This window comes from Talpa europaea, assembly GCF_964194135.1.
Source record: "Talpa europaea genome assembly, chromosome: 12".
Taxonomy (NCBI): Eukaryota; Metazoa; Chordata; class Mammalia; order Eulipotyphla; family Talpidae; genus Talpa; species Talpa europaea.
The window spans coordinates 66,401,931-66,474,019 of record NC_140079.1 but is presented as its reverse complement, the minus strand read 5'-3'; the positions used below and the strand labels follow the sequence as shown (position 1 = coordinate 66,474,019).

General features: G+C 41.1%; 2 protein-coding genes across 2 annotated transcripts in view; both read right to left on the bottom strand.

The window, feature by feature from the left end:
- Positions 1-1,338, bottom strand: part of HSD17B7 (hydroxysteroid 17-beta dehydrogenase 7) — a gene marked incomplete at both ends in the record, with an annotated part of 17,269 nt that extends 15,931 nt beyond the window's left edge. Inside the window, one exon of the mRNA XM_084250080.1 lies at positions 1,298-1,338. Within this exon, the coding sequence (XP_084106206.1) occupies positions 1,298-1,338 (41 nt within the window). The remainder of the gene's footprint in view (positions 1-1,297) is intronic.
- Positions 1,339-12,563: 11,225 nt separating this feature from the next.
- Positions 12,564-63,817, bottom strand: DDR2 (discoidin domain receptor tyrosine kinase 2; the record flags this gene model as incomplete). The annotated part of the gene is made up of 16 exons (XM_084250862.1): positions 63,712-63,817; positions 45,428-45,530; positions 43,865-44,096; positions 43,440-43,587; positions 42,957-43,062; positions 38,666-38,849; positions 33,893-34,136; positions 31,189-31,251; positions 30,249-30,379; positions 25,832-26,042; positions 24,286-24,509; positions 22,307-22,434; positions 20,109-20,300; positions 19,152-19,386; positions 17,124-17,273; positions 12,564-12,698 (listed from the first exon to the last, which is right to left on the bottom strand). Exons 1-16 carry the CDS (start codon positions 63,791-63,793, stop codon positions 12,564-12,566), a joined length of 2,568 nt encoding a protein of 855 aa, XP_084106988.1. The 5' UTR covers positions 63,794-63,817.
- Positions 63,818-72,089: the final 8,272 nt, after the last annotated feature.

Sequence of the window (72,089 nt, the reverse complement as noted above, 5' to 3'; positions counted from 1 at the left end):
AGTGAAGGCTGACTTATTTTTATTGATTTATTTATTTATACAAGCACTAGGGTATAGGCCAGAGGGGCAGGAGGGTGAGAGGATTCATCAGAGACAGAGCAGGGAGCAGAACAGACAGAAGGACCGAAATACACTGCTGAGAGGAGCAGCGGGCCAATCAGGAGAGGTCTGCTGCGCCATGTGGGCTCTCCCTGGCCGCCGGTAATCGAACAGGTGCTGCAGAGGCAGAGGCCAGCTTCCCAGCGCTGTGCTCAACCCGCTGAGCCACCAGGGAGGCCCTGACTTATTTTTGATAGACGTTTAACATAACTTCTCATTTAAGCTCTCAAAAACTTCAAATGCAACAGGTAGAAAATGCTTTTTGGTTAGTTTCTTCTGCACACATTCTTCATGGAAGAGAAAGTGAGAAGTAAAAGGGCCAAAAGAGGGAAAAGTCCAGAGAAGCAACCCTGCAATACTGACAGTTGGCAGTGATAGTTATTTATGCTCCTCCCAATAACCAAGAAGAGAAAGCTGCTTTTCCCGGTGTTTCTCAAGAATGTATTTAGTGGGGCCTCCCCGGTGGCGCAGCGGTTGAGCGCTGCGAAGCTGCCCTCAGCCTCTGCAGCGCTGGTTCGATCCCCGGCCGCTGGGCGAGGGTCCCACATGGCACGCAGACCTCTCCTGCCTCCCGCTGCTCCCCTCAGCAGTGTACTTCGGTCCTTCTGCCTGCTCTGCTCCCCGCTCTGGCTCTGGTGAATTCTCTCACGCTCCCGCGCTTCTGACTGTACCCAGTGCTTGTATAAATAAATAAATAAATCTTTTTAAAAAATCATTAAAAAAATGTATTTAGCACTGTACTAGAGCGCCGTCCTAAAGCTCATGGAGATTGAAATTGTCTCAGGATAAAAGACCCGCAGAGATAAAATACCTGGAACACAGTGGCCACAGGGGCAGGACAGAACTGTCAGGTGCCCTGAGTTAAAAGTGAAGAGGTCAAAGGCGAGGGGGTCAAAGGTGAGGAGGAGCGCTATCCGCAAGGAAAGCGCTCGTTTTCTGCCCTCAAAGAGACACCTGTATCTTACTGGCGCTCATGCGTTTCTGAATTAAACTCTCGTGTTTATTTCCAACACCAGCTACTGAGACCCAGGGGCCCGGCACCCCGTCCTCGCGCAGCAGGGGCGTGGAGGACAGCGGCGGGGTCCCGGCCGGAGTCCCCCCGGGTCCCTGTGGGCACGCGAGACAGGACGGCCCAGCCCCGGTCTTCCTGAGGCCTCGGACCCCGGTTCCGCCGTCACGACCGCGGAGGAGGCCCTACCTGGTAGCCCCAGTGACCAGAACCACCTTCCGCACAGTCATGACGCCGGCGAGGAGCACCGTGGCAGGTCCAGCCGCAGCTCGGGAGGCTCAGAGCTAAGTAGCCTCTTATCCAGAACCCGCCCGGCCCAGCCCGCCCGCCAAGGGGCCCTCGAGGCCCCGCCCCCTTGCGTCATCGACCCGCGCTCGGCCCTCCAATCGCTTGCGCCTTCCGCCCGCCGTGTTGGAGTCTAGCGTGTGAGGTGAGATAGGCCGAGGGGTGGGGCTGCGTGACGCAGAGAGCCGAGCCAATCCGGACTAGCCCCGCCCCTCCGCGGCGCAGGTGTCCCGCCCACCCCGGAACCGGCCGTCGCCGCGGTGCTGGTGGCGCCCTCCCGACCAGCGCGGGTGTCCGGGTCTAGGTGCGCACCCGGTCTGTGTCCTGCCGCCTCAGAGCCTGGCTTCTTTGCAGGCAGGTCTCAGGACTCGGGCACCAGATCTCCTTACTTTGCGGGGCAGGTTTGAGTCTAGGAGTTAAAGTTTGACCCGTTATCATTCGTTTTCCACTCCTTTTTGGATGTGCAGATCCAGATACTGTGCCACTTTGCAACCCAACTTCTGGTCCCTGACCCCGACTACGCTAAAAAATAATCTGAGGAAAAGAACTAAGTCGGAGAGTATGGTTTTGTTATGGGGCAACCCCGATATAAAACGGGTTGCCTGGCTGTGGGTCCTCACCAGCGCGCTTAAAAGGGACTTATTAATACTCCACTACAGGCACACACAAAAGGTTAATAAAAGGTTTATTTACAAGGGAAAGGGAATTAAGGAAATGTACAACTCAGGGAGAAAATAGGGAAATAAAGTCTTTAATGCACTACCTGATCCGCCGACCTGGAAACCCAAAGGCACTCTCAGAGCTGGCCTAAGGCTGCGAGCTGGCGGAGAGCCAAAATGGGGGATCCCCTCCAAAGCCCACGTGTCTGGCTTTATACCAAGCCTGACTGCTAAACCCCACCCTCAAGTCCCAGCAACCTTCCCTTTGGTGGTGATGGGATTTGGAGTTCCCAGTGTCTTTTGGTTTTGGTCTGGAGTGGGGGTGGAGTCCACAAAGTCTGTATGGAATTTGCTTTAGGACATCCTTTCCCCCCTAACAGTTTGAGTGCTACAACCTTCTACTTTGGTGATTCTCAAACTCTTAAGACTGATTTTGTTTTTCTAAGCCATGCCAGATGTGTGCTTTTGGAAAGGACAATAAAGATGAGTTGCTAGAAAAAAATGAAATAAAAAGCAAATGGCATACAAGAAACAAACACCATTTTCTTTTTTTTATCATATTCAACACTCATAAGAGTTTTCTGCCAAACTACTATGGAAGTCTCTAATGCTTCTGCCGGATTTCTTTACTCACCTGTCCAGGTCCAAGGCTGCACACGGTGAATCAAGTTGTACTGAACATACTTTAACATAGCTGTGGCCCCTTTCAAGGTTGTAATCATTTATGAACATCAACGAACCTTGAATGATAAGAGACTGCCTTCATTTATATTGGGTTTTGAATATCCTAGAGGTTTTGTTTACTTTTATATCAGCTAGTTTAGTGATCATTTATCTTATACCAATACGATTAGATTTAAAGAATAATCTGAACATCAGTTTCATAAATAATCAAAAAGTGTTTATTATTATTTGACTGGAACTCAGTCCCCTATTATTCCACTTTTAACCATTTTAAAGTGACCACAATTTAGCAATATTTTCTGAAATTCCTAAAGTTAATCCCTTTCTTTAGAGGCTAGATCCAGAGAATCCTTTTAAAATGTCTGAAAGTTCAGGGCCTCCCTGGTGGCCCAAGGGGTTAAGCGCCACACTATGAAGCAATCCGCAGCCTCTGCAGCACAAGTTCGATCCCCAACCAGTCAGGTAGCACCCCACATGGCGCAGCAGACCTCTCCTGACTTGCCCACTGCTCACCTTAGCAGTGTTTTTCAGTGGATCTGCCTGTTCTGCTCTCCACTCTGTCTCTGGTGAATCTTCTCACCCCCCCCAACCACACCTCTGTATGCATAAATAAATACATCTTTAAAAAAGTCTAAAAGTTCAGAAGTGATGTGTAAAAGGAATAAGTAAGAGAGGGGACACGGAGTTGTGTGGTTTGATCTTATGAAAACTTATTACGAAGAAAGAAGAAGACTGAAGTATTTGGTGTCACCTCACTCTTTGGTGAAAGTCAGCATAGGATTGGCTGGGAGTTAAGTGAAAGAGGAAACCTTCAGAATAAAGAGCAGCCGTCTATCTGGCCTTCCACCATGATGTCTCAGCCAAGTGAGGAAATCTTCATTTCAGCTTCTTTCTTTCAATTAAAGTTGCTGCTTTCAAGCTTCTGTGACTTTCAAAGATGGGTTGAACTATTAGAGGAGCCAGAGAGATCAGGAGATTAGAGCTCTGTTGATGACAACAGTGGTCAATTTTGTATTTTAAAAAATATTTTGTATTTTAAATACAATTTTGTATTTAAAAAAAACATGTAGGATACAGCTCTGTAACAGTCATACATACATTGATTAATAGGCAAGTAAGACTTTTATCATCCCAAGTTAGTCCTATCAAGTTTGTGTTGTTCATGAGCTATTTTCCTGGATACTAGAAGAACGTTTCTCTCTGATAAACCTTGGCTCCTTAATCAAGATACTAAAATCATCAGCTCTACAATTGACTGTTTGCTACCTCATATATTTACCTCTACTTTAAACCCTGAAACCAATCTCTGCTTTCTTTTATGGTGCCTGGAACAGCCCTAAGGTGGACATAGCTGAATAAAAGTATCTGTAGCTACCCACCCTCCACCCCCGCCATAACAGAGCTGCATTCTGGGTCCATGTAAACCAATCCAGAACTAACTTATTTCTGCTTTGCAAACCAGGACACAAAAGCAGTTGCTAATGGGCCTGTGTAGCTTTTCTTGTAGGTACCCTTCTTTCATCTTCTCTCAACTCATTAAACAGGCAATCTGACCCAAAACAAGTTGAGAATGGGAAATTACTCTCACTAGATAGTAAGAGGTCATATGTCACTTCTGCTGAAGAAGTTATTGTTCTAGGGCCTCCCTGGTGGTGCAAGGGGTTAAGCACCATACTATGAAGCAATCCGCAGCCTCTGCAGCATGAGTTCAATGCCTAGCTGGCCAGGGAGCAACCTACATAGCAAAGCAGACTGCTCCCCTCAGCAGTGTATTTCAGTCACTCTGCCTGTTCTGTTCCCCACTCTGTCTCTGGTGAATCCTCTCACCCCCCCACCCCCGCCCAGCATCTTTGGCCTATAACCCAGCTCTTGTATGCATAAATAAATAAATCTTTTAAAAAAAAGTTATTGTTCTATAAGAAATAAGACCTGAGGATAAGTATGCACACTTCTTTTTCAAATTTAAAGTTATAAATGGAGATAAATTGTATGCAAGTCCTCATCATACAACAAAATACAATCATCCAAATTGTCAGTTAAAATATAAGAACAGTCTTTCTTCAGTCAAAAATTATGTATTCATATACATGCATAACATATCTATGTCATATCACATATGGACACATGTAGTCACCTGTACCTACCTTTAAATCTTGGCAATAGGTGTTGACAATAGAATTATAGCTGTTTAAACATCTCTGCTGTTCTTTTATTCCTGCTTTGTCCCCAGACCCACTTCTAACACAAATACTCGAATCTCTGGCCTTTTGTCCCAGAATCAAACTAAGCAAGTGGAGTTTGGGGGATTCATCCATGAATCCTCTGGTTATTCATTGAGAGTGTATGTCAATTCCCTTATCTCTCATGGCCATCGTTTAAAAAAAAAAAAAAAAACTATGGGGCCTCCCCTGGTGGCGCAGCGGTTGAGCACTGGGCTTCGAAGCTGCCCACAGCCTCTGCAGCGCCAGTTCGATCCCTGGCCGCCGGCAAGGGTCCTACATGGCGCGACAGACCTCTCCTGTCTCACCCACTGCTCCCCTCAACAGGGTATTTCGTCAGTCTTTCTGTTCTGTTCCCGCTCTGTTTCTGGATTCACCAGAATCTGGATTCACCCTCCCGCGCATCTGTCCGGTACCCCAGTTCTTGTATCATGAGTAAAATCTTTAAAAAATAAATAAAAAAATAAAGTGTTTTAAAAAAAAGGTTATGGTTTAAAAATTAAATAAAAAAAAACTATGTTCATGTTATTCAGAATATTAAAAGTATGAATTTATTCTCCAGAGGCCAGGTAAGAAATATATTGTCATCGTGGTTTTATCCTAAACTTTATTATGAAGTTTGAATGTTCTTATTCATAGTCTGCTTGCTTATAGTTTTTTTGTTTTTGCTTTTGATTTTTGTATGGATGTGCAGTGTTAAGCAAACCATATTTGGATTTAGAAGGGATTTCTGTATATCAAGACAACTTTGCAATAACAGCAATAAAGGGTCCCAATGAATTTGGGGCTACATCATGCAGAATTGGACTAACGTGAATACAAAATCCCAAGCTTCAGTATGTTTGGATATACCAGAGTCCACGATGCTTTTCTTCCAATAAACACTCAATGAAGATGTAAAAGATGTGTGCAAATAATCCTCTGTTGGATGTCCTGAGTACATAAGGTCCACACCACATACCTTCTGCCCTGTCCCCAAGCCCCATCTCTTTCTCCAAAAAGGATGTAAAGGTGTAAGGAGTAAGAGCAACAATGCTCAGAACTGGTGCTACTTCCACAGAAAGAAAGAGCCATCAGTAGCATATTTCTTTAATCATTGTTATTTACAATTATCATCTGACAGACTTACAGAGAATAAATAAAGAAAAGAAAATATACAATTGGTACTCGTTTCTTTTTCTAATACAGAGAACTGTTATGTATTCTATTTTGGAATGCTATGATAGGTTTAAGCAGAAATTAAATCAGTTTGCTATTTACCCCTTGACAAGACACATCACCCTCCAAGGCCTACAGAGCAAGGCCCCACTGTTTCCCCTTCATAGGAAGAGTGTGCACATTGCTTCTGAAACTCAATCCTCACAAAAAGCTACCAAACAATAGGGTAGAACAATAGGATATTGTGACTAGTAAAGGACATAAATTCATAGGCTAGAATACAAACTCTTGATGTGTTTAGAGGAATCCTCCAAACTCAATAATCTCCAAGCCTCTTTCAAAGAATACAATTTTTCACTCAAAGGGAGTGAATGTGCTTTTCCTCAAGTCTCTTTGCATATTTTTCCTTTATATGCAATTGTGAGTGTGTGGCTAGGCAGGCTATCCTTCTTCTTCAAAGGCCTGTAAAGTTGTTGACAGTTGTCTGCAGGAGAAACGTAAATGTCCAAATGGTCCAGGTTCAAATGGACTGGATTTGTGGTCAGAATCTGATTCCATTCTTCCTGGTATTGCTGTCTATATACCTCAAAGAATCAGGTATTTCCATAGTTGATGTCACAATCAGAAAACACATAAACAGAGGAAGTACTTCACTGCATAAACATTTTGGTACTTTTTTTCTCTTTTCTCATTTGAAAATACAGCCTCTACATTATAAGCAAAGCTATTCTCCCTAAATCCACCCCAGGAATTGCCTTGCCACCCCTGAATGACAAGCTTCCTCTTTCTAGCTCTTATTCACTCAAACAACATACAGCAAATGTTTATTGCATTTTTACTCTGTGAGAGGAGCTGCAAGAGACCTGGGGTTTATAGGGAGAACACAGTTCTGACATGTGACCTGTAAAAAGGCCAGCTTAAAAATGCCACCCCAAATCTCAAAGCTGTAATTCACAAAAATGGAGTTTCATCTCCCCCCACCCCATTTGCTGCTGTGTTTGCATTAAATTTGGTCCAATCTGGTTGTTACTCTATTTAAGGATAGGCACTTACAAATTAAACTTCTCTACTACTCTACAACCTTTACTCACCAAAACTGCAAGAAGCATCTAGAACGTCTTTCTCTGCCCAACCTTCTAGCCAACAAGCTATGACAGTTCTTATTGTCTGTCTTTTGTGTTGCTTACTCCTTTTTGGTTATTCTTGGATTCTTCTAGATTCTACAAAACCAAATTAGTCAGAAAATGCAAATACAACCTGCCCAGGATATTGCTTATTAATAAAGGAACATATTAATGTGTTGTTTTCTTTAGAATCTGGCAAAGTAGTATTCAGAGAGTGTCTTTTTGTTTGTATCCAAGCAAGACCAGATTACAAATCAGGCTCAGAGAATTCAGAAACAAAATGAGTAACCATTAAAACTTGTGAAATCTAAGTAAGATCTTTGGTTTCGTTAATCTTATTGCAGTGATGTTCATTTTCTGGTTTTGAAAATGGGCTATGATTACTCTAGCAGTGAGGGAAGTCTGGGGATGCTGTAAAGTTATTCTGTATTAATGTTGCAACTTCTTGAGAATCTAAAATTATTTCAAAATAACAAGTTAGAAAAAGGATACAGCAACTGAAGAATGACCCCCTTGTGTCTATCACCAAGCAATGAAGATAATTGTAGCAGACAACTCCAAATGCCAGAAATCCAATCACCAGTTACCCATTCTCTTTCTATCAATTCAGCATTCCAAGATATTTGCCAAGTGGAAAACACATTTATCTGTTTCTATAAAAATGTTCTGTTTCCATACAAAAGGATTTCCCAATAAAGATCTGGATGTGCAATTTCCAGCAACACTTAGAGACTAGCACAGTCATATGTCAGAGGTCTCACTGAAAACATGGCAAGTTCCAGGTCTACAATTTAGGGACAAAGATTTACTAGCCATGTATTGGGAGTATTTTAAACCTTAACTAATTTTCTTCTCCTTTTTGTAGTTTTGGGAAAAACAGATGCTGTTCTGTTTTAGGATGTTTCCTTGGAGTATCTTCATCTCTTTCCCTTTTTCAGACACGACCTCCCCGCCCCCTTCTCAGTTTGGCTTTACTCAAAACACATGGCTTCCCTCCACATCATGGCTTTCTTGTGGGAAGCGTGGATGAGACCAGAAGGACACATGGCTTCAACATGGCTTGTACTTCTTTGTGCAGACACCAAATGAGATTTAGTCTTGTCTAGCTTAAGCCTGTTGTTTCACTGTTCCCCTGTAACCTTTCTGGGCTTAGCAATGAAGGGCGTTATTTGAAATGAATTTTGTTAACAGAACCAAGAAAAGGGAACATAGAGATGTGTGAACTACCATAAATTCTTCATCTTTTGGTTTTCATTTCCAAAGCAGCACTCAGAAAACCAAGTCTAGTTCAGGCAAATGTGCTTTCTTCCCACCACAAATGCCTCTTACTTTAGTGTTCAGAAGTCACGATATTCAAATTGCCTCCTTCTCCTACTGCCTCAGAAACAAAAAGTTCATTCCCTGCTGGCTGCTGATGTGTTTTTATACTCATGACACTTTCCCTTTCTAAAAACTTTGAAAAGTCCCCTTCCCTTTCATACCCTGCACCTGAACTTTCATTTTTAATTAGTATTTTCATCCTCTCTATTATCCAGAATGTCTTTTCTCTTTATCTATGTATCTTTTATCTTCAACACACTTTCCCCACCGTTTCTCAGATCTTTCTTCAGAAATTTTGTGATCACCTTTTGGAAAGGACCCTCAGCAGCTCTTCCTGTGGACCTCACCAGCCTTGACCCTGTCGGTGTCCTTCCTGTGCACACTGTCCATTCACAATCATCCTCTTTTTATGTAGCCTCCTTTCCAGACCCCCCACCTCTCGTTCAATCACCTGCACATTCATTTCTTCTTCTCTCACTCTATTCCATACAATGCTCTTTGTTACAAAGTCTTATGCACTTGCAAGTGACCTTTCACAGCAGTAAAACCACATGCCCCCTCAGGGCCTCTTTTCACCCCAGGTCTTTCCTGGGGAGCAGGAAGTATCTGGGGAGCAGCCCATCCATACTCAGACCTGGCTATCAGTGCCAAGCAGACTGAAATAAATTTAGATCTAACCACCTAGAAACACAATCTGGACATAAAATTTTTCACATATATAGTGAAAAAATAACTTACTACAAAAGTAACAAGAGCCCATGGTTTCTAATTCTTTTCCTATCTCCATTTCTAAATAAGTGCTACGTTCGTTCTTCCAATTTAGTCTTTAGCAACTTTTAAATTCTGCATACTAAACCTTTGCCAGGTACACTGCTGGGTCTATTCAATTTTTGATGTTAAACTACGCATCTGACTAGGCTAGCAGCTAAGCTGTGTCTGTAATGCATACATCTCAGTGCCAGAAGACCCAGAAAAGGGTCACTGTATGAGATAATACATACTTGACAGCCGCCTAAAACAGATTACTTCCATGATGCAAGGCCTGGAAAAATCCAGACCACTCACATCATTTTAAATATGATTTTATATATATATGGGATCATGAAATGCAGTGCATTGAGGCAGAATTGTAAAAAGAAATAAGGCAAAGGGAGGGGAAATGGATTTTATTTTCTCTTGTCCTATTAATCATGGATGTAGCCCAACAAGAGGTATATAGAGGAAGGAGAATAGGCCGCGGGGACCAGTTTCATTGTAGTGAAGCGTGATGATTAAGGTTATGTGTTCACTCGACTGGGACATTCAATTCCCAGAATAAACATGATTTCTGGGTGTGTCTGTGAAGGTATTTCCAGATGAGATTAAGATTTGAAAGTGGTGGACTGAGTCAAGCAGATTGCCCCCACATTGTGGATGATATCACCAAATATGTTGAGGGTCTCAATGGAAGAAAAAGAGGAGAAGGGAATTAGGTCTCTCTGTATAACTGCTTGAACAGGAGTCCAGTCTTCTTAGACCTGACTTGGAACTTATATCACGCACCCTCCTGTTTTCAGAACTAGACCCCCACAGCTTTCCTGGGTCTCCAGCTTGCAGACAGCAGATTATGGGACTTCTAGGCCTCCACAATCATGTGAGTCATTCCTTATATACTTATATTAAATCATATATGTCTATGGATTATGGCTATATCTAGGAATACACTTACACACACATACACACACACACACTATTGGTTCTGTTTCTCTGGAAAACTCTGAATAATACATGAAGCTGGCACTGATGTAGAAAGCAGAGTGTAGTGGGTAAGCTGTTGCTAGTAGTTCTCTTGTTAGTAAAATTGTCTTGGTTTAGGGTCCCAAGGTATAAGAGAACACGTCTGGTCCAGCACATATCGAATAAGATAACGTATGTGTAAACACTTGGTAAATGTTAAAGCACTGTACAAGTAGCAGGCCTTCCTATTACACTAGTATAGCTATCTGCCTGCATGATCTCATTTTGCTGACTACAATTTTTAGAGCAGATGATCAGGTAACTGAATCCCCATTAATCACAGATCCATTTATTCAAAGAACAGGGAACATGTAAGAACTGGAAGAGGCTTCAAGGCTAGCTAATCAGTTTCCACAATTAACAGATAAGGAAACAAAAGTCCAGAGAGGCTAAGTCATTTCTACAAGATGGCACATTTGGCTTGAGGCAGAAACAGGATTGAAGATCCCAGATCAATGCTTTCTTGACTCCCAAACCAAAGATTTCTCCAAAGTCAGTCCTGGGAGAGGGAGAGTAACAGGACGGCTATGGGAGAGGGCCTTGGCTAGGGAAGAAGATGACCTACAAAATGAAACCTGGGGCTTGGGATCTGTGCTTCAGCCATGTGGAGATGCTGAAGGATGATGGGGGTAATGCTCAAGCTCCTGAGAGACTGTGTGGAGGTGGACTAGGTGAAGGCAACAGAAGCTCAACACAACGCTCTTTTTTATCAGTTTAGGAAACTTAATCTGTAATTTTTTTTTTCTTTCTGTTTCTCCTTAGAAAGAGAATCTGAGGATTTGCAGAGTGTAAAGCTCAGAATCCACTCTGTGGGAACTCTTCCCCACAGTTTCCATGAATTCTGAAAGCAGAGCTTCATCTTTCTCTTCTCTTGGTCACATATCTCTGGGACAAGGGTGTGTCCTTCTCTATTATGCTTGCCTGCACCTCTCTGGAACCACAGACCAGGGTTAGAAGAACATTCAATATCCTGTGTAGCCATACAGCTTGTGTTTGACAGCCCATGTCCTTTTTGCTTAGTTCTTCAGTCTATATCTGACTCTCTGAAGAGGCCACTGAAAGGGACTTTCTGCCTCTGGAGGTAGCCCATTTTCTTTGTATGTTCTGCCTGTAGCTATGCTTTCCTTAATAAGGTGTGGAAATCAGTCTCCCCTTCACTTCCCTTCACTGGTCAACCCTTGAGGAACACCAGAACAGCTCTATTCCTTATTGTATATGGCCTTCAGATAGTCATGCCTGAGAAATTCAACCCCCAGCCCACAGGTCCCATAGGCAATTCAGATCAAGATATCGAAACCCTACACTTTACTGTTTCAACCATCAGGTTCTTATAAAACACACATCCAAAAATGTTACTATTGCTAGGTTTTCACTAAAATACACACCCAAACAGGGTAACAAGGAGCTCCCTCTGCAGAAATCACAAATAACACGTTTGCCTGTCCTCCCTGATCACTTTCCCTATGCCCATTCTCTATTCAAGAATCCTTCTGTGCCTGAGCTACTTTTATTTGTGAATGGCAATTCCCCTTCATATGGCCTTAAAGTAGACATTCTTTCCTATCCCCATTTTTCGTGTTCGCCATGCAGATGAACCCTACCCCTGACCCCAGCCCATGAATGAACTAACACCCATTAGAGGAAACTGGGATTTTTCAAACACAAATCATCTCCATTGACAAGAGAAGGAAATATAGAGTGTACCACGTGCCCAAAGGTCAAATTAGAAAGCTAAGCCACATGTGATTCATACTACTGTTTATCACTTTCTCTGCACTTACCAAGTGTTTTACCTAAACATAATCTTGTTTCCTAGGATATTAGTATTCTTCAAGTTTTTCCCTTCTGAAATATTTTTTAAAAGGTGACATGGAAAAATATGGTAGAATGTGCACATTCTAAACACAAGCACAACCTTTATAAATTATCTCAATTTGCTAGCCTTCGTTATCCAACACTTCGGTATATCACATAAAATTTCTTTACTAGATTTCATCTGCCCTAGGTTTTTTTTTTTTCTTTTTTAGTTATTTAATGTAAAAAACAAGAGTATATATTGGCTGGGGGTAGAGAGTGGAGGGGTGGAGGGAGAGGAGGGACAGAGAGAGAGAAAGCGACAAGCCTCTGCCTCTCAGGTCCATGAATGTCCGGCTGGAGTGGCTTCGGTGTGGGTGAGTGGTAGGTGCTGTGAGAGGCCTGGGCCACCAGAATGTCGCAGGCATCAACGGCATCACTCGTCCCCTTGTTGAAGGAGCAGAAGGTGGATTTCCTGGAACGAGGGACGATGCTTGGTGTCTCTTCTCCAGCAACTGAGCATCAGCTTATACACAGAGTCAGGGCAAATGGCAGGCTGGGGGAGGTAAGTCTTTGGAAACAAAAATGAACAAAAAAAGGGAAATATTAAGAAGAGTGGAGGAAAAGGAAGAGTATCTTCTTTGTACTTTGATTTCCCCTTCCCTACTTGCTTGAACTTGGTAAGTGTAATAGGTGTGCAGTCTATTCTTCCTACTCACAAGAATTCTAAATCATATCTATCCCTTTTCCAGTGTCTAGTCTAGTTCTCTGGAGCAGGATTTTCTGATTCCCACCATCATGCAAAAGATGAAATTGAAGCGAAAAGAAATCTCACACTGGAGAGCAGGTGGTTAGAATACCAGATTCACCATTTATGGCACCGCATGTGGAGGTTCATCTTGAATGAATCACTGTGGCAGGGTCAGAAAATTTATCAGTAGCCTCAGCTCTTTGACTGGAAGGGCATTAGCCAGCTGCAGAAACTTGAATGCAGGGTGCACCCGTTAGCCCCTAGCCATCATGTGCTCTGTGTCCCCTTCCCCATGTTGGAGTCAAGTGAATTTTTGCTTCATTCACCAACATCTGTACATTTACCTTCCCTGCAGCCCTGCCCTGAATTCAAACCTGAGCTGCATTCCACTCTAGCGCCCAATCACCCAATAACTGATCTCTTCCAGGAACAAGGTGCCACTCGAGTGACTCCCAGATCATCTGCTTGTCTGTTCTGTCATCACCTTAGCTATGTATTTAAACATCTGGATGTATTTACACTTCAATGTCCCAAGTTCCCTGAACCTGAGTCCAGCGTCTGCGACTGATCAATCCTTCACCACTTTCTCCTGCCCTGCCTTCTCCCAACACCAGCCTCTATCATGTATCTTAGGATATGTGCTTTCCCTAAGCAGCCTGCTTCTTCCCTCCACCAAACAACCCTTAGTTACCAAGTAAAAGTGCAAATGACTTTGACTTCTATTAGACTATCAGGAAGAGATCTAACAGGTCTTAACTCAGTATGTTAAAATGACTACAGCTGAAAGTACTAAGCATTTAAAAGGAAATTTTTTTTTATAAATAAAGACACAGGATAACAGGCATTCTCATGCTATGGTAAAACTTCAAGCTGTTAAGACTTTTCTGGGGTGTTTGCTAGATAAATTTAGAAAAAACATTATCTGTTTTGAGTCAACAGAATTCAATAAATTTGAAATAATAAATAACTTTAGTTATTAGGGTTTCCCTTTTTAGAATCATATAAACTTGGCAAGTAATTAAAGTTGTAATTCATAAAAATCCTTATTATATTTGTAGAATTTTATTACCTATGATAATTTTAAACAAAATAAAATTTAAATTTCATTTAATTTTTAGTTATTTTATTCTATTTAAACCATCGACTCTCAAAAAATTGCTGAGAACTCCTCATGTTTTGTAAAGATAAATTGAATGAAAAATGCTAAACACATGTTCTGATTATTGGAATTACTACTAGAGACTTTCAAAGCATTTTCATTTGAATACGATTTAAGATTTGTTAAGCTATGAAGCCCTAAGTATAAAATTCTTTCTTGAATTCACTGCTGAAAAGTCTTCTTTACATTTTGTTGCTATACTCAGTAATTTGGTACGACTAACTGCATCATTCAAAAATCAGCCATGGTGCGGCAGACCTCTCCTGCCACGCCCGCTGCTCCCCTCAGCAGTGTATTTCAGTCAGCCTGCCTGTTCTGTTCCCTGCTCTGTCTCTGGTGAATCCTTTCACCTTCCAGCACATCTGGCCTGTACCCTGGTTCTTGTATACATGAATAAGTTTTTAAAAAAAATAAAAAAAAAAACACCAAAAATCAGCCAAATGACACAAGTGTAATCTGGTGGGTCTAGAATCTACCTAGCAGCTGAGAGCACTGAGCATTTATATTCAAACTTGAAAATCTGAATACTAAATTTTAACTAATTAAATTTTGTAAAGTTTGAAGTTAAATGAATATGTAATGAGTTCCCTTAAATTCATGTGTGTAAATTTAATTTTAATTTTTTTAAATCTTCAACTTATGCTAGTAAGTGGTAAGTTCACACCACATATAAAGGTAATATTTGGTTTTGACCTTGGTTTCAGTCAAATATTTGACTTGGTAGTTAGTTACAATATATTTGGCTCACCACTAGTATTTAGTGAAGGTAAGAATGGTGGCATCATTTCACCTGAGTATTTAAAAACAAGTAAGAAAAATAAAATTCTGGAGAGTATTAGTTAGAACTTACATTAAATGATAAAAAACTGGGCCTCTCTGGTGGCCTAAGGATTAAGTCTCAGTGCGATCATCTCTATGGCCTGGTTCCCCAGTCAGGGAGTTGACCCACATGGCTCAACAGACCTCTCCTATCTTACCTGCTGCTTCTCTCAGCTGTGTATTTCAGTAAATCCACCTGTTCTGCTCCCCACTTTGTCTCTGGTGAATCCTTTTGCCCCCTCATCTTTGGCCTACATCCCAGTTCCTCTACATAAAAAAAATATTATTCATATTTTAAAAAATGATAAAAAAATTTTCTTGTGAAATCAAATGAAATATTATTTGAATAATCAATGTGGAACATTTTAGTCCTAAGTTTAATTTGTATAATATCAAGAATATTTTTAATGTGAAGCAGATAGGGAGTTGATAGGACGTATCTTTCTTTTGCTGAATGTTTGGTCCAATTTTGCCATATGTAAACTAAGGAGAATAAATAGTTTACAACTGTTGCCCCATTACCTATAATTCCAGGCACAGTCCATTTAGAACCATTGTTGTCATGAATAATATTACATTTTCTAACTGAAAACATCACTTTCAGCTGCCCACAGACTTCCAATAGGTCAGCAGTGTGGCCATCCAGAAGAAAAAAACTTTTTTCTTGGTCCACTCACTTACCTCAGACATAGAGAAGCAAATTTTCTTTTACTCATAGTAAGAAAGTAATTTCCTCATATCACAGATAGACAATGCAGTTCTCCTTGTGACCAAAATAACTTCAGAATATCAAGATAAAATTAAATTCCAGGGCGCTCCCCCCCACCCCTAATTTCCAACCTACACAGTGCATTATTTTTTGCCATTTCCTTATTTTCTGCTTTTATGGATCTATTTAAGCCACAGAGGAGCCATCTTTTATTTTCTACAAGAGTCTCCTCCCTCTCCCCAATTGTTACCTTTTGCTGCTTGTGATGCTGCTCTCCCAGGGTGTGCTGTTGTCAGGACACTCTTGGGCCATGTGGTGGTGCCATCACCACCTAGTTGTAAATCCTACATCTCATAGAAACTTAAAAACTGAGCCACCCAAAGAAATCCAGGAATATCTTGTCTGGGAATTGGAATGCTTGTCAGGCTGGAAACCCAAATTTTCCTGAGTCCGGGGAGGCCACAGCAGTTGGCACTGAGGGGCCTTCCAAGGCGGCCAGTCCAGGATATGCCCAGTCCTCTCCAGACATTTAGCAACACTGCTAACTCATGTTTTAACAAAAACCAATAAACACTTATTCACCTTTAATCTTATAGCCTTGTTCTTATCATTTTCAACCAGGAAGACAAACCACAGAGTCTAGATCAAGGAACAGATTGAACATGAGAGCGAGTTTTTTTTCCTGGCTTCTTTGAACTGGGGAGGGGCCTGATATGATCCCTTTTCCTTCCAGTGATCATTGGTTGACATGTTTGTACATTGACTTCTGGAAAGGACCTTGGTCTTTCACATCACCAGGAGACTCTCACCCTGGTAGCCCATCTTCCAGCTCTGACCTATTCTGCTATGTTATGTTGGGCAACACCACACTGACAAACACACGGGAGTCATGGAGCAGGCTGCACAAGGAAGGATGCTGCTGAGAGCAAGATCCTGGCTGTTTTTATTGATAGAATAATCATACAGCATCAGCTACATGCGTTAGGAGGACAAGGAGAAAAGGATGGTGAAACTCAGGAATGTCATCTAGGGCTTGGGGGACACGAGTCTGCTGACCATGTTATCAGCTTGATGACCAAGTGTTGTAATCGAAACTAGACCCCAGCCCCCCGGCCATGGTCCTAATCTTATCCACAAGGCATTCCACTGATCAGCTTCTGGGGTCCCTTGTCATACATTGGTCCTCGGCCCCCTGGGTGTTCCCAGTCATACCTCATGATGTATGAGTCGGGGGTAAGTTTATGCATCCATCCTCAACCCCCCGGGCATTCCCAGTCATACCTCTTGATGCATACCCTTCCAAGAGTGATCAAGCTTTCTGCTCTTGATTGTTATGAAAGGCACCTTATAATGTTTGGCTCATATAAATGTCACCAGACAGTTCTGACCTTTGTATAGGAATGCAGAACTGCAGGTAACAATAATGGTGGCTGAACAGGCCGCTCAAGTCTAGCAGACCCACACAAGCTACTTAAGTCTAGCAGAACCACACTGCTACATCAGAACTTTCCTTCTCTGTCCTTCACGAGCATCCAAGTCCATGTCTAACAGCTCTTACCTGCCTCCCTTGGTCTCGGAAGAACTCTCCGGTATTCTCTATGACCTGTTCATCTGACAACTGGGAGTAGGGCTGCTCCTGGCAAAAGGTGAACGTCTCCCACAGAGTTACCCCAAAGGCCCACACATCACTTGCTGTAGTGAATTTGCCCTGTTTAAGTAAGGAAATGAAGAGTGATCAGAATAGCCTATGCACAACAAGAACAATTTATCATTTCATCCTGGAGTCATTTTATATCTTTCCTAGTGCTAGAAATGCCAAAGCTGTGAGGTATGCCTGGAGGATCTAGAAGCTACCATCTTAGTTGTTTGACACCAGGCTACAGGCCATCCCCTCATCCTCACGATCAGCTTCAGTCCATTTCTCTTAGAGATGAGGTGCAGGGCTAATGAGAGAGTCCTATCCAACTCTTCCACTGAGTATCGAAAGATCAGGCTTTAGGATCTAAGGTACCCTTGGGATTATGCCCATGAAAAGGCTAAATTAGCATGGAAGGTCGGTTGCTTTCACACCAGAAAGAGGGATCTTGTTTAAGTGCCTGGAGTGAAGCCAGAATTCTTACTTTCCAGTGTTGTGATAGTCATGGTCTTGAAAAATAAACTTTAACAAGAGACAATAATGAAATTCACATGCAGTCAGCAAGCATTAGATATTCACACATTTTTCAATATTCAACAAATTCAATATTCAACAAAAACAACAAAGCCATGAAGTAAAGGATATTATTTTTCCTTATTTTTGAGATCACAAAAGTGGGACGAGAGGTTCATTCGAGTCCCCTAGTTAAGGTATCAGTGATGAAAAAACTAAGATTCAGACTATGAACCTCTGAGTCTCAGTCTATTAATCTTCTAAGTACCATATAATACCTTAAAGGGTGCAATGTTTAAGGGTCACATTAGAAGTGAGGCAAATATATGATTCACCTATGAAGATGATTTAAAAATCTGTATAAGGATTTACATGAACTGGTGTATATTCACAGCATCATTCATAATAGCAGTAAAATTCTAAGTGCTTAACTACTGAATTATAGGGACTTTAAATTATAGAGTATATTCACACAATGTAATGCAGTCATTAAAATTATGCTTTTAAAAATATTTAATGACATAGGAAATGTGAATAATAGAGAATTGTATATACATACTATCATCCCAATTATGTAATATATAAAATACACACATACAGTCTATAAATAGTTATATACACAGAAAGAAATAGATACAGAGAAAAAATCCTCAAAAGAAATATATCGAAAATTAATAGTGGCTGACTTGGTGAGGGGAAACGGATAATTTTATGTTTGTTTGGAAAAACTTTACGTTTTTCCAAAATTAATTTGTGAATCCTGTACAAATGTGAGCAAGAAATAGATTAACTATAAGTGAACAAAACTCGGTGGATTTTGGACTCTCCTCTGCAATATTAAATGACAAAAGACAAAAATACTTGTGCACAGCATTGTAGGAATTAATATTTCTATAAATCTAGGAGGCATTTGGGGGGAAAAAAGCAAAAATACCAAGAGTTGAATAAAAATTACAAGATGGGGAATGATGAACTGAAATAAAAAGCAAGTGGTAACAATTATTAAGACAAAAATACAGAGAAAAATCTGTAAGAAATTAAGTCTGTACAAAATAATAAATTATTAACAAGATTATTAATATACAAGAAAATGTTTTGTCTGGTAATATCTTTTTAATAATCTTTAAATGTTCTAATTAAGACCAATCAGTAAGTAGAAAAGATGGAGAGGAAAAAAAAGACACTAAATCCATTATCATTATGGTGTACTTTTAAACTTTTCCCTCAAATTTTCTATAGTGGGCATGTTATATTTTATCATCAGAGATAGGCAAGCGTTTAAAAATAATAATTTGTATGCGAAGAAAGCCATCTGGAGTCAGATACAATAGCAAAATTCAGTTTGCTTCCAGCTGTCTCAGGTTTGTCCCTAGTTACCAGGCATGGCTGCCCACATGCCATTTGCTAGGATGGGACTTAAAAATGCTGGGAACTCACCAGCAAGATGCTTTCCCAAGACATCCAGCGGATGGGGAGCACTGCCCGGCCCTGGATCCGGTAGTAGTCTCCACTGTACAGGTTTCTGCTCATCCCAAAGTCAGCTATCTTAATGGTGTAGTTCTTGCCCACTAAGCAGTTTCGCGTGGCCAGATCTCGGTGGACAAAATTCAGAGAGGAAAGGTACTTCATGCCAGAGGCAATCTGAGTAGCCATGAACTTCAGGTTGACATAACTGAGGAAATATTTAAAAAACAGAGAAAGCAGCCTATAGACAGAAGAAGCTGTGAAAGACACAATCTAAAGTCGGTACCAACAAACTGGGATTTCAACCTCAAAGTTCCTCACTTCTTATATTTTTTAAATATTTGTTTTTATTTATTTATGCATACAAGAGCTGGGATATAGACCAGAGGTGTGAGGGTGTGAGAGGAGAAAGACTGGGGCGCAGAACAGGTGGATCTACTGAAATACACTGCTGAGGGGAACTGTAGGTGAGACAGGAGAGGTCTGCTGTGCCCTATAGGTCAGCTCCCTGGCCAGGGACTGAACTAATGACACAGTGGCTGGTGATAGCTTGATATCACTGAGACTTAACCTTTGTGCCACCAGGGAGGCCCCTCTCTTCTTATATTTTTAATGGAATAATATTGGTTTATAACATTATTTAGGTGTCAGCTGCACAGCTTTAAAATCAACATCTGGCTATGCTAGCTTATGTTCATCACTAGAACTCTAGTCTCCATTCATCACCATACAGTTGACCCCTTTATGCTAATATATCTACCCCTTTCCCTATTCTTAATGAAGCTCCATACTTTCCCCATAGGGCAGCTGCTCCATCATTCCCTGTCCACTGACTTCAACCCACCATCCCCAAACATGGATGAACTCCATCTTCAGATCCCAGGTTAGTCTCATAGACACCAGGAATAGGTGGAAGACCTGTGTGCTTACCTGACAGTGGGTGCATTGCTGGAAGAAGAACTGGGGGGTTCATGGCGGGAAAGAAACTGATTGAGGTCTCCATTCTCCATGTACTCGGTGATCATGCACAGAGGATCTTCAGTGATACACACAGCCAAGAGGCGGATGATGTTTGGGTCCTTGAGCCGGGACATGATCTTGATCTCCTTAAGGAAGTCATTCCTTTGGAGGACACAGACATAGACAAACCCAGAGGTTGCCAGAGTTAGAATCAAGAGTGGGAAGAAGACAGCATAGTCCAACCCACCACTCCAAGTCTGGTTTCGCTTTGTATAACCTTGCAGAGGGCAGAGAAACTGGAGCCTGGATCTGTCATAGCCTACTCCTCCTGGTACATGACACACCCTTATTCAACTGGAATCTTTCTGAGGACACATACTATCAGTTAGTGACATCTCCATCCTTAGTATCCAATGAAGGACCCAACACAGAAAAAGTGACTCAGAGTTGCTGAATAAAATATATGTTGCTAAAAGCTACTCTGCAGAATAAAACTTTTCACTGTAAATTGGGTCTGAAGTGCACTGGACTATTTACCTTTTTAAGAAGTCATGTCTCACTATTACAGTGAAGAAACCTCTTAGAAAGTGAATAATCCCCCTCTAATTTATCCACTAATTCTCTATTTTCTCACAGTGACTTTTCTTAACACAGGGTGTACCAGCAGTCTGTTCACAACATACATTTAGTAGCCTGTTTAGAAACAGATCTATTTAAAGATCATGGTGGTAAGTGGGGTCATTTCTAAAGAAGTCTTAGCATGGCCAAGACTAACAGCTGTTTGAATACATGGTAACAACCACCCTGAGTCACAAAGTGTGCTGTAACCTTCCCTGTGGCAACACTTGGCTTAGCAAGACCACTAGCCCACATTCCCATGACTGCCAGAGCCAGTTATAAGTGTTCTGTGAGTTTTCTAGGAATCTTGGGAGTTACAATATGTTAACATCAAACCCTTGAAGTCAGCATAGTACTAATGCACAACCTTCCCCTTTTCCACCCCTAACCCAGGGGTTTCTGTGACTCAGGAGTGTCAAGTCCAGTTCCCCCATCATTGTAACCTGGCAGTGGGCACAGGTGAGAGCACCAGACCTCGCCAAGACAACAGTGGTAAAGACTTTGTCTTGGGGTTTTTCTTCTAGTCACTTCCTCAAATGTGTGCCAAGATTCCATTGAGGCATTGTCTATGTCTCTAGGACTCCCAGAAGATGTCACTTTTCATTCACACTAATATCCCAAAGGTTCAGACTCTCACAGTTAAAATTCTCAGACCACCACCATTCTGCTCCCCCCTTTCTTCATTTCACACCCTGTCAATTACAAGATTTTTAATGAAACCCTGTTATCATTCTTAGAATTAAAGATAATTTCAGCAATAGGAATAAACTTTCTCTCACTTGGAATATCAGCGAGCAAACCAAGCCAACACAAATGGGAAAATGCATGTGTTACCCAGATGTGCAGATTTCCCTAAAACACATGCAACCGGCTTTCAACCAGCACGCCTCTCTGGGTGAGGATTAACTCACCATTACTGTAATGGAAAGGCTGTCAGACAACGAAGTATGGCTGGAAGCTGCAATTTATGTAGTAAAAAATCCAAGAGCTTATTAGCCAGTTTGGAAAACTGCTAAAAGATTGTGGATCCTTTGGTTTTGAGGTCCATGGATACTTTCCCAAGTAGAGGTAGCTTCTCATTTAGGGGGGATTGCTGAACATAGAAGAAAAGGAGCATAAAAGAGAAAAAAGGGAATGAGAAAGTAAACAGATATGCAGAACTAAAGGAGAAGTGAGGAAATTTAGCAAGAAAGATGTGTATAATTGTGAAAAATTTGGCAAGAGGAGAAAATGACATTCAGGAATATGTGTCTCATACATCAAAGGAGCACATATTCAGACTCTCCTGGATGTTGGGAAGTACAGTGTTGTGCAAGGGGTTAGGGAGTAAATATGTGGCCAATACAATGGGAAATGTACATCTGTGTTGAGAGAGATGGGGAACAGGATGAGGAGGCTGACCCAAATGGAAAATAAAGCATAACAGAAACACAAGACAGATCACAGACCTTCCCATCTCAAGAGAAAAAAACTGCTCAGAAATTTCCAGAAGTCTTCCTGATCCTGAAGATGAAATACATAAAGGTAAATTCAAAATTCAGACCACAGACCTGGCATTCTTGTTGGCATCTGCTCGGAGCATTTTCACGGCCACCAGGACAGGCTGGTTGGCGCTGACATCTAGGGCAAAATCTTTGTCTTTGAATTTTTCCATTCCCTCCACTTCACAGAGATGAACCTAGACAAAAGTCATCTAGTCTCAGCATCATCAATTCTCCTGAAGATGTCTCAGTACTCTTGCTGGGCATTTCCTGGAGATAAACTAACTCTTACAACTCAGGCAAAATAATCAAAAGACCGATAAAGACTATATGTGTAACATATCCTTGACTCAAATAATTGATCAAAACAATAATAAAGTACCCAGCTATTTGGATATGTTACTGTTTTAAAAAATAAATATACATTGATTGGAATACTAAATACATGAATGAATGGATACATTACAGTATTTTTTTGTAGCACAATCCACTATAAAATATCATTTGGTATAATTACTCAAACTTTGATTCAAGGAAGTTTAGTTACCAGATCACATTAAACATAAGGTACTTTCCTCTTTATGGGAATACCTTAGTATGGGATAAGCATTATAAGTAACCTCTATGTACAGTCTAATGAGTTGCATTGTTAAACCAGAAAACAAAGTGAGTACATATTATACCACAAACAGATGCCACACGCTCTACTATCTCTACCAGCACCAAACCCACCATAAAGCAGGCCACCCGCACTGATAACCAATAACACATTCTTTTGAAAACAAGTATGATATTTGGAATTTAGGTGGCATTGTTGAAGAGCTCCTATTGCAACGTAATCATTGCTTTGAGTTTTCAAAAGTTTCATGGGACTGATGTAAGAGTGAAAAGTCAAGTATTACATGCTCCGAAAAGAGTTCTCCTCCTTAATCTTAGTTGCAGATTCATTCCCTAGTGGCTCATTCTGGGACCAGAGGAAGGGGTGAGGTTGTTTTGACCATTTTACATATAACACCCACTAAAAAAAAACAAAAAAAAAAAAAACAAAGTGGCTGTCAAGTATCAGGGTGTTCTTGGACAGTTTATAAAAATGATCCTATCATATGGGCCCCCACCCTCGAGAACCTATTATAAAATTGAAAATAGGCGTGGCAGACCTCTCCTGCCTCGCCCGCTGCTTCCCTCAGCAGTGTCTTTGGTCAGTCTGCCTGTTCTGCTCCATGCTCTCTCTGGTGAATTCTCTCACCCTCCCTTGCCTCTTACCTGCACCGCAGTACTTGTTTAAATAAATAAATCTTTAAACAAAAATTGAAAAAAAATTGAAAATATTGAATACTTTTCAGGATATCTGCAAGGCTAATGACTTGTCTGCTTTAAAAATTCCTACATAAAGAAAGATCTAACTTCATTTCCTTTTGGAGACAATTTTTGGTATGACTATTTATTTCACTATTTTTTTCTTACCATTAGAAATGGCACATTTATCATGTGAACTTGGATCCATGGTTAATCATCCTAATGAATTCTTTGACTATTCCAGCTATGTGTTATTATTGCATTGTTTCCATCACAATGATTTTAGAGTAGGTGTTCTATCTGGGATACATTTTACCCTTTTCAAAAATATTGTTACAATTCTGCTATATTTATTATCCTATATGAAGACATGTGTACATATACATGTAATTATTATATGTGCATATACGTATCCCATACATATACATTAATTCTAAGAAAATCCTATTGTTATCTTTCCATGCAGGAGATAGTAGGGCTTTACATATACTTGCTTTTTTTTAATGTCCTTTAATAAAATGTTATAATTTAAAAAAAAATTCCTACATAGAAATCTGAAGAGGCAGGAACTTCATAGCTATACAACAAAGATGAAGAAGACCCAATACTAGCTTTCAGGGGGAGAATGAGTGCAGGAGATGTTCGGATGTGAATCCCTCTTGGACAGGACACTTTGTTCTACTGATCATTTAATTCAGTCACTTCCTTTGAGCTACCAAGCACTGGAGGTCCCATTCAAAGAATCAACTCACCTCCCCAAACTGGCCTTCTCCCAGCTTCTCCTTGAAAGTTAAGAGCTTCCTGGGGAACTCTTCCACAGCCACATCTTTTCCTGACAGGAGGTCCATGGTAACAGCAGGCACTGAGTAGGTGTTGCCTCCTGTCACCCCCTGAAGGTTCACAATGTCAGCCTCAGCATAATGGGGCACCCCTTCAGGCCCGCTGGGCTGGACCGGCTTCACAATGCCACTGCAGCCTGGGAAAACAAGGGCAACAAGACAAGCTCATGCTAAGGGCATCTCTGGAGACCTCTTCAAGGCAGAAAATCTCAGAGGAGCACTAGAATCTGCTTGAGACAGCCTCATCTACTCTCTAACACTCTTACTTGGCAAATGGTTTCTCTGGAGACTCTTGTGGCCTTCAGAATGTATACAGTCATTCATCTCTTATTCTTTTCTTCAAACCACATGATCATTTGACTAATTTTGTGGAACTGTGCAAAGCTCTATAAAGTTTCATGTTCTATTATGGTAGGGATATTAAGGTTTGAAGATTTAACAGCCCATTTCCTTAAGTTTAGACACTATCACTGATTTTATAGCCTGTTTTAGAGATTGAAAAACTTTTTGATTGCATTGATAAGATCTAGTATAAATAGACCCTAACATTAAAATATGGGGGGATGCTTTAGACTTCAAAAAATGGGTAAATTATGTCAGTTCAGGCTAGGAAATAAGTTTACATTTTTTATTCTTGTTTCTGCAAAATTCCCTGTGTTCAATATGGTCCTTCAGTGTTTGCTATCTATGAGTGATAAATATATGTCAGTTTCTCCTCTTCCTTGGGAAATTTCTCTTGAAAAATCTGTTCTCAGAGTTCTCAGCCAACTCTCTCCTGACCAGTGGTCTTCTATTGACTTGGCCACTCTACACTGCTGACCTCATAGCAGAGCTGTTCTGAGTTCAGTCATGACTCAACACACCTCTGATGTCACTACTCAGCCCTTTTCAAGAAACATTGGGGTAATTCAAATGGCACTGTTATGCAATGTTTTGTGGAGAAAAGACAAGAAATAATATTCTGGAAAAAACTCTTGTTTTGTTATTATACATTTTTGTCCTCATATGAGAGAAATCAACAAACACTATCGAGGTGGTTAAAACACTGAGAATTCTATGATGTCTTTAACTATATTAATTTTTTTTCTCCAGGTGAAATTCTAGCCCTAAATTTACCCATAACGATATTTGATATCAGCAAATACCTTACCTAGCCTTCTCACTTTCCTCCTATGTAAAATGAATGGACTAGTTTGGACTATTTAGGTTCGTGTAGTTATACCATTTGTTTATTTTCTTCCTCTTCTGACAGCGTGTCCCTACAAACATCTGCTATGTGCAGTAGCAAAGAGAGGAGTTTAGATTAGGACGGGAGCAGCAGCAGAGATCAAATCTAGAAAGAGCATGTAGACTTTTCTAGACTAAAACAAGATAGGGTTGGGGAGGAGCCATGATGCCACATCTTTGTTATGTTTGTCACTACTTCTCCCTCAATTCACACCCACTCTACTATCCTCACCTGACTCTTCCTCTCCTGGAGCAAATTCAGGGAGTTTTCGTATCAGCCTCGATGGCTCTTGGTAGTCAGGGCGGAGGGGAAAGATGCGATCATATGTAGAATTGGACTCTTGCTCACTTGGTGATGAGGAGCGATTATTGTTGAACATGCTGGACTCGCTCGGCAGGGAAAGGCTGACTGTCATTTCATCATCCAGCATTCTCCTGGAAGCCTACAAGAGGATGATAGGGAGAAAGGCTTATTGACACAAAGGGTATTATCACCTCCTCTTCATCCTAAATCCAGGTCTTCCACGCTCACAAAATTACTCTTTTAAGCTCCAGAAGCCCTGCAAATGACAGAGAAGCAATCTGGTTCCACAAATGCCTACATAATAGAAGGTTAGAATAATCCTTCATTTCTTCTAGGCAGAGTTTGACTTAATTTCTGTGCCTCCACAGATTTATGGTCAACTAATCTTTGACAAAGGAGCAAAGACTATGCATTGGAGCAAAGAAAGTTTGTTCAATAAATGGTGCTGGGAAAACTGGGTCGCTACATGCAAAAGAATGAAGCTTGACCACCACCTCACACCATACACAAAAATCAACTCAAAATGGATTAAAGAACTAGACATAAGACCTGAAACCATAAAATATATAGAAGGAAATATAGGCGAAACACTACGTGATTTGCACATCAAAGACATCTTTACAGACACATCACCCAAAGCAGTGATAGTGAAGGCAAAGATAAACAGCTGGGACTATATCAAATTAAAGAGCTTTTGCACAGCAAAAGAGACAATAACAAAAACAAAGAGAAACCCCACCAACTGGGAGAACATTTTTGCACCCAACACTAATGATAAAGGACTGATCACAAAAATCTGCAAAGAGCTGATGAGACTCAACAACAACAAAGAAAATAATCCAGTCAAAAAATGGGCAGAAGAGCTTAAAAGAAACTTCTCTGAAGAGGAAATGCAAATGGCCAACAGGCATATGAAAAAATGTTCAACATCACTTGTCATCAGGGAAATGCAAATCAAAACTACCATGAGATACCATCTTACACCAGTGAGAATGGCACATATTAAAAAAACTAGCAACAACAAATGTTGGCGAGGGTGTGGAGAAAAAGGAACTCTTCTGCACTGTTGGTGGGAGTGCAAACTGGTCCAACCACTGTGGAAAGCTGTGTGGAGATTTCTGGACCTACTAAACATAGAGCTTCCATATGACCCAGCAATTCCACTCCTAGGTATTTACCCAAAGGACACAGAAACATCAATTCCAAAGAACACCTGCACCCCTATGTTTATAGCAGCACTGTTTACAATAGCTAAGCTTTGGAAACAACCCAAATGCCCAAAAATAGATGACTGGATCAAGAAGATGTGGTACATATATACCATGGAATATTACTCAGCATTCAAAAAAGATAAACACATGCAATTTGCTGCAACATGGATGGCGCTGGAAGGGATCATGCTCAGCGAAATAAGCCAAAAAGAAAAAGAAAAATACCGGATGGTCTCACTCATAGCAGGAATCTAGAAAACTTAAATAAGGGACCAGGAAAATGAATAACTATAAGAAAGTGAAAATCAAAATCAACAAAAAACTATGAACCAGAGACACTTTTAGGGGGGCGGGGGCGGGAGGGGAGGGATTGGGGTCAGAATGGGGGGCTGCAATTGTATGGGGAATATAACAATAAAATTTATAAAAAAAAAAAAAATTTCTGTGCCTCCAGCATTCTCTGGCTTTCATCAAAGCACTTGGAAGCATTATTTACACAACACTTCAAGAAATTATCAGCGGACACTCAAATATCTTTTTGATCATTTAGTTTCCAAAGTTTTACTAAATAATGGATTTTGTTGATTTATCTTTGAGTGCTTTGATTTTGTGTAGCATAAATTAAAGTGTTCATTAACACAACAAACACACTGGAACATGATAAAAAGTAGTTCACCTGATAACTCTGTCTGTGTAGATTAGAATAATACTCCCCGACCCCACATTTTAACTAACCAAAGATAAAATGGCTATAAAATGGGAAAGGAATGGTGTTGGGGATATGGAAGTGAGCTACACTCAATGTAGAAATAATTAAGAGGAATAAAAAACTAACCACTTTTGCATCCTACCTGTCACCTACCTTCTCCTTGCAAAGGAAAATGCCACGATCTGAATATATGTGACTATTTGTATTAAATATGCAAAAATGTTTCAATCCAAAAAACACACTTTGCATGCTGGATGGAGAAACTTAGCCATCTATCTCATCAACTAGACCGAAAGTTACTTTGCTGCAATAATATTTCCAATATTGACCATGGAGCCCAGAACATAACAGATATTCAAATACATAAACGTTAACTTGCTCAAAGAGAGAATGCTTAAGATACCATTAAAAGTATCCTATGAATAATGATAAAATATAAAGCTCTATTGTGTAATGTTTCTTGGAATACACCAGTATGACCAGTATGCTTAAAGGTTTTCTAAAAAACAATCATGTTCCCAGGAAGAAATCTTGTGTCACTTCAGAGCATCTTGAATTATCTTACTCAGACTATATGGCCATAGAAAGAATTTCTTGAAGGACTAAATTTCTTGAAAAGCAACATTATTTAAGGGCAAATTTTTTGTTCTCCCTTTTACCTGGGAAGCCTCCTATCTAATGATCTTCTCCAAACCATGAATATATTCCAATGGTTCTAAGATGACAGACCCAAAGAAATATGGTAAATTTTGACTCAACTGAAGAGAAAAACAGCTCATTGGGTAGAGTAAAACAATGCTCCCACTCCCCCTAAAAAAATGCTGTCATAATGACTATTGATATTTAATAAGGACAAACACACATCACCTTCAAGCTTTGGCACACTAGCTTCTACTACCACCACTCTTTGCTACTCCTCACCCAGAGATTTAGACATCCAGTATGTTCCTGTATTGTCAAAGAACAAAAGTTGTGATATTCCTTCATCATGCCAGTGACTGAACTCTTCCTGGACTCTGCTTTCCAGTTTCAATCATTACAGATTGAAAGCTTTAATTCAGGTTCAGTGTTTTCAGTCTGATGATAGAGGTTTTGTGGGAAGCAAAAAGATCCCCTCTTCTATGAAATACTCTTACCTAAGAAACTTAAAATAGACCTCCACTGCCCTAGGATCCTGGACATGGAATAGATAGGAAGGAATTGCAGGCTACTTCTCTGGGTCATACCCCTTACTTCTCTGACTTAAGTCCCTTCCCTCCTGTCCTACATCCAAAGAGCTCTTCAGATCCAAGTCCATTCTTATGATGTCCTTTCCTCTCATCTGGTATATACTCCATATAGGCATTGGTCTCCTCTGTGAGCCTACCTCAAACACAGGGATTAATCAGGCTGCAACCTTGCTCCTATTACCTGCCCTCAACAGGCAGTTCAAAGCCTCACAGCCCAGAGCTTCTATGACCCTTCACAGTCAATTTCTATTTTATTTTATTGATGAGGGAAAATATCTTTTGCCAAAGATAGAAAAAATTATCAGCAGACCCTGAGAGCATCAGACGCCTGGCATCAGTGTCCAGGGTATTTCTATCTGACGTGAAAAACCAAGGAAATCAGAGGTGTTCCATCTTTGGTGGAATGTATGCATTTTGTAAGAAAAGAAGTCAACATATTTCAAGATTGACAGTTTCAGAGAGCATAGAAGGCATAATATCAGTTGTATGACCTTGAGTGCATTACATTTTCTTATCAGGAAAATAGCTAAGGAGAACCACCTGCCATTACTCAATAAGGTTCATAATACATGTAAAAAAATTTTTGTAGAGTGTTAGAAAAATGCAATATAAATTATTCATATCATTTTGTCTGCACAAAAATTGTCTGAGGAGGTGACTCAGAAGGTTTCATATTCATAACTTTAAAGTACACCAAAGACTATGGATACACTTATGAAAAACTTGGACTGGATAGTAATGAGAATAGGGATTTTTCCATGTACCACGAAAGCAAAATCAAACTAAAAAACAATAAAAGAATATACAAGTATATAGAAATTTTAGCTAGATATCAGTGGTGTACCAGAAACACTTATTATTTTTATATATTAAAAAAAATAGAGATTCCTGCCTTCCCCCCAAACATAGTGACACAAAATCTTCCAAGGAGAAGTGTGAGTTGAGATTGAACATGTTGGGAAGAGTTTTCTAGGAAAGTTCCAAAAATCTCCATTCTACAAAATGAAAACATGCACTTGTTTATTCTTTTATGATTCCTTTAAGCAACAATCTTCTCCAATTCTATTTCTTGATAGCCTCAGTTAACTCTCAAGTCATTTATAAATTCTTATAATTTGCTTTTTCCTCCTGAGATAATAGCAACTTAGGAAAGAGAGATACAGCTTCTGTTCCATGACTGATTTGCATTTCCTCACCTTCTCCAGCATTTTCTGCCAGAACTGTCTCCAGAGGATGATGACAATGATGGCCAGGAGGATGAAGATGATCGCCACCAAGCAGCCAATCAAGATCCGGGTATTGCTGTCATCAACTTTAAGCATTGGATCTGTGACCAGGAAGAGAAGATGAGAACATTACCATCTTACAGAGCAAGAAAAAGCAAGAGGGACTGGACTAGAGATAGGGAGGCTGAGCCTGTTCCTTTAGGATCATTCCACAAGAAGGCCCTGTGATGGCTCCTATGCTTGTCTTGCTACACTTGAATGACTTTTTTCCTTAGCCTCTGGTAATCCTTCATGGAGAGTGGCCTTCTCCACCCATATCAAATTGGATAATGGAGAGAATTTCCATTCTTTCCCAAATTGTATCCCTTTACCACCACTATGGCCCCAATCACACTTCATGAAAAACAAGTGAAGAACCATTTTCACAATTAGTTCTTTGCCAAAGTAGCTGAGAGTCCTCTTTGGAGACCCTTGATTGCACATTTTCCAGATTGCTTGTTCCTATGGCCAGTGACTGCTTGAAACAATGGAGATGTTTTTGCATATGATCTCCAGTTAGAGAGACTAGTATTTTGTTGAGATGACTTGGACAACTCCACTGAGATCATGGCTATAAGTCTCACCTAGAAATGTCCCTGTCCCCTGTTTCTGCTCCAAGTTTCCCAAATGTTCATGAAGGAATTGTAACAACTCCAGACTCTTCCTCACCTGAAGAATCACATGAAATGGCAGTGAAGAGAGTAGGTTTAGACCCTGAATTCTGGAGTGGACTGCCCTCATTCCAACACCATTCTTCATTCAGAACTACCTGGGATATAACCACCTACATATTCAGGCCTTTGCAAATCTCCCTTCTTCATCCTCAAAGAGGTCCTTCAACTTAATTTTTATAACTAGGAATCACACATACCATAGGTGGTGGGTGCCACGGGTGAGGTGGGCAGAGCTCCAGAGTTATTGTACATTGCAGCATCTGTTACAAAATAAGAATGAGTCTGAATTATGGAGCAAACAGCTAGGCACGTTGCAATCTAGCACAGTGTGAAGTCAATTTAGTGGGTTGCCATGAGCTTTACTTAAAAATAAAACCATATGACATATTAAATAAAAAATATTACCATTGACCTATAAAGTAAGGGAAACTTTTGTAAACTTTTTGTTTCAATGATATAGTAGATGCCATTGCACAAATAGTTTAAGAAACTGTGATGAAGAGGGCCATGACCACACATTATCATAAAGCACACAGAGGACTTGAGATCCAAACTCAGCAAAATGTAGAAGGAAAGAGTAGGTGAGTGGGAAGGGGACAGAAATAATGCTAAGATACCCTTTCCTTCAAGATAATTGAACTGGAGGTCTCCTTGGTGGTGCAGGAGGTTAAGACATAGCACTATGAAGCTATCCACAGCCACTGCAACAGAGGAGTTCAATTCCCAGCCAGGGAAGTGACCCACATGGAGCAGCAGACCTCTCCAGACTCAGCTCCCTGCTGCTCTCCTCAGCAGTCTATTTCTGTCGATTCGCCTGTTCTGTTCCCCATTCTCTCTGGTGAATCCTCTCACTACCCCCCCTCCTGCTCCGCCACACCTCTGGCCTGTACCCCAGCTCTTGTATGCATAAATAAATAAATCTTAAAAAAAAAAGATAATTGAACTGTGTTACAAAAAGGTTTTCACTGTGCCTTCTTGCTGTAGTCCTTTAATTTATAAGTGAAGCTGTTATCCTTATAGGTAGATTATTGGCATTAATGTCACTTAGTATGATGTTGTAGCTGCTAAGACTTGAACCTGAAAGCATATTTGCTAGATTGATGTTGGCAACTAATTTTCCCTGATTTGTCTAACCAAATGGGTCAAGAATTAGAATACGCATTTCCCATCTAAGAGACATTCCCTCCAAAAATCTTAATTTTTCTTCTTCTTAGCACTATTGTATAAATAGCCAGCTATCCTGTACTTTTCTGAATTGGATCCTCAGGTGAAAAGTATTGCATTTAAAGACCCGGAGATCCCCGAAGTCATAAACTATAGTCCACAGCTATAATTAGTTGTAATAAGACAAATGTACTTATTTCTCTGCAGAGAATCCTTAACAATGGGTAAGAATCAATTGTCCCTCAGTTAATACTTATGTTATAAATGACATTGTTCTTAAGCACCTAAATTTCCTCTCTTAATATTTAACAAAAATTAATCATCCTATTTACTCATATTAAATCTTTAAAGGGAAAACACTGAGACTTAAGTCTCTTTTTCTAAACATCTGACTAATAAACCATCTTGAAATTTTCTTCCAGTAACAATTAAACCAGGAAATGTATATCTTTGCATTATCTTTATAGTAATCTCTTCTCTCTTATTTTATTTGTTGGCTATATTTTTCTTCTAGACCTAGTACAAATCTCACTCCTTAGACACTCTCCACTACAGATTTGTAGTCTCTTTTTCTAACCATTTATTGTTGGTTCCACTTCGAGCTCATTTGAAAAGTCATTTTATGGGATTTTGTGAGGTATAGACAATATCCTAAATGCCTTTTAACTTTCCAAGCCTTGGCACAGTCCCTACTGCCCAATTTTTGGTCTCTAAATATCATTCCCCACTAAAAGGAACCAAGACTGCTTGAAGCAATGACTGATTACACATCTGGGACAGTAAATTCTTGAAATGAGTTTAGGGCATCTTGTCTTTTAGAGAACAGTGTACTTATTGAAGGCTTATGGGAAACCCAAAGAACACAGAGCCAAATAGAAGTTATGTGCTGTGGGGCCTCCCCAGTGGCGCAGCAGTTGAGTGCTGGGTTGCAAAACTGCCCGCAGCCTCTGCAGTGCTGGTTCGATCCCCGGCTGCTCCCCGGCCACCAGAGGAGGGTCCCACATGGCGAGCAGACCTCTCCTGCCGCCCGCTGCTCCCCTCAGCAGTGTACTTTGGTCCTTCTGCCTGCTCTGCTCCCCGCTCTGGCTCTGGTGAATTCTCTCACCCTCCCACGCTTCTGACTGTACCCAGTGCTTGTATAAATAAATAAATAAATCTTAAAAAAAAAAAAAAAGAGAAGAAGTTATGTGCTGTGGTTAAAGCTAGGACAATTTTGAGCATCACAAAGAATAATAATTGCAATTAAATAAAGATATTGAATTTATAAAAAGCAACAAACACATAATGACACTAAGAGACAGAACAGGGTTGATAAATAAAACAAGAATCATTACACACCATTTAAGGTTGGCCATCAACTCACTATTCTGAAAATTGATGAAGGGAGAAAATGAATCATGTATCCTGTCCTTCCAGTGTCCTTCCATGTGTACCTTTTTCTTCCAATTTATATAAGATTTTTAAAGGTACATTGTATTCTCAATTTAAAATCCTTATCTTACATCTGTTTTAGACAAGTGAGAACCAAGTAAATATTCTGTCCACTTCCACACTCTCATCCCTAACCTTTCACAATTAAAACTAGTCGCACAGAAGATTCCTTTGTCCACCATTGAGAAGCTGCCTGTACAACCCCCCTCCTCTCAGACAGCTGCCAATGAGAAGCTCCAGACACCACAGGGGGTTTCTTCCTTCCCTATCCTGTTCCCACTTCCCTAGGAGCCCCGAGCTCCCAACCTGATTGGAAGGTGATCTCACTGAACATCATCCAGGTGTCAGCGAAGTGGTACTGGCACTTGATAGCACTGGCCATGCGGTGGTGGAGGGGTACTGTGACAAACCGAGCGCTGGGGTTGACGTCATCCAGGACAAGGGGGAAGGACACGGCATTAGATTCCCACTCATTGGCTTCAGAGCGGAAGTAGCACTGCACTTCCTTGAAGATCTTTACCCCTTTTGCAAACATGTTGTTGCAGTGAACCTGTAAGAGAAACACACATTGCAGAGATGGGTAACATTCCTGGGTGGCATGGGGACATAGTGCAAGTCAATCCAAACTCTAGACCTGCCTGCTTCTCTGGGCACCAACCTCTGAGCTTTGGTGAAGTGTCACTCCACCGTCTGATTTTCCCTTCCAGAACTTCACAGAGGCAATGATAGGGTAGTCTGACCTTATAGTCTGGTCTTATAGTCTGGGCTGCAACCATGTTACCTCTATGCAACTGTGAGCAACTGGCCACCCCATTTCATGTTTCTTCACGGGGGCAGTTTCTTCATCTGCTCACTGATGGTTGGGCCAGCCTCCTCTTGCCCTTACACTCTCAAGTCCACACTTCTCTCAGACATGGTTACCATCTTTCCAGAATCTTATTAGTTTGAATACAGGTAAGAGGAAAACTTACTTACTCCTGATACAACCCAAAGTCTCTCTACTCCCTTCAATAGTGGGTGAGAAACCTAAAATAATACACAATCCAAAACCATTTAATCTTTTTCTTTAGGAAGCTTTTCAAGTGTCACGCATCAGCAAACAGAGGCACAACTCTCTTCACTAAATTCAGCTTAGGTCAAGCCATGTTAATGAAGGCATCGCATCCACCTCATAGGTATTTTCTAAGATGAGAAAAGAAGGTCATTTAATAGGGGGCTTGCATCCTCTTGTCTGCTGCTGTGACACTTTCACCAGGACATTTGTGTGGCTTTGGGCATCCATAGGAATAACATTACACAACAGTTTCTCTGTAGCGACTTGCTGATGAACATCCCCTGAACATGGAATGTGCACATGCATAGCTAAGTCAAGTTCTCCAAGGTAGCTCAAGGACATTTCCTGAGACTCAGTCTTACCTGGAGAATGGAGCTCTGCTGGTCACTATCCTTGAACTTAAAGGTGTCACCAGTAAGAAGAGCATCATTATCATTCTAGGAATATATTTGCTGTTTCCACGTCAATGTCTTATGTAGGTCCTAATTGTAGTCTTTGAACTAGTCTTTCCCCTCCTCCACTTTCTGGATAATCAATACAGAACTACCACTCAGAATTTATTTTTAGCTAAAGCAGTAGCAGCTATGATTGCAACAAGTTAATGATAAAGACACAAGCCATGTTCACAGAACTTTAGAGTTACTGGAGACTTTAAAAAGCATCCAATCCAACTCTGTCTACTAATGAGAAGGTGGTGCTCAGGGATGTCCGACTGGCCCACAGTCAGTCCACAGCAGAACTGAGTCTGAAGCCCTAGAATCGCAGTCCAGTGCTCTCTGCACATACCACATAGAGCAAGAAAACCGCCTTAACTTTTCCATTTGTGTTTTCCTCTAAATGTTTTAATGATGAAAACATGTGTTAATACCTTCCTTGGGATGAATTAACTGTTCCAGTTTATTGAACACAAGTCAGTGGAGAAAGGCTAAGAAACAAAGTCAAAGAAATACCATCTACAGCTTCAATAGGTTTTTCAGATGTTTTGAAATCTGCCAAGTGTTGGCTAAGTAGCCTGTGGGAAGGTAATGATCTGTGCTACAGATGTTTGGGGAATTCTCCTGGAATGCAAATAAATTGCATAGGATTTCATTACTCTATGGACTTATATATTTATTTAATAAATACAATAAATTTTAAAGTGCATTAGTATATTTTAATGGTATCTGTTAAATATACTTCAGGGGAGGAAATGGGTAATAATTTGTCTCACTAGCAAAAACTACTCCCTGTAAGACATCAGCAACCTAAAATTCATCTTTGCCTTTTTGTCTCAGAAAAAATAAAATATGTTAGAGTACTGTTTGGCCTTGGGAGAACTGGCCCTGAGTCAACTCCTTAGAAGTTTCTAGCACCTTCTATTGCAGAATATACTTTTAAATTATTTTGACCTGTGATAAATTAACTAAGCAGGAACTCCTGAGGACTCAGGAAGATCAAAGTCTATTAACTAAAATTTAAAACTTTACTGGGAGTTTAAAATATATTCTATTGTTTGTGGGACCAGAAATTCTCCTAGTGGCTTATAATGAATTGATGTACAAGTTCATATGTGCACATGGACATACCCATAATTCAGCAACAAATAATTTTTCTTTGGAAGTATACTTCTGTTACTATCCATATTCTCCTTCTCCTCCCCTATAAGTACACACAGTTGTTTTACAACTACCTAAGAGCCATCCTTGGACAATAAGCCAGCAGGTTTATTGTGCAAATGTTGGTTCATCTGTTCTCCTCTTAAGTGACTTTTCATTTAACTAATAGTCCAATCCAGATATAATCCCATTAGCAAGCAGGAGTAATACCACAGACATGCATTTTTTGGACTCCTTGTCTGTGTACAGAAAAAGAAATTGATTTACTAGGAACCCTTAGTGATAACACAGGTTTCCCTCTTTTGGTTCTCCTTCTCATCCTTTGCAAATAAAAAGGGCTTTCCTCACTCAGCTACCCATTGGCCCAAGGGACCATTTCCTATTCATCTGTTTACCCCCAAAATCTACCATAGTGTCATCTACAGGGCAAATACTATTACCAAATTAATAACAAGGATGAAGATAAGAATGAATGAATTTAAAAAACAAATACTGCAGCTGAGGACTAAGGATTAATAGAGGCGCAGTCACCAATTTGTTGGCCATTAAATATTCTGCAACCAACTAATAATGGGGACAAATAACAGATAAACAAGGATCCTACTTTGAGGTCAAAGACATTTGCCCACTCTTTCTTGGGTTTATCCTGGGACCCTCTCTTGAACCTTCATAAACCTTCATATGTGAGCCATAAAAGCTCGCAGGGTGCTTTCTTACATTCAACAAAAGGAATTTCCTCTCTGCCTTGAGTCCTTGTCTTCCTCCGGCTTAGAAGTCATGTTCAGCAAATAAACTGGTCACTTTTTGCATGGACCTTACTTCCTTCCATTCTTTTCTCTCCAAAACGAATTTGTGATTGAGTCAGGGAAAAGGACAACAATCACTTGTGCTAAGCACCTGAAACTAAGCATTTTATTAACAGAAGTCCTCAATACTTACAGCCAAGGTTGGATCCCTGGGAGGGTCCAGCTCAGACATCGTGGGAGTCAGGTGGGAAGCTCCCTCCTCAGCTTTTCTCAACACCTGCACTCACTGCCCTGCCTTGCCCAAGCCTTTTGGCTCCTCCCACCACTCCATGAGCTCATCAATTTTTTCCTAACTGCTCTGTGATAACAAATTGATAAAATAGCTGCTGTTATTGTATTTAAGACACCAATATTATTATGTTTTACTCTCCCCTGGGTAAAATACTCACATTTTAACACAGGTCTTTGAGGGATGGTAACATAGACATACACACAAACATGCACAAATCTAATAATTTACATTTAGGTCTTATACCAGTCTGCCCACCTGCCACCAGCGCTACCATCCAGTCTTCCCGCTCACCATTGGGCAACCACCTCCTCTAGCTGAGCACAGTCAGCGAGATCCCACAGAGAAGAAAGACTGAAACCCTGGGCCTCAGGCTTCTGGACCCTAATATGGGTCCAGCCACACTTAACAGCAATCCGTAGTGCATCGCCCCAGTCTCTCCTTCAAGTTTCTGTTTATACTGAGAAAATACCATTTGCCACCATCCTATCCCTGCCTATCCCATCTCTCCGTCCTTCTACCCAAGGTGGCAGAAATATTTATAACTATAAGTGACGAGCGCCGGCAATAAAGTATACTATTTGTTCATTCACAAACATTCATTGAACGAGAACATATTAGGTGCCACCCAGGGACAGAGATCAGGAAGCAGAGTCACCATCTTGGAGGAATATGAGGCCCACTGACAGAACCACAGATGAACGACAGTAGATGGGCAGGTACACTGGATAAGGAAACAAAGAACTCAAGGAATCACAATTTCTCCATGCTGTGGAGGTGAAAGAAACACTCCAGCATGGAAAGCGGTTCAAAATGCAAAACCTTCTCCTCTTCCACTGAGACTGGGAGAGGCACTGGGCAACCCTGATTGGTGGTAGCATATCCTGTCCCTGGAGAGTGTGGTGGAAGGTCATATCATGAATTCCTAGGTCCTGGTTACTTTTACCTTTATGGGCGTCTCTCTCCATAAGAAATATATTTTACAGTTGTGTTGCTTAAAAGATGAAAATTTAGTTTTAACCCTAAAAGATGTTTTTTTCTGACATTAAAAGAACCTAAAAACACTTTCATGGCCTTAAAAGTACAGTTGGACCAAAACATCGCCTCAATTCCTGATGGACACGTCAACTTCAGTGCTGGAACAAGAGCATTAACAAAAACCTAAGAACCAATAACTGAAAAATTGAGAACCAATGGCCGTAACCCCTTATGACAAAAGAAAAAGGAAGCCCAGGGGCTAGGTGTGACTTACAAAATGCATGTCACTACAAAGCTACAGATTACAGATTTGAATCAGTTCCACTGGCACCACCAGGGTTCTTTCTAGCACACCTGTTCTCTCCGTGGTAATTATGGACTCCTTTAAGAAGTTTCAACACAGCCACCTCCACTGACCTTCATCGTTGTGAAGTTCCTGATGCGGTCAAATTCAAACATGATCTCGATGTAGCCATTGGTGGCACTCTCGTTCCGCCACCCCACATAGTCATAGCCAGGCCATACGTGGTACTCGTGGGTCTGGGTGAAATCATCCAGGCCAGACACCCCATCTGTCAATTGGCCCAGCCCTTCAGTCATGCTGCTCAGGGCAGGAGAGAAGGAAGAGGAAGAAAGGAATCTGGAGTTAATTATGCTTTACAGAAGAGCTTCAGCCCAGTTGCCTCACCTGGGTTTTATAAGAGCTGATTATCTTAAAGGGTTGAAGATGATGGAACATGCACTACATTTATAGTGTTATAATTTACAGTGCCATCAATGCATAATAATTTCATGCAAATAAATTTTACAACCTATTTGATGCTTACATCTTTAGTAGCAAAACTTCTAAACAGTATTTTATCATTTTATATGAAAAGATTTCTATACTCTATTGGATCCTTACCTATTCTTATATACTGAATATAACTTCATCCGAGTAATTAATCCATGAGTCGGTCATGAGTGAATGAATGATCACTGCAGTAGATAGGAGCCCTTGCCTACCATTAAGTAAATGGTGGGCTTGTTGGAGATTTTTCTGACTCTCATTTTACTGCATGTTTTCATTTTTGCAGTGAATCTATTTCATGGAAGCCAGTAATGCTCTTTTCTCCCCTACATCTCCAACAACCCAATTTAACAGAGAGTGATCTCTGCCAAATTTAAAGACCAATATATACTTAATTTCATTTAAATTGGCAGAATCCTAGATCATGGAGGAAATGCATGGACTGCATGAGAGCCTCCTGCACTGAATTTAGTTTTGCTTTCTAGCTCAGCAGCCTCCCCTGACCCCCGACTTCTAGGTTTAAGGCTCTGTTTTGAATGACTGACTTTGCCAGAAGCTGTCAGCTAAATTGGATGTATTTCAGTGAATTTGACTATTGGAAGAGGCCTTCTTCTTTCTTTTTATGGAAGGACTGATCAGACTCATTCTGTGGAACTTCTTCCTCCTCAATCTCTGCATCCTAAACTCTCTGGAAGATATACCAGGCTCCAAAATGAAAAGATCAGGATTTTCACCCTCAAGAAATAATGCATGTGACCTTTAAGGTTACAGCTGGACTAGTGATTTATGTAAAATTTTCGAATTACCAAAAAAAAAAAAAAAAAGAGCAATTATGCCAGCCTTAAAAATACATTATTAAATATGTTTATTTATTGAAAAATGTTTGGCAAATTATAAAATTTGACTGGCCTTATCCACAGTGACCAGAGCCTGGATCTCCCTTCCAAGGATTTGCCATCTTTTTCTTCTTTCTACACATCAGAAGGCTAGGAGAACATAAGTTTACTTGCAATAAATATATTTCCCATTGTCCCCAGAAAAATAAAGCCCCACAAAAGTCCTATGAAAAGCAAAAAAAATGAAAAGAAATGCTTACTCAGTTTCTCCTTAAGCAAAATTAAATCAAGTGGGAAAGGAATAGGAAAGAAACTTTCCCTCTTTACTTCATATATGTTAGAAGTGTTAGAATAATCACTTTAAATTTTTTTAATTATTACAAAGTAACTTTTGCTGCTATGATGATCTGTTTCCTGAGACCCTGAATTGGGTGGATTTTGGCTCATTCAGCCACAACCCAATAAGTCATCCCATGACCCTAATTAGCAGTGGAGGGCCCTGTAATTATTTTTGATCTTTCCTCTGGTTTCCAAAGCCCTGTTTCAAGCTACCTGCCTTACTGCTTCTTTGAATGTTCTGTCCATACCTTAAATTTATATTCCAAACTGAATCCATCATCATCCCTTTCTAAACAGTCTTTTGCCTAGGCTTCCCAGCTTCTCTTTCATATTCCTTGAATGTATCTGATGAAAAGTAAGCTCTCAAAATATATTTGTTGAATGAAGAAAAGTCACTCCCATTGTTTCAGTGAACTGTCATGTTTCATCTCCCTTTCTTCTCACCTTACTGTCTTGCATCCTACATCCAATCAGATTGCAAATATTCCATCAATGAATGACTCTCATTCCCATTCCTGCCATCACCACAAGGTCCTTAATTCTTTTCACCTGACAGAATTTATCATTTCAAAATGACCCTCACCAACCTCCTCTTTCTATCCAAATCTAACGTTTTCAGGCTACTTAATTTATCTGTCTAAAGCATATGTCTGCTCTTAACCTGTAACTTTAAAAATCTCATTCCTATTGATGAAGATCAAAAGATCCTCCACCTCCTCTTCTGCCCCTGATCTTGACATTCAAGTTCTTCCAAAATATGCCTTGTTATGCTCCTCCACTACTGTTTTACTACATAAGCATGGCTCATGTTTAACTCAACTATTTATCTTTTCCAGACAGTCCCCTAAATTTTATTTTTTAAAGATTTATTTATTTATGCATACAAGAACTGGGGTACATGCCAGAGATATGGGGGGTTAGAGGATTCACCAGAGACAGAGTGGGGAACAGAACAGGCAGACTGACTGAAGTACACTACTGAGGGGAGCAGCAGGAGAGTCAGGAGGGGTCTGCTGCACCATGTAGGATGCAACCTGGCCAGTCGGGGATCAAACTTGTGCTGCAGTGGCTGCGGACAGCTTCATAGGTTGCATCTTAATCCCTTGTGCCACCAGGGAGGCCCCCCTAAATTTTATAACTGTGATTCCTCTGTCCTCATGGTGTTCCCTCTGCCCCAAATGCCACATCTAGATTCTTTGCCTATGGGAGATCTACCTGTCCTTTAGTGGCTATCTGGGACTTCACCTATCCTATCATGTCTTTTCTGTCCCTCCAATCCTGTAACTTACATGCATTTAGCACTTCACCTTTACACCTTGCTTTTCTTATCTATTTCTTATCATTTAGGCCTCATAACCAATAGAAGTCACTTTTATTACATGAATCCAAGGGTTTCACTCCTAATTCTATGCATTCCTACTGTGACTTGCTCTTTCCTTTGAATCCCAAGGCACCCATAAGAAATCCATTACTGTTGGCCTACATCATAGTAATTTATTTCCTGTTTTGACCCTCATTCCTAACTATGAGTAGTAGGATCAATGACTTCATTGTATTTGAGTATCTGCCATGACTAGCCGAATTCCTTGCACATAGTAACAGTAGATTAGCAAGGATTTATTAAATGCAATCCTTCTCTGATTTCTTCTTTGCCTTGAGTTTATGCTAGCTGGGGTGTGGCTGAGTGAAATGTGCCAAGATAGTTTAATCAAATGGTGAAGAACATCTCCAGTGATTAAGTAGGTGGAAAGGAAGTGACTAGGGATAGACAAGGGATGAATCAGGACTTTATTCAGGGGATGGACAATGGGGCGAGGGGGAACTGGGGAGGCAGTAGTTAATTCTTCACAACTCAGCCAATGAAAGTGGTTTGAGTACATTTTCCTTTGTGAGACTCGCTAATCTCTCTCACACCTACTAAAAACCTCCATCATCTAATCTGGACTTCACTGTGGTCTGACCTCTACCAAGACCACTCTTTGAAGACAAAGACCAAGTTAAGAGAGAGAACACTGCTGAAGTGAGGTAGAAGGATGACAAGGCATGGCATGAGGGGGGGATATAGGTAGGCACATCTTGCATCCAACCCTAAATTCCTACTGCATCTGACTATACTTCTCTGCCATTGCCCTCAATGACCCATGCCAGGTCTATCCCTTGGTTCTTCTGCTGTTACCAACCCTAGCTTCTGCTACAGGAAGATCACTCTTATCCTCAGCCCTGCTTCCTTTCCTCTGCCTCCTTCCACCTACCATCTCTCAATCAACATCTCATCCTAGAAACCTTCCTCATCTACTGTAAACAGTAATAGTTTCCTTCTTTTCACAATTTCTGAAGTGTTTCTATTTGTGGAGTTCATTCTTCCTGAACTTCTTAACCTATCCAATGTATTACCTTATAACTTCAGTTCTTCTGGCCCTTTGTCTTCCTAAGTGGACCACTATTTGTATCAGACCATATGTCCTAAGGATCAGAAAATATGGCTACCATAATTAGAGTCATACTATAAAGTTTAGCCCTTACTATGTATAATTTATTGCTTTCCTTGCTATTATGTTGTCTTCCTGAACTAGACTATAAGTTCCTTACAAATAAAGACAATATATCTAAATTCTGTCACAAAGCCTGGAATCTAAATAAATAATGTTGTTAGATAGCTTACTGATTCAAAATCCTGATAAAATATCATTCTTTTCTAGCAGCCTTTTTTACATTCTGATGATCAAAGTTTCCCAGAATTTACCTGTACCCAACAGCTCCATCATAGACAGAATCATTCAGATAAATGATGGAGCCTCCAGGAAGTACAAACTGCTGTCCAGCAGGAGCACTGTAAGACACCAAGCCATCTGCCAAGAGAAACAGAGATATGTCCATGCCATTGGGAAGGAGATATGCCTGGACTCAGACTACCTTTCCCAGAGAGCCATTTGTGGTTTCCAGGATGCAATCTTGCATACAGGTCTACCTACCCAGGGTTCAATCTGGGCACCCAGGAACATTACTGAGGAGCACTAGCTCAGAGTAGCTGGCATAGTTACTGAGAATGCATTATTCCAGGTATAGGGCACTAAGTCCTGGGGGGAGGACAATGTTCCCCTCTTTACTCTAACGAAGAGGGAATCACTTAATTCCAGGGAATACTAATCCCATCCCTTTCTGATTTTTACTTCCCAGGGGCTGGGATTTTTAATAAGGTCCATGAGAGCTCTCTTTAGGAACCTACCTAGCCAGACACAGCCATACAGCTCTACCCTCATGCACACATTCATGGAATGGTCTGTGACTGGAATGAAGCGGACAAATCTGGCCACAATGGGAGGCTCCAAGTCTTTTAGGAAAATGTCATAGGGGTTGCTATTTCCATCTAGCACCTGAAGAGAGAAAACAGAAAAAGTGAGGAGATACTATGAAGCCAACCTGACACATCACCATCCCTCTGATGGACCCTCTCTTTTTAATTCATGGAGAAGAAGGAAGCTACTTGACTTGCTCAGCAGCCTTGTATCCCCTCCCCCATCCTTGCTCATACTGGGTCACACGTTTGCAAAGGCACATGAGGTGTGTGCACACACATACCTACACACATAATCTGTATACTCCTCTTCTGGCCTAAGTCAAAGTATGGTCCTGGATGTGTCTTCCTCCTACCTGTTTCCCATGCCGATTCCGCCAAGAGATCCAGCGGGTGCCGTCCCGACTGTAATTGATCTTGTACATGGGGGCAAACTCAATGCCATGGCCCCCTGCATGGCGCCCCTGAGTCCCCACCAGAGTGATGAAGTGCAGGGTGTGTAGGTCAATCTGTAAAAACTCCTTGAGGTCATCAGGCTCCACTGGTATCTCAGGGCACCAAGCTCCATCCCCTCCTTCTGAGTCCAACCTTGAGAGATGACAGTTGGGGAGATAGATGGGAATGATGAAAAGAGAGTTGCCTCCCATTCCATAGCAGGCAGTTCCCCTGTCCTGAGTCAGTCCATACTGACTCTGGGGTCTCCCCACCAGCCTGACTGCCCCCATAGCACCCACTTGTGGTCAGTTTTCTCCCTAGGGTGCATAATGAAACCCACAAAGACAGTCACCAAAGAGGATCTAGAACCTTCAGATAACATGCAGCCTTTATTTCCATCCTGACTGAGAGAACTTGAGGGACATGAAACTCTATTTACCTTCTAAGCCCCCACTGGGTCATCTGCCATGCTCCCTCCTACTTCCAGTCCCGTATGACTAGGCTCACCCTTTATTGCTTGGATATCAAGTTATGGGAGGGAGAAGAGCTGGAGCATAAGGTTTCCAGTGGTTTCTACAATACAGTGGAATTATAACCAGCAGGGTGGACAATGACTCCCAGCAAAGTCATGGAAATCCATGGCAGGATAAGGGAGAAGAAAATTCAGGACAGTCGTAAATAATCTGGTTTCATGATAATAACTCCAGGCTGAGTGACCAGTAAAATTAGTATAAGGTTTATTTTTGGAACCTCTTACCATTTCCCTCTTCCCTGGAATGTTCTTTTTCTCAAAGATGTCACATACTCGTTGCTATTCCCTGCCAACCCCACAACTATCACTCTTGTCTTTCACGTGCTTAGGTAGAAATTATGGAGAAGGTTTACTAGGGTTGCTTTTCTGTGGGCGATTCCATTTTAACAGAAATCAATCCTTTATACCAAAGGAATTAGATTCTACAATGTGGATTAGGCCCTACAAGCAGTCATTTTTGACAAAGAAATTTATTACTATAGAGGACCCAGGAAGATCACTCTATTTATAGATGAGGAGGGACTATGTGAGGTAGCCCTGAGAGATGAGAACTTGTTGGAGGCCTCCATGTATGTCTAAGGTCATGATGCTTTGTACTGTGAATAATAATTCATGACACCTTCAGAAAGGAGACCAGGTCTCCTAACTTCCAGAGTCCTATGTAACATGTCCCTTCCCATAGCTATACTATCATGTGCTTCCTACAGTGTTCACAAGGAGAAGGGGGAAGCAAATTCTCTGTATACCAATGGGATCATCTACTGGGTGGGGATGGGGTTGCCACACTAGCACATGCTTCCGCCTGACTCCTTTCCTACCAAGACTTGCAAGATGCATTCCTCCAGCTCCCTCAAAACACTCCATTTCTTCCCAAGCACTGTAAGTCAGGATATTATGTACAGGAAACTTGTCCATGCCAGAGTTCAGGATTCCTGGGGGCATCCATCCTCACCTTCCATATTTGGCAGCTGTGGACTCTGACCACTGACTGGAAGCTGTGATGTCCTTGTCTGGAATGTGGCCTCCCGACATGCCTAGAGGATAGCGGCACATGGCTGACCCAAGAGAAAACAAAGAGAAAAGAGAAGAAATGTCTTTCATTTTCATTTCCAGATACCCCCAGGAAGAATGTCGTTGATTACCAGACAGGGAGGAAAATGACTTAAATCTGGCTAATGGCACCTACAAGCCCAGCCTGATAACTGTGACCTCTTCGTCCTTTCTTCCTGGCCCCCAAAGTCACTAGCCTCCAATGTTCCAACACTGACCCTCAGTCAAATCTATCTTGGTTCAAACTCTGACAAAGTAATGCAACATAACGTAATGTGCTGAGGTACCCTTTTATCTGGAGATAACCTGTGGCCCATCTCCATTCCCTTATTAGTAGACATGCATTTGTAACCAATTTCCTACCAGTGCTGCCATCCTCATAATCACCAGCATTCTTTTGTAGGACACTATGGAGCAAAGCTAACAACCTTCCTAGGAAGGGACTGGCCACACAGCTCTGGCCCCATCATCACAATGTTTGGCCGCTAGAAAAAAATATTACCTCTGGATATAAACTTCCACTTACAACTAAGAGAGAGTAACAGGGAGTGAGCTACTTCCCTGGGTTAAGCAACAAAAAAATGGGCCAAGTAGATAAACTGGATTTTTTTTTTGACTAGTGATGTTTAGATTTTATTTCATTTAATTTTTATTTTATACATTTTTACATCATTTTTCATTTTTGTACAATGTATGCATTTTCATATTAGTTATCATCCTGTAAAATATCCAAGGATCATGCTCAGTGCAATAAGCCAGAAAGAAAAAGAAAAATACTGGATGGTCTCACTCATAGCAGGAATTTAGAAAACCTAAATAAGGGATCAGGAAAAAGACTAATTATAATAAAATAAGAATAAAAATCAACAGGCAACTATAAACCAGAGACACACTACAGGGGGAGGGGAGAGAAAGAAGTAGGATAAACTGGATTTTGATATAATGTATATCTGACAACAAAGATAGTAATCCCTGAGAAGCAAAGATGAGCACTGCCATTGTACTAGCTTTTTCCATGAGGGTCCAAGCTGCAACACAATGAAAAAGAAAGTCAGAGAGAATGAATATCAGATTTTAAGAGTCATATAAAGCTAGAGTAACCAAGGCGGTGTGACTATAGTGTAAAGCTAGACAAATACTTCAATGAAACAGAAAACAGAGCAGAAGAGGACTCCCAGGCACACATCCACATGTGCCATGTAGCCACTCCCCACCTAGGTATCTACCCCAAATTACTAAAGTGTATATTCATACAAATTCTCAAATTCTAAACTTTCTGGAATGAGAATCTGAAAGGAGGAAGGATGAGGAAATGCTTATCCTTTGAGGATGAATTACAGGATACTAGTAAGTCCAAAATTACCAGTGAGTGAGGTAAGAGGTATTTCAAAATCACTCACAGGGCATGGCCTTCTCTCTGCCTCATCCCTTTATGCAGGGAGGCTAGACCCTGAGTCAAGGGTCCCCTCCTTCACACTTACCTACGTGTGGCTGGGTGTGCCAAGCATTTTAGTTCTAAGGGTTATGACCTCCTGGGCAGGGAGAGGCTTCTGGGGGCCTTTACCCCACATACTGCTTGTCCCAGTTCAGTCTAGAGAGCCCTTGCAGTGGCATTTGAGACACAAGTCCAGCTACTACTAACGCAGACTTTTGCTCTTCCTTTGCCACTGTCACCTGTATGTATGTCTCCCACAGGGGGCCTGGTTGGCCAAGGCAGGCATTCCTGGCTCCTTTGACCATGTCAGAGCACTCCCAGCTGCCATCTTGATCCCTAAAATAATTTTTTTTGCCATCTGCAAGATGAAACGACATCCCCTTGTTTACCTCTTTTCACCCGTACAATAACTTGAGTGGTGCAGTTGTTGCTACTGAGCTTGGACTGTGGCTCTCAAAGTACATGAGGTGACCCACTGAGTGCCACACCTGGCAGGCTGTCAGGGTTTGACTCCATCACATTTCTGAGTCCTAACTCAAAATTTGTCTCAATACACCAGACCATAGCTATTTAGAATTTCCTATTTTTATTCATTCCATCACTCAAAAATGTCTTGAGCAAGGTGGGGCTACAGCAGGAAACAAAGTCAAGTGTCTGTTGTCACAGAGCTTAGGTTCTAGTGTGGGGCAATGACAATAACAAATGAACACACAAAAGATGATTGTAAGTGCTGGGGAAGAAATAAAGTACAGGGAGGGACTCGGCATTATTTTCTGTTAACCTCAAGGTAACTCCCACATAAAGTGACTTTGAACAGAGACTTGAGAAAGGAAGTCACCAAGCAGGGTGACTCTCAGAGAGTGAGGCTCCAGGTAAAGGGAACATGCTGTGCAGGTGCACTGAGGAAGGGCATTCTTGAATGTCAGGAATGCAGCAAAGAGGTCAAGCTCCCTGCAGCAGAAAGCAGAGCTTAAGCTCTTCCTAGCCTTGAGCAGGGTGAGGAACTTGTACTCAACTAAGGCAAGCATTTTTGAAGGACAGTAATACCAATCCCCTAAGTTTCCTCTTCCTCTTAGTTCTGACGTTTTTATTGTCTCTCTCATGGCATCAGATGTATAGTGCAATGCAATACAATTATTTGTGTGAGAGCTCTATCTCCCCTACAGATGAAAAATTTGGGGGGGAGGGAAGGAACAATATTTTGTTCCTTTTCTTACTCTTCTTTTTATTTTGACTTTATGTACTTTGGAGGAGTGAATTAAGTGCTCCAAAATACCTGTTAAAAAAATAAAAGCTAAACCTGGGCCTCCCTGGTGGCACAGGGGTTAAGACACAACCTATCAAGCTATTTAAACCACTGCAGCACAAGTTTGGTCCCCAGGCAGGGAGTTACCCATATGGGGCAGCAGACCTCTTCTGTCTGGTCCGCTGCTCCCCTCAGCAGTGTATTTCAGTCAGTCTGCCTTTCTGTTCCCCACTCTGTCTCTGGTGAATCCTCTCACCAACCGCCCCCAGCTCTGTCATGTACCCAGTTCTTACATGCATAAATAAATAAATCTTAAAAAAAAATCTAAACCTTAGAGATAGATCTAGATTGGAGTAAGAATAAAGTTGAACAAACACTTTCACTAAAGATTTCTTCCCTCTGTCTTCCATTTCACCCAGTCCATTTTTCCAATTACTCCAGCCAAAAATCTTGGGACTTTCTTGAATCTTTCATATTCCATATCCAGCCATCAGTTGATAGAAGATCCTGTGAGGCATTCAAAAACATTCCCACCTACTGCTTCTCAATATCCCACTACCATTCTAGACAAACTCAGTTTCTTCAATGTCCAGCAGAAGAGCAATAATCTCCTCAATAGCATCCCTTTGTCTACCTAATCACATGTATCTACTAAAATGTAAATCAGATCATATAATGCTTCTGTTTAAAGATCTCCACGAACTTCCAACCTTACACATATCCTTACCTGGTCACTGGGGCCTGTGATTTGCCCCCTGACTGTCTTGGTCCAGACACCCCTTCCGCCTTCCCCATCAGATCAGCTACACTGGCCTCCTTGCTGCTCCAACACACTAAGGATGCTGCTTCTTCTGAAATTAGCTTTGACTATGCGAGCATTTAATTTAGTAATCATCTCCATAGGTCCGAGGAAAGAGAAGTGAAATGTTTCCCACGTGTCAGCACCTCTGAAATCTGAATGCAACTTCCAAGGATATAGTCCTAATTTTCCTGCTGGTGTATATCTATCTATCTATCCATCTATCTATCTATCTATCTATCTATCTATCTATCTATCTATCTATCTATCTATCTATCTATCTATCTTTCCCCCTTAGAGGTACATAAAGCAATGATCCATTCTACAGGCAGTAATTTCAATAGAACCTAGTAATAGCAGTATCCATTTAGGGTAATTATCAAGTGCCAGGCCATGTGATAAACATATTCTCATTCATTATTTCAATTTTCCTATAATCACCATTTTACAGCTAAGAGTTTAAATCACCACCAAGGCCATTCATTGCATGAGTACTAGCTCAGCTCAGAATTTAACTAAAGACTGTGACCTCGTTAAATGATACAACCTCTGAAAATCAGATTTCAAAGCCACTCCTGGCTTGACACTTACACCACACAGATCTGAGCAAACTATGACTCTCTTTAGGGTCTTGGTTTCCTTGTGCAAAAAGCAAAGGAGCTGAACTAAACAAACATAAGACAATGATTCCCAAAAGTCAGTCCATAGACCAATAGCTTTACAATCACTGGGGAAGGCTCTAGAATACATATTGGGAGCATAACTCTGAGAGAATTTTTTTGGGGCTGTGTATCTGAAACTGATACACACCCCAAAAACTCCCTGCCTAATTTTAGTATCCCAGGTGTTTCTGCTGCACAGCCAGGCAAAGCAAACCCTGTACCCAGGTCCCTCCTGCCTGGACACGTGATGGTTCTCTGGATCCCTGGTGAACAGCCCAAGAAATGCACATTCCCAGCCCCCTGGGCTTTCTTTCCCGGCTATCACACAGCTCCAGTCACTGGGCCATGAGTGCTTCTCGGAACAACTAGAGTAAACCAGGGAGGGGAAAGAGGGTCAGACGGGGTGAGTCATGATATTGTTGCAAATGATTTTCCTCCAAGTCTCTGCTCATCCTGGGAGCAGCAAGCAAGAGTTTTTAAACAGAGCAGCCACTGCTGCTGCCTTTAAGAAACATTCAGTTCAATTATATTCCTGGGATTAGGAATCCTTGGGAAAGACTAAGAGAAAGCGGGGGAGTCCCCCAACATAGAATCTGGTGTCAAGTCATGCCCGTTGCCTTCCCAAGGGCTCTGCGTTTCTCCTGATCAGGGCCTTGGAGCCAAGATCCTCCCTGTGTACTCCTAGGATCAGCAGCAGACGATCATTTGGGAACCTGTTAAAAATACCGATCTGGATCCCCAGAGCCAGAAACCTCTATTGTAAACAGCCCTTCGGGCAATTCTGAGGCACTCAAGTTAGAGACCTCAAGTCTGAGAAATCTAGAGGCTGGGGGATGAGAGGAGGCTCTGTTCTCTACTTAAAAGAAAATGAGGCAGTACTCCCCTCAACTCAGCCACTCCAGCCCTTTCCATCTCACAAAGGGTTTTAAGCCAACTGTGGACAGCCTATACAGTGACACTACCCATGGGGCCAGGAAGTGGCTCTCCCTGGGTCAAGAAGGGAGGCTCCAAATCTCTGCCTGGAGATCAATACAGAATTCTTGGAGGAGAGAATTCAGGAATAACAGGTGATATGTTATTCCCACCAGGAGGTAATCAAAGTGTGAACAGTAAAACTGGTTTCTGTGAATGGTCCAGTCAATCAGCAAATCCTTTAGTTTCTCCCCCCTGCAAATTTCTTGAGCCTAGCTATTTCTTTCCCTCTTCACTCATCCCATCCAGGGCCGGCCCACACTCCACCATCTCACACGTACACTACTACTATGCACTTCTACCAAATGAGCTTCTTAAATCTAATTCTGAAATTAACCTTCTCATCACTTTTCATTCTTCTTAGGGTAATATGACCCATACAACTCACAAGATCAGGTCTCAGCCGACCTCCCAGAAGCCTCATCTCAGGCCGTTCCTAGATCTTTGCTCTTTGTCCCAGCACAGGGTCTTATTGCTGCTTCATAAAGGTCTGAAGTTCATTCCAGATTCAAGATCTCCCTGCATCTGATGACCCCTTTACTTGGAATGTTCTCCCCTCCTTTACTGCTAACTCTTGCTCATCCTCCAGCTCTGCTCATCCCCTCCCTTGGGGAATTCCTCTGAGATCTGGGATAAATTAGGAATCTCTATATGCTCTTGTAATATACAGGTTATATTACAAACCCTTACTGTTGTAAAAGTTTTCCTTTAGACACTATTATATAATATTATATATAACATAGTTGTTTAATTTTGACTCCCCCTCCAACTTGTGTCATGAGGGCAAGGGACCTTATCTACCTTTATCTCTGTTGTCTCCCCAGTTTCTGGTAGGGTGTCTGGAATTAAATGAGTGATCAATAAATATCTGTTGAATAAGTCTTAAAAGAAGAACTTTCTGTTGTTTATTACCACAGGGTTGAAAAAACAAAGACCTGATGAATTATGTGATAGTAGCCTTCACCAAAAATGGTTAACCAGGCCACAGGTATGGAAAATATTCCTGTAAGTCCTGTAAAGCCCATACTTTATTACAACCTATATTTGTGTCCTGGATTTACTTAACAAATGGATCTATTTTTTAAAACGATCAGAAATTTATTTCAGAAATAAGATCCTGTTATATGTCAACTATTATATTGAAGATACATGGTGAATGAGATGAAGAAAAGGATTAATCTCGTGGACCTCACTCTCCAGTAAGGAAAAAAGACAAAAGACTATTTCTAGTAATCAAACTGACAATCAAATTGTCTACAGGACAATAACTATTACTGCAATTACTATTATAAGCAATGTGACAAAATCATGGAAACACTGGCAATAAAAGTGATGGTGGGGGTGAGGGGGCTCTTTTAGGTGACAACTTTCACCAGAGATCTTCTATTTCATGTGTGTTATTGACCTCCTTCCTTATTGGATTGTGAGCAATTTTGAGAATAGTAATCATGTCTGATTCTTCCAAGCCCCCTTACCACCTGCCAACCAATACATGGCATCCATTAGATGCCCAACACATCTGGCAAATAAATAAAGTAGATGAGATGGTGGAGAGATGGGTGGAGGGGTGGAAAGATGGCTAAACTGTGAACTTTGCCACATGTTGAATTCTTAAGGGCAGATAATGTGATGGATTCATTTCTCTGCTCTGGAACCTCCCAAAGGGCATGGCCATAGTAGCTGCTCAGCACATGTTGGCTGAACAAATACCCTGCTCAGCTGCATGTCAGCAAACAGCTCCACCCCCAATGAAGATCAAAGTTTGTCCTGGCTTGTTCTCACTTTCCACCATTTCTAGGACAGGAGAGGCACAGAGGATAGGAAAATGTCAGGAATCCTTCCTGATGCCCCCAGATGGTGAGATTCCCCAGCAATGCCAGAGCCAGAGTCTGGGCCCCAGGGATGGTAACCAAATTTGAGAGTGGGGCCGGAGGTCTAGAAGTCAGAAGCAAAGAACATAAAAATGGTAATTAAGAGAGAAAATCCAGCAAAGCAGTCACTGGGCACAGTTTCGTGGTGAATCAGTCTTCCCAGGCCTCTTCTCACCTCATAGAAAGAGCACAGGAAAACAGACAAGATGATCTTGGATGGCCTTTCTCATCGCAGTGGCTTTTTATAAGTCGTGGCCTAGGCAATGCCTGTGGCACTTCTCAGCAGAGGCGGTATAGTTTTCCTGCTGAATATGCCTATTGCAGGTAAGCTCCTTCTGTGAAAGGGATCCCAGCTGATGAGGAACACTCAGATGTGCCAGGTAGGAGCAAGTCCTAAATGTCAGGCCTCCTTGCTTCCCCCCAAACCTTCCTCATTATCGCTCAGATCCGACCAATCTGAGAGCCATGTTATGCCAATAAGGACGTGTGAAAATGCATGGAAGTCAGAGGAAGCAAGAGCAGGCAGGGGAGGACCTCCTGACTTTGACTGTTGATGTCTTGGTGGTTTCCTGATGCTTCTGCTACCCACCAACCTCCTGGGATAGAGAAGCCAACCCACTTTTCCAATTTCCCTGAGTGGAAAACTACCAGCGCCTGCTGCTACATGCCAGGAGGGACCTTGATCCGTCCCGAGCTCTGGTGGGGCCTGGCAGGCAGGCTGAGGAGAAGCAGCTGCCACCAGTTCCCAGCTTCCCAAGAATTATTTTCATGTTATGCTGCCAAGGTTGAGAGGCTGAAAGGGCTGCTTGTTCCGCAGTGTTTACCATCTCCGCTAGCTCCAGACCACAGGTTCACCCATCAATGAGTGTTCTATATGCAGCTTCCAGGAAGACACACACATGGCACACGTGAGACCTGGAACATGGAGAGTTGGCATCCGGGTCTCTCCGGGCATAGGGAAGACAAAACTGACCAGGAAGGTAATTACTGGGGTCAACCAGAGGACCCAAGATACACCAGGGTCTGAAGGAACATTTGCCATCATAAAACATGAGAAACAGGAAGGGACTTCAGGAAACTAACTCCTTCGGTGGCTCCTTCCTGGCCTCAGAACCCAGAAAGGTAAATTGATTTACTCAAGGATGCACAGCAAAGTAAAGTAACCAGGACCAAGTTCAGATCTCCTGAATCAATGGTTCCTCTTTCTTTAACCCCAGGCTACAGTGATCTAATTCCTCCAAATCTAGGAAGAATAAGGTGGTCCAATTCAAGAAAACGGCATGGGCCCCTCCCTGCCCCCACTCCCAAGCTCCACATAGCAGGCTACTTCACATGGTTCTCTGTGCTGGTAAATATCTATATAGTGGAATGCTGCCAGGTGCCAAAGAGATTCTCCGGGTTCCTCTATGTACAATGAGTCTATTCTGCTAACATCTCTTTTGCCAAGTTGAAATTCCCCTTAAGGATTAGCCCCGTTAGAATTGAATTTTCTTAGAAACCCAAACTGCTTTCCAGAAACAATTACTGTTGCATTCCAGAAGAGAGTTCCCAAGCTGGAGTTCAGGCACTGAAGTGAGGGTGAGACGAGATATGCTGTTCTGCTTGGTGACCAAAGACAAGGAGGCCTTCACAGTAAAACTGTATGTTCTGTCCTTCAACAAGGCTGTAAATCAAAGAGACAGCTGGATAGCCACGAAGATCAGTAGTTGAGAAGATAATAGGGGCATGACTTGAAATCATAATAGGTTTTTACTTAGAACTTGAGTCTGCAAATTTCAAATGATAGGACTTCGAGACAAGTTTCAAAATCACTCCAAACCTCAATATCCTGGTGTCTAAGAACCAAAGCAGGGTCGTTGTAGAGATTTAATGTATACAGAGAATGTAGTACATGTTATGGAATGAATAGGGCTCAACAGATGATATCTAGGAAAAGCTGAAGGCAAGAGTATAAATTGCTTTAAATATTACATCTACGCTTTCGTAAGCAATTCAGAGGTTTTATGGCCTAGGGCAAGTTACTTGTGCCTCAGTTTCTGTTTATTGGTAGTAATAATACTTCTTTGTGAGAATGTGGTAAGGAATTGTGAGTTAATATATGTCAAATACTTAGACTAGTGTTTAATCATGATTAGGCACTATCATTTTTAAATAATTTTTACTATGCTACATTCTAAAATAAGATTGTAACTGGCTTGCAAAATTGAATAAGATAATGACTGAATGACTGAATGAATGCAGACATTTGGGTTAAAGAGAAAGGAAAGCAGGGCCATAAGATAAGCTATAGCTATGGTTGTATCTAACCAAATATATTACAAATATATACAATATTAAATATTACAATACCAAAAATATTACAACTATAACCAAATATATACATCACTAGTGATGGGTCTCAAATTTGTCTCTGAGCTTCTTCCTAGTCGATTCAAAGAGTAAAACATAATCAATTAATGTGAATGTTAAAGGCAGCAGGATAAAAGACAACTTTTTGTTTCTATTTCCACATGGGAAGAAGTAGCTTTCAGGAATCAGTGCTCCTCCTGAGAATAACTAGAAGAGTCAAGGAAAAGGTGTAAATCACTTATTTGAAGGCATCTGGTTGTTGCTGAGGGAGTGAGAATAGAGGAACAAAACATCAGGGAAGGGAGAACCTGAGAAGTGGCATCATTTCTGCACCAGTCACTTTTAGCCATTTGCCAATTTAGAGCAGAAGCAAGAGGCAGATGCTGAGTTTTGCCCTGGACTTGGGTCACCAGGGACCAAAATCTCAGAGCTTTTGGAGGAGACTTGGGAACCCCATACAGGCAGTCATTTCCTTGCTTGGCACATTTTGCCAAATCAGGCTTGAGAAGAGGGGAGAAATAAAAATCCAACAAGAGACACTCTGAGAAACAGCTGAGCTTTTGAGAGTCAACAGGACCCATCAGGCAAAAATACATAGAGAGCACACAGAGTTTTCCAAAGCATTGGATAGTAAGAATGCTTCCTACCAGCCATTCATTGTAAAGATTTTCTGCTCTCCCAAGGAGAGGCAGAAGCAACTGCTCTAAGTATTGGACAATGTGCTCAAGAAAACCGAATATCCAAATACATTTTTAAGGAGAAGACCACCCTACTAGCTTTAGAGGAAATTTTGTTGCTCTAAATAAAGGATAATTTATACTGAATTTTAAATTACTTAAGCTTACCCAAATACATGTAAGTTTCTCACTGCTGGCATTTCAAGGAAGGAATTCAGATTCAGTCTTTTGGATGCAATAACCTATATTCATCATACAGGATTAGGGTTAGGGCTAGATTTACTCCCTCCCAAACCTAGCACCCCCATCATTTTAGGGGAAGCTATTCTTATGGGCTCCTTCTCAATTTCCTAACATCTTTATGAGATCCAGTCTCATAAGGCATAATCAGATCTCTTTTTGCAGAGAAATCTGGGAGGTAATTGACTTCTTTCTCCTTATTCCTCAAACACTTAGGTTGTCTATATAAAACAAGCATTGTGATAGGTGTTGGTCATGAATACACAAGAGATTATCACCACATCAAGTAGGACAAAGGCCAAAGTCATAAACATCTGTGAATCAGGAAAAGAAAATTTGCATACATCTTAAGAGCTCATCACCCCGACTTGCCCCAACATAAAACCTCCCTTTAACTTTTCTATGTATGTGTCCAAACCATTAAAATATTCTGGGTGGCCTATCTTGCCACATCCACGCTCTTCAGCATCCTGCTGGCTAAGACCAAGGGCTAAGTAAAAATCTCACTATTCTCCCCCCAAAAATGAATATCCTGTTCAAGATGTCCTCAGCCTATGCACAGGGCCCCATGTTCTTGGAGTTGGGGTGGCCAGGGCTCAGGACCAGTGGAATTCCCATTCCTCAAAGGTAACTTGCATTTCTCTTGGGGATCACAAGGGAACATAATATTCATTAATGAACTCTTTTTCTCTTTCCTCCTCTATCATCTGCTTCATAGAAACTATTGATTTATGGGTTTTGGGTGATTTTTATTCCTTTTCTTCCAAAAGTAATAAACCACAACCCTTGATATATGCTTATAAATTCCCAAAGCCCATTCACATCTATTATCTCCTTTTGTCCCCAACCAGTTTGCCCTCTAAGTGTGGAGAGCAGAGCTTATTCTCCCCATTTTATAACTGAATCCAGTGAGGTATATAGATTGACCTAAAGTCATAAAGCTAAAGAGTCAGCACTGCAACTAGAATCCAGACCTGCTTTCCAATGCCATGGGGCTCAACAGGCCATGTTGTCCTCACCCTCTGCCATCAGCACACCCTCTCCACACTGATGTGACCTCAGGATCAAGCTGGGGAACAATCTAGGCAAAGGACCCAGGAAGGCTTAACTTATTGCTGGTCTACACACCACAAAACATTGTGGTTCTCTGATTTGTTGAAATAGGATAACAAAAGGAACCTGCATGGGTTCTGGGGAAAAGGGCATAATAGAGCATTTTGTCCACACTGGGTGAAGACAAAGCACTTACAGACTGAGGCTCCCAAAATTATGTGCTTCTTGGCTTTGGTGCCACCCTAACCTCATCTTTGTCCTCATGACCCCTCTGTGACAATTATATCCAACCTTTTATCTTTCTACTTATGCCTATTGCCTTTTCTTAAACTCAAATGCCTCCTTTCTTCTTTTCACCCTACCTGGCAAATCCTTCCTCTGTAGCTCACTCTCACTGTCAGCGCTGCAGGCACCAGGGCGGTGGTGCATTGACCTGGTCATTAGTGAGTTCATCAGTGAATGTTACAGGAACCTCTGTGGGCCTCACACACTAGGGATGGTGGAGCCGAGGTGCCAATAGAAGGGATCGTCTCAGATCTGCCAAAGAGCTAGGTCTGTAACCTTCAGCGAGTTACTGATATATCTGGGCCTCTATTTCTCCTCTGTGAAACTGGATAATAAAGCACTCACTTCATAAGATGATTCTGAGATTAAATCTGTTGAGACCGGGCCTCCCCTGGTGGTGCAGCAGTTGAGTGCTGGGTTGCGAGGCTGCCTGCAGCCTCTGCAGTGCCATTTCAGTCCCCGGTCACCAGCTAGGGTCCCACAAAATAAATAAATAAATAAATAAAATAAAATAAATCTGTTGAGACCTTGTCAAATGATACCAGGAATCTACTAAGTCATTGCTGAATATTAGTTATTATACTTGGTGAACTTTGCATTCTCTTTTTCCTCATGTACATAACCAAGACTACTTGAGGGGCAAAAGAGTTTTTGTTGTCCCCAGAGAAAGATCCTTTTCCTTGCAGGAAGGTTTTAAATAAATAAATAAAATAAATAAAATAAATCTGTTGAGACCTTGTCAAATGATACCAGGAATCTACTAAGTCATTGCTGAATATTAGTTACTATACTTGGTGAACTTTGCATTCTCTTTTTCCTCATGTACATAACCAAGACTACTTGAGGGGCAAAAGAGTTTTTGTTGTCCCCAGAGAAAGATCCTTTTCCTTGCAGGAAGGTTATGAGAGGCCACCCTTGGATTAGACTCAACAAACAAACACACAAACAAGAAAGAGCCAATCTGGGCAGCCAGGCAGCAATGCTCACTGTAGAGAAATTCAGTCAGGGAGGTCTCTTCCTGGCTTTTTACTCTTCCTCCTGGGTCCTGCTCTGTGAGGCCATGTAAAGTACACATACACACAGCATTAGCATCTCAGGCCTGCCATCAAAGATCTGAGACCAACACCACATTCTCATTAACAGAGGAGACCACATGAAGCCTCAAAGCACATCTCTGGGGCCATAAAAAATGAGAACCCAGAAAAACAAAAATAACTGTGCAATTTGGAAATGTGTGTAGGTCAAGTCACATGTATCCACTGTGGGTAGAGACAAAGGTGTGGGGAACAGGGGCAGCTCTGCAGAAGGGCACCAGAGTACCTCACTGCTCTAGTGTATTTGCCAGGGGGAACTGGCCCAAAAGGGCTTCTGGCTCAAGCCTTGCTTGCTGAGCCTGCCAACAATACCAAGCTCTAGTGTAAGCTCATATAACCCTGTTAGTTCATACTCTGTTCTTGGGCCTCAGGCTGACCCTCAAACCTCAGTGACATCTCAGTCTCATAAATGAGCATTGGAAGTTACAAAAAGGAAACCATGAGGCTGCAAGGCCATGTCTGATCATTACAGGAAGGTCATGTGTTCAAATTGCTCCCTGGGGTCAGGTGGATGGTGGGATGAAGCTGGGACTGAGATACAGGAGCTGGGGTTCCTTACTTTCCCCTCAGCTAGATTGTGATCAGGGACAAATCACTGATCACTTTGGCTCCCAGGTCCTTCATCTATAAAATGAAGAAGAAGGATTTAGATATCTCAAAAGTCCATTTCTACACTAACAGCCTAGGCCATGTCAGGATTAGACATTAAGAATTCACTGGAATGTAGGATTGGTGCTAGAAAGAACAGAAACTACCACCTTTGCCCTTCCTTTCAAAGGAGGACTCCAAACTGCTAGCAAGTTGCCTTATTCCTACAAGGGGATAGTGCTCCCTCATTGAAATGAAAAATGGGAAGCTCCCTCATTGCCCTGCCCCTGGCTCTCTACCCTAGATCCTGGAAGACTGAGTTGCCAAACATAAGCAATTGTCAAGACAATTCAGGACCATCCACTTCTGTGCCCTTCACACAATAGTGATCAAGTTGGCTGAGTGAGTTTTCTGACTCCCAGGTCAATCATGCATAATCAGGAAATCCATAAGTACCAGGTCCCCCGTAGCCATTCACACAGAGATTTTATCTTTCAAGGAGTTGGCCCAGCTGGCTAATCAAATAACTACAGAGCCTTGTATGTTCCTGTACCTCCATGTGGAATCTAAGGACTCCTTTTCCATGAAGGTATAGTCAGCACCACAAGCCCCAGACCAATTTGGGGAAAAGGATAATTTTGGCCCAAGACTCCAGGCATCTCTGGGTCCCTGACTTATGCTTCACCAGGCAGCCCCATGTGCACTCAGCTCTTCCCCCATCCCAGCCATGCAGGGGCTATTTCCTTTGACTGAAATACTTACTGGTCCCCCCCCCCCAGATGCCTTAGAACTCTGGCTTTTATATGCAGGTTAGACAGGACCAGGGTTTCTATGCCCAACCTGTCACTCGGGGTCATTTTAGGGTCATTTTACATATCATTTTGTGATATGTAATTGCATATCAACTATCTCCCATGTCCTTAGCCTCAAAAGTAATATTTTTCCTGAAAAGTTGAGACTTCAGATCCTGGAGCCTAGAAAATGGCAGAGAGTTGTGGAGTTGGGGACCAAAGGTCTTTCTTGCAAAGAACAGCCTTTAAGCTCAGGGACTTTGTTTCCAAGCATAAAGTCAATCAATGGGTCCAATAAGAGCAGTAAAGCTCCTGCATGAAAAAAAATCATAGTGCATTGGTGACACAAAGAGTATCATAGATATTCTAATCCAACTTCATTTTACAGCAGATGAAAGGACTGAAGAAGTATTAAGAGAAGTAGAATGACTTGTTCAATGTTATGCAACAAACTTAAGACCAACCCAGGATTGTAGCCAAGGTTGTTCCTCAAAAAAAATTTTTAAGTGAATTAGATATTATTTTCCAATGAACTAATCAGTCATTGGAATTTTCTAACAATGGCCAAATCACTTGATTTCTAGAACTATTTTTTAGAAATCTCCAGTATGCTTGTTTTGATGTGGATATTACAAGTTGAATGATAATCCTGAGCCACGATTTTGACACAGGAACTGCCTCACATTTTTCCAGTGACATCCTCACTGAATTGACAGTCACTGAGTCCCTAAGCCTGGTGTACCACTACAGCTAGAGGGTGGCTCAGAGCTGTGTACACACACCTACCTGCATGTCAGTATTCCCATATAGATCTGCATTGTTTACACTGCAGACATAGTAACAATACCACCTTCAACACTGCTGTCACTGGAAATGCCGTGCATACCATCTGCCCTACTAGTTATTTTGTTGCTACAATCCAAGTTCCAGTGCTTTAAAGCACTGAGTCTGCAGTCCCAACTGTCTTCAAGTCTTGATTTGAAGTCTGATGTACATTACATCAGCACTACCCTGCAACCTCCATGGGGTGACATAGAACAGGAGACTCATGTCCTCAACAGTAGAGAAATTCTCAAGTATCAACATTATGTCCAATCTGTTGGTTTCTGATAATCTCTCTAGATGGATATATTTTAATATTCAGTATCTCTATAACCAAGTCAAGCTAACACAGAAGTCTTTGACCAGTGAAATGGTAAAAATCTTCAAAATAAGATTAAACTAATGAGTTTGTTTTAGATTTTATGCTATTACTTGAATTTAATGCTTAGCCCTGTTCGGTATCATCAGCCAAATTTTCACTATCAATCATCTATTAAAATACATTTTAGCAATTGGCTGTCTATAAGATTTTATGTATAATGTAGTTCTCTTGACTTCAGGCCAACATTTGATTTTTTTTAATACCAAGTGACCAACCATGTGGGGAAAATTTAACTGGTCAGGGATATACTCTGTTTCTTTTAGTATCTCAGTAGATACTAATAAGGACTTTTGAAAAATTATCCTTATAACAAGCTACTATGCTCAATCATCAGCCTCATGAGTTCCAGCTAAGTGAGATTAAATTCAATGATGACAACTTCCCATCATTGTCTCCATTTTAGCTCGGCACAATAGAAAGATAAATGGCAACTAGGAGGATTAATCCTTCAACACGCCTTAAATATTTCATGTTCCTATAAAGATCTATGCAAGTCAAGACTTTATTTCTTTTTCTCTGAAGAAATGGCCAACAGAAATAGTTGAGCCCAGAAATAGGGGGGTAAGATTTTGAACATAACTATTGTCTTCAAACAGCCAGTTTCCTGCTCCAGAGTTAAGTAGTGTTCTCCAACACAGACCAGATGTCTGGAGCTTTTGGTTTAGTCATTCAAATGTCCTCATGTCACACCCATTTCCATGAGTCTGCATCCTACCAAAACACTCTAGTGTCCATGGACTCACAGCAGCTCTTCTTCAGAGACCAAAGCAAAGAGAAAAACACTGGGCTTGTTTAATGTCATGGGAGCAGAAAAATGAAAGAGTGGCGTTCAAATTCAGACCTGAGGTGCACCCACTGAGCTTTTTACAAGAAAGTAACCTGACACTGATTTAATGAACCCCCTAGATCTTTGATTTTAATGTAGCTTGATTGCATTTCCCTTTGGAACATAAAGAACATGCCATGGAAATGGAAGTTTTCCAAGGAGGAGAGGATGATCGTTTTCACAAATGCTACATGTATCTTCATGCTATGTTAAGAGGACAAAATGAAAATGCCCTCAAGAGTCCAAACTCACTGTGTAGCACAGGGAGCTCTTCTACACTGCCATGGGGTGAAAAATGTAAAGTCACTTTGCAAAACTTTGACAATATGCAGAAAAGCAGATTATAGGTAACAAAACCCAGCAATTTCACTTCTTTTCACGTTCACTTTTCACTTCTTTCACTTCCTTCCTTGCTTCCTTGCAAGCAAAAAAAGACATATACAAGAAATCTATACCAAAGACTTATACAAGAATGAATATTGGAGTTTCTTTCATAACAGATCCAAACTGTAAATTATCATAATTTCCATCCATAGTAGACTGGATAAATAAACTATTCAAGCAAAGTAACATTATACAATGAGAACAAACAGTTGCCAACTGCATGCAACAAATATGGGTGAAAATCATAAACAAAAGGCTAAGTGAAAGGAACTAGACATTTATATAAAGGACAAAAACAGGCAAAAATAATCTGTATTGCTAGAGCTCAGATATTACTCTTGGGTCAAGGGATGGAGAAGTGACCAGAAGGAAACATGGGGAAGCTTCTGAAGTGCTGGGAAAGTTCTATTTCTTAACCTAGATACTACTTGATGAACATGCTCAGTTTGTAAAAATCATCAAATCAAGTGCTTGTGTGATATATACTTCTATACTTATATTGTGGCAAAAGGAAAAAAATGTTATTCTCATGTGTTCTCATGCTCTGACTCTGGAATGAGCCATGTGATTTGCTTTGGCCATGAAATCTCAGTGAACATGACCCAAACATTGGCATGAAAATGCTGCACATTTCTGCTTCTGTTCTTGGTTCTGTGCAATTTTCATGAAAACATATCCACACCAGTCTGTTGGAGGGCACAGTCCAGTTTGCCCTGGTCATCAGAGCCCAAGTTATTGTGTATGAGCCAATAGACAGCTGACTCACAGATATGTGCATCATCCCAGAGGAAAACAGAACATCAATCCAGTCAAGTCCTGCTGGTATCTGCACAGGCTGTTAAACAGCACTACTGTGCATTAGACGAATGATGCAACTGTACCCAGCAATTGAAAGCTAAGAAATACATGTATTGGGGCCTCCCCGGTGGCGTAGTAGGTTAAGCACAGTGCTGTAAGCTGTCCGCAGCCTCTGCAGCACTGGTTCCATTCCTGGCTGGCCAGGGAGATTCCCACATGGTGCGGCAGACCTCTGCTGCCTCGCCCACTGCTCCCCTCAGCAGCGTACTTCAGTCCTTCTGCCTGTTCTGCTCCTTGCTCTGTCTCTGGTGAATTCTCTCACCCTCCTGAGCCTCTGGCCTGTACCCCAGCTCTTGCATAAATAAAATAAAATCTTTAAAAAAAGAAGAAATACATGTATTAACAAAAATGGAGGGGAGGGCTACTGAAGATACCTCCTAACACATCTCTTGTAAAGCTTGGCCACAACATACAGGAAAAAAAGCCTGCCTGAGATCCCACAAGCAGAGTCCCAAAAGCACAACATGATATCCAAGTAAAAACCATGCTTGAAACAGCCACAAATTTGCTGGAAAATCAAACTGTAAAAGTGTTCCACAGCATCTGAAAGTACTCTCCTTCTGCTTCCTGGAAAACAAGGGAAATGGTGGCTTCTTCTAACTCCCATTTTTTAAAATTCCCTCTTAATATACCTATTCTATCTATGATACCCTTTTACAATATCCATTATGCTATACAGAGAAAGTATATTGGCTGCTGTTTCTGCGAAGGCCATGTTTCATCATGGAGGCAAAAAAATAGAAAACATGGTCCTTTGGGCCACCTTGGGGGAGACCTTTTGCAAGATGAACATTGATAGTCCTGAGCAGTCAGCTGCTCCTACGCTGTGTGGCTGAGCAGTGGCTGTGTTACCTGGGTTAACCTGAGCTTTTGTAGAACTCAGGATTGGTAGCAGCAGAAGCAGCACCAAGGGCATTCTGGAAGTCTGGATCATCTCGGAAGATGGTGCTGGAACTGGAGCCTGCAGCCACCGAAAATGCAAGGAAACAAGAAAGACAAAGAGAGTAAATGAGTGAGGCAGAGCATATCAACATAATGAACACAGTTGGCATAATTATCATTGTGTTCTTACAGTGTTTATTTTTATATTAAGACTTCCAATAGACTTTGAGAGTTGAAGGGGATTTTAGATAGTCCCCAATGTAAGAAATTTCAAACTCTTAGATCATACACTGATAGAATTAAGATTAGCACATCTAAAGGTAATAGCAAAGTTTTACTAAAATAAACACAAATCCTCATTGTGAATGATGATAAAGCAAAATTTGCATTTATGACATTTTTCATAATTTTTATATTAATTCCAATATTTAACCAAGAAAAACATCCAATGATGTTAATGCATTTGCTTTTCTTTTTTAAAAAAGATTTATGTTATTTATTTATGCATACAAGACCTGGGGTGTAGGCCAGAGGGGTGGGGGGTGGGAGGATTCACTAGAGACAGAGTCAGGAGCAGAACAGGCAGAATGACTGAAATACACAGCTGTGGAGAGCAGCAAGAGAGACAAGAGAGGTCTGCTGTGTCTTGTAGGTTAGCTCCCTGGTCAAGGATGAACTCATGCTACAGTAGCTGCTGATAGCTTGATAGTGCTCAGATATTAACCCCTTGCACCACCCGGGAGACCTGCATTTGCCTTTCAAAAGATATGCAGGGCCTCCCTGGTAGTGCAGGGGTTAAAGACAGTGCTACCAAGCTATTGACAGGCACTGCAGCACTAGTTGGATTCCCATCTGGCCAGGGAATCCACATGGCTCAGCAGACCTCTCCTCTCCTGTCCAGCTCCCTGCTACCCTCAGCATTATATTTCAGTAGAGCTGCCTGTTCTGCTCCCCAACTCTGTCTCTGGTGAATCCTCTCAATTCCCTTGCACCTCTGGTCTACACTCCAGTTCTTCTATGCATAAATAAATAAATCTTTAAAAAAAGATATGCAAAGTCACTATTCATGTTGATTGATTAGCTCTGGGATCCTATATTTTTTAATTTTCACCAGAATGATTCAAGTGGTCATGGTTTAGAGTTGAGACATCAATAGCCACTCATGTTGAGCTTAATAGAGATACAGATGGGGTCTCACTCATAGCAGGAATCTAGAAAACTTAAATAAGGGACCAGGAAAAAGAATAACTATAAGAAAGAAAATATCAAAATCAACAAACAGCTATGAACCAGAGACACTCTATGGGGGTAGGGGGGTGGGGAAAGGAGGGGTTGGGGTCAAAATAAGGGGGTTGTAATTGTATGGGGAATATAAAAATAAAATTTAAATAAATAAAAAAATAGAGATACAGATGGTTGCATACAAAACTATTCATAGACATGTATATGAGGTAGTATAGACACATATATCTCATTGATACATCAGTTAAGAGGCCTAGAAATAATGACACCCACATAGCAACAAGCAATCCCAGCACCCAGAGTTTCATCTGTAACAGCATTCTTCAATGGAAGGAACCAGGCTTCCTTGGAGAAATAGCTGATTCCAGGACTGCCAGGAAATATACAAGATAAGCTTGGAAAATCTTTTAGTGCCAGAAATTTAAAAAATACGCCCACACACATAAATGATGGGAATATATCAAAGGGATACAGGAGCCAACTGAAAAAGTTCCCAAAGACCAAAGCTGGAACAATTTGAGCAACAAAACAAATAAAGTGGTTTTGGATTATAACTCAAGGTATAAAATAAATATCTACAAGGCCATGTTGATATAAATGAATGATTGAATAAACAAATGGGGGAGAAGAGGCAAATTTTCCATGCAAAAGAATTCTGAATAATTTATGTAGATACTCTCTGCTCTTAAAGAAGTGGCACATAGCCACCCCTTCTTCACTTATTAAACATGAGCTGTGTGTGGCAACTTTCTTCCAAAGCACAGGGTATGAAAAAGGAGAAGTAACTTTTCAGTGGAGAAATGTGACAACTCTTACCTCAAGTCAGAGGCTCAAATTTGACATGTCATAGTGATAGTATATTTCTCCTTCATCTGATCTGATCTTTTTTTTAATATATTTTTTTATTTTAATTAATTAATTCATTCATTCATTTATACAAGCACTGGGTACAGTCAGAAGCGCGGGAGGGTGAGAGGATTCACCAGAGCCAGAGTGGGGAGCAGAGCAGGCAGAAGGACCAAAGTACACTGCTGAGGGGAGCAGCGGGCAGCAGGAGAGGTCTGCGTGCCAGGTGGGACCCTACTCAGGTGGCCGGGGAGCAGCCGGGGATCGAACCGGCGCCGCGGAGGCTGCAGGCAGCTTCACAACCCAGTGCTCAACCGCTGCGCCACCGGGGAGGCCCTGATCTGATCTTATCTCTGTCTTCTTCCTCCCCAAAACCCATTACTCCAATCTAATCATGATAAAAACATCAGGTAAATCCCAGTCAAAGGGCATTCTAAAAATCCCCAATGAGTAATCCTCAAAGCTTTCCATATTCTCAAATACAAGAAATTCTAAAGGACCATCACAGCTAAGAGAAACCAAAGAAACAGCACAACTAAATGTAATGTGATGTCCTGGAAAAGAAAATAAAGGGCATTGGGGGAAACTGAGAAAATCTGAATCAATTATAGACTTTGGTTAATAATCATATTTCAATATTGGATCATTAACTGTGACAATTGTGCTAATACATGATGGCAATAAAAGGGGGTCAGGATGTGGGGGCCTATGGGACTTCTATGTACTGTCTTTGCAATGACTATGTAAATATAAAAAGTTTATTTAAAAAGAGAAAGTTTTTTTTTTTTTTTCAGGTACCATTAACAATCAACTAAATGTTGGACCTGGTATTAGAAATGATATGTAACAAGAAATTATAAAGAGAGAAAAAAGTCCCTTTAATTTGAAAGAATCAGAGAAAGCTCCCTGGTCAAGTCCACAGTCTTTCAGCCTTGTGAGCACCGCCTTGGCCAACCAGCTACTCCGAGCACATTGTTCAAGCCCTACCCTCTTTTTTTTTCTTTTTCTTTTTTTAATAAATATTTATTTATTTATGCATACAAGAACTGAGGCACAGGTCAGAGGTATGGGAGGTGAGAGGATTCACCAGAGACTGAGTGGGGAACAGAACAGGCAGATATACTGATATACGCTGAGGGGAGCAATGGAGTCAGGAGAGGTCTGCTGCACCAAAACTCATGCTGCGGTGGCTGCAGATAGCTTCATAGTGCTTAGATTTAACCCCTTGTGCCACCAGGGAGGCCCCAAGTCCTACCCTTCTTTCAAGGCACCTTCCTGGTGGGTTAATAGCCATAACATTCTTCTCTCTATCACCTGCAGTGGTGTCTACTACAAGAATGTCTTCTGCACTTCATGCCCTTTACTGAATATTCTGAATTTCCCTCTGTTAGATCCTCCATAACTTTGTTATAACATTAACCATTCAATCATTTGCTTTAAAATGGCTCATTCCTGTATCTATAGAGGAATATTTTATATCTTGTTCAAAGTAGGTACTCAAAAATGATTGTAACTAAACTAAACAGAACTTATAACTTACTCAAAAGTGTGGACTAAATTTCATTCTGCTGTCAACTTGGTTTCCAGCTGTGAATCTCCAAAACCAGTGATTATTTCTGCTTTGTTTGCTTAAAATTAGGGTGACTGGCAGCTCACAAGCATAGACAAATCATTAGCACACTACAAGTACAATAACTATACCCTGTCTAAAATGTGCCAAGAGCTAGCTCATGAATTATTCACAGTAACCCAATGAGACTTGTTTTCATCAACAAGATAGTTAAGAAAGGAGCGGTTAAAACTGATCTAGTTACATAGCAGAGAGGCGCCAAAATTCACATGTGAACTCAGGGTTTGTATTACCCCAGAATCCACAAAGGTTTTGAGATTGTTGTGTTTGTCATCACACTACACTTGCCTTCAATCCAGCTCTGCTTACTTCGCCAGAGTTACTCTCCCACTCAACTTTCTAAATCACTTACTTTGAGGTTTTTTTTCTATTTTCTTCTGCCTCAGAACTTTTGCCAGAAAGTTTCATCTAATTCAAATCTCCATTCAATAGTCACTTCCTCAGTGAAATATTCTCTGACCATTTTTATTGCTACCTGCATTAAAAGCATCTTAAATTTTTTTTACTTAGAAATGATCATGATTTCTAATTATATATTCATTGCTATGATTGTCTAATTAGTTTCCCCCACCCCCATAAGCTTCAGGCTTTTTTAACTTGCCATTGCATTCTCAACACCTACTGAAGTGCTGGATAGATATTTGAAGGGTAAATTAGTGATTGCCTTAAGCTACATATTCAGTTATTACATCTGGTCATTCCCAGTTCCATACTCTAAAAGAAAGTATACCCCAAATCTACTAGAAGCAGACATCACCCTTTTCTACCCCTTTGAATGAGTTTTTCCAAGGGTTCAATATTTAAATAATGTGACACAAATAGAACCCAAGGACTGACGCTCACTAGTCATCAGGAAGACAAACTTCCAAGTAGTAGTTGAATACTGATTTCATCCATCAGATCAGCAACAATTTTAAGTGTGATTAATATGAAATTTGGCAATAATGTCAGGGAAGATATATATTCCCATGTTCTGCTACAGGGCATAAAAATTAGAAGATAATTTGAATAAAAAATGGATATACCTTATATGATCCATATGTTCCACTTATTATTATTTATCCTAAAGAAAGGCTTTAGTATTGCACAGTGAAGCAGCCACTAAAAATAAGTGGCTTGCAATATTTTTTGTTGTCATTTCTTAATTTTATTTGCAATATTTTTTTAAAGTTTATTTTATTGTGGCAAAAACACAACATAGATCTACTAACCTCGTAACAAAGTTTGGGTGTACAATACATTTTTGTGGACTGTAAGTACAATATTTTACATCAGATCTCTAGAACTTACTCATCCTACTTATCTGAAACTTCATGCCTTTTGATTAGTAACTTCCCACCTTCCCCTCTCCAGCCCCTAGAAGCATCACTCCACTCTTCTATTCTATGAATTTGAGTATTGTATTTATCTAAGCAAGTGGGAGCAGTATTTGTCCTTCAGTGATAGTTTTATTTCACTTAACATAATATCCTCAAGGTATAACCATGTTTATTAACATTATAGAATTTCCTTTTATTAAGGTTTTTAAAAGATTTATTTATTTATGCATACAAGAACTGGGGTATAGGCCAGAGGTATGGGGGGGTGAGAGGATTCACCAGAGACAGAGTGGGGAACAGAACAGGCAGATCTACTGAAATACACTGCTGAGGGGAGCAGCGGGCGAGTCAGACAGGTCTGCTGTGCCATGGGGTTAGCTCCCTGGCCAGGGACCGAACTCATACTGCAATGACTGTGATAGCTTCACAGGTTGCCTCTCAACCCCTTGCACCACCAGCGAGGCCCTTATTAAGGTTTAATAGTATTCCATCACACATTTATATACCATGTTTTATTTATCCATTCATCTAATGATAAGACATTTAGGTGGTTTCTACAAGTTGTCTATTGGGAATAGTGCTACAGTTACGATTAGAGTGCTAATATAGCTTCAAGATCCAGGTTTCTCTTCTTTTGGATAAATATCCAGAAGTGTGATTACTGGATCTCATGGTATTTCTATTTTTAATTTTTTCAGGAACCTCCATATTGTTTTCTATAGGGACTGTTGCCAACTGATCTTCAAGAAAGTTGCCAAGAATGCACAATGCGGAAAGGAGTAAATTGGTTATCCACATATAAAAGAATAAAATTGGACTTTTAGCTAATACCATATACAAAAGTCAACTCAAAATGGACTAAAGACTTAAAAGGTAAGACCTGAAGCTTTAAAACTCCTAGAAGAAAACATGGACTATCGTCATCACAGTGGTCTTGGCAATGATTTCATAGATGTGATATCAAAAGCACAGGCAAGAAAAACAAAAATAAATAAGTGGGACTACATCAAACCAAGGAGTTTCTGTATGGCAAAGGAAACAATGAACAGAGTGAAAAGGAAACTAGCAGAAGGGGAGAAAATATTTACAAACCATGTATCTGACTGGAGATTAATATTCAAAATAGATGAGGCACCCCCCCCCCAACCTCGGTGGCGCAGCGGTTGAGCACAGCACTGTGAAGCTGTCCACAGACTCTGCAGTGCCAGTTCAATCCCCGGCTGCCTGCGAGGGTCCCACATGACACGCAGACCTCTCCTGCCACACTCGCTGCTCCCCTCAGCAGTGTGTTTTGTCAGTCTGCCTGTTCTGTTCCCCCACTCTCTCTCTCTGGTGAATTCTCTCACCCTCCCACGCTTCTGACTGTACCCAGTGCTTGCATAGATAAATAAATAAATCTTTAAAAAAAAAATAGATGAGAAATCCCATTAGTACAACTAGTCTGATTTGTATATTGGCTAAGGACTTGATAGACATTTCTCTAAGACCTACATATGCCCAACAGGTACATGAAAAAAGGCTCCATCACTAGCTATCAGGGAAAAGCAAATTAAAATCACAGTGAGATATCACCTCACACCTGTCAGAATGGTTATAATAAAAAAATAAATAGGGGGCCTCCCCGGTGGCACAGCGGTTGAGCGCTGGGTTGCGAAGCTGCCCGTGGCCTCTGCGGCGTCTGTTCGATCCCCGGCTGCTCCCCGGCCACCGGAGGAGAATCCCACATGGCGCGCAGACCTTTCCTGCCGCCCGCTGCTCCCCTCAGCAGTGTACTTCGGTCCTTCTGCCTGCTCTGCTCCCCGCTCTGGCTCTGGTGAATTCTCTCACCCTCCCGCGCTTCTGACTGTACCCAGTGCATGTATAAACAAAACAAACAAACAAATAAATAAACATGCCTCTATAAAAAAAAAATAAAATAAATAAATAAATAAATAAATAAAAGACAACCACAAGTGTTGATGAGCATGAGGAGAACTTGGAACACTTGAGCACTGTTGGTGAAACCTTTTTTTAAATAACAGAAACTTGGAAAAAATCTTTCCTATTGGGGAATGATAGAAATTGTGTTATGTTCCTGTTATGAAAACTATGTAGTAGTTAAAAGCATGAGAGCTACGTGGTTAGAAGTCTAAGGCATGTTTTTATATTTTATATATTATAAATTTATATATTATGAAGAGATGCACACATCTCCCATATTCACTTAGATACATAAAAGATCTAGAAGCTTAAACACCCCACTGATAACGAGCTTCACTCTAGTATTCAAAACAGTAGGTGAGTATAGAGCAAGGCATCTCGGGAGGTTAGTGCTGATCACAGCGGTTCCCCTGGAGCCTGAAGAGTTTGACAGGGGAGACTGGGACTAGTAATCAAAAGACTCTGGCCCTATTTTTTAATGTTTTGGTTTTAAACAAGGAAAACATGTTCTTATAAATGTCGTTTTTATTAGTTTCCTAAGGAAAAAAAAAAAAAACAGTTCTGGGGGCAGGCCATCAAAATCTGGATGGTCCTTTCCAGGCAACTCTGCATATCCCAGAGGCTGGAGGTGGGGGAAACTTGTCCTAGACCTCAGACTCACTGTGATATTGTGAGAGATTCTTGATGAGAAGGTCTGGCACATGAATAGAACAGATGCAAAAAAAAAAAAAAAACAGTTGAGAATTACTGCTTATATCTCATCTTTTTAAAAATAGAACTCTTGTATTTAAGTAGATGTTTTCAGAAGCATTACTGCTCAGCAAACAATCGCAGGAGAGAGATTACTACACCCCCATTTCCTGAAGTAGGAAAGTAATCTCTAAATCACTTCACCCACAACCTAGGCAAAGGTGCCTGACTGGCTGCTGTTCCCCATCCATATGCTGAATTATAGTTAACTTCTTCACCTGTCTGTCTTTCATGTCACACTGAGTAAATTAAGGTCAGGGATCTTTTTCTATACCAAAATCAGATTAATTTTGACATGCCTGGGTCACAAAGCTGGTTGAAGTGACAAGCGAGATTGGATGCTAGTCTGATTCCATAGCCAGTGCCTCTTCTCCTTTAGTGCAGTGTTTTCTAAAGCACAGAAAAGGCTACGTGGCTCAGAAAGAGCCTGCCCCTGGTAATAAAGAAACCACTGCCTCTTTATAGTCAAATCCCCTCCCCTAGCCAAGAGGATGAACACTCCAGCTGACTCCTGAGCTCAGGACTGCCCTGAGGCCTCAGAGACGATTGATGTTCCATCCAGGAACTGCACAGGGTGTGGGCCAAAGCCTTCAGGAGGTAAATGGAAGGCCAGGCAAATGGGAGTGTGGGGCCACCACTAG